Source organism: Sycon ciliatum, chromosome 3 (assembly GCF_964019385.1).
Source record: "Sycon ciliatum chromosome 3, ocSycCili1.1, whole genome shotgun sequence".
NCBI classification, from domain to species: domain Eukaryota; kingdom Metazoa; phylum Porifera; class Calcarea; order Leucosolenida; family Sycettidae; genus Sycon; species Sycon ciliatum.
Window position 1 is genome coordinate 27,726,074 of NC_088645.1, and position 72,089 is coordinate 27,798,162.

At 47.8% G+C, this 72,089-nt stretch overlaps 1 protein-coding gene and 1 long non-coding RNA gene across 2 annotated transcripts; both read left to right on the top strand.

Moving 5' to 3' along the window:
* Positions 1–10,542: 10,542 nt before the first annotated feature.
* Positions 10,543–13,364, top strand: LOC135811934 (uncharacterized). The gene is made up of 2 exons (XR_010552722.1): positions 10,543–10,863; positions 12,725–13,364. It is a non-coding gene; the product is annotated as an uncharacterized LOC135811934 (long non-coding RNA).
* Positions 13,365–21,603: 8,239 nt separating this feature from the next.
* On the top strand, positions 21,604–44,328 carry LOC135811935 (uncharacterized). The gene is made up of 10 exons (XM_065325206.1): positions 21,604–21,705; positions 25,847–25,897; positions 31,650–31,967; positions 33,376–33,762; positions 34,200–34,379; positions 35,999–36,166; positions 36,478–36,582; positions 39,861–40,028; positions 40,833–40,937; positions 43,678–44,328. The coding sequence occupies exons 1-10, from the start codon at positions 21,645–21,647 to the stop codon at positions 43,977–43,979; spliced, it is 1,845 nt and encodes a 614-aa protein (XP_065181278.1). The 5' UTR covers positions 21,604–21,644; the 3' UTR covers positions 43,980–44,328.
* Positions 44,329–72,089: the final 27,761 nt, after the last annotated feature.

Genomic DNA, 72,089 nt, shown 5'->3' on the forward strand with positions numbered 1-72,089 from the left:
ATCGGTCCTTGTCGTCAAGGAAAGGTGTTACCAGGAGGCGACTGAATTGTTTCGAGACACTGGTGTAATGATAACGGACGAGGGATCACGATATCTTGGCGCAGCAATCGGAAGGGACAGCTTTCTTCAAAGCTATATCAAAACAAAGGTGGACGAATGGATGGGGGAACTGAAGAAGCTAGCAGTATTTGCACAAACCCAGCCGCAGGCTGCGTATTCTGCGTATGTGACGGGCCTCAGGGGTAGATGGGCGTTCCTCTGTCGTACCATGAAGGTACCCGAACCCATGTTCCAACCGCTGGAGGACATTGTGAAGTCTGAACTGATTCCCGCCTTAACTTGCCGTGCACCCCCAGGCGACACCCTCCGACGGCTTATGGCTTTGCCGTGTCGTCTGGGTGGGCTCGGTTTGATTAACCCTGTGTCCCTATGCCAACAATACGACTCGTCGGTTCGGATGACCAACCCTTTGTCTCGGAGAATCTTGTCAGGGGATGGCTCCATCGGTGACTCGGTAGTGTTAATCAGATCGGCCAAGAGAGACGCCAAGGCATCTTCTCGACGTCATCAGAAACTGGAATTCGACGCGATATCGGGCAGTGCGTCGGAGTCGCTACGACATGTCATAGACGTCGCGAAGGAGAAAGGGTCGTCGAGCTGGCTGACGTGCCGTCCACTTAAGAAATATCATTTTAATTTAACAAAGGGAGAGTTTTGGGACGGACTCTGCCTCCGTTACGGATGGACACCGGCCAGGGTACCGTCACACTGCTCTTGCGGCCAAGAGGCAACTGTCGCGCATTCCCTGTCGTGCCCCTATGGAGGGTTTCCCTCCATTAGACACAATGGTATTCGGGACGTCACGGCCCGGCTGCTGGACGAGGTGTGCACCAGTGTGTCCGTCGAGCCCTTGCTGCAACCGCTGACGGGGGAGCGTCTTCGCTACCGGACCGCAAATGTGGAAGACCGTGCCCGGTTGGATGTCGCTGCCAATGGTTTGTGGGGCAGTCGTTTTGAGCGTACACTTATTGATATACGGGTTTTTAATCCTCACTCACGCTCAAATCGATCTGCACCACATACTATTGTGTATCAGCGACATGAAAAAGAAAAGAGAAGGCACTATGAGGAGCGGGTGAGGCAGGTTGAGCAAGCCTCCTTTGTTCCGGCGGTCATGTCAGCCAGTGGCGGAATGGGTCCAGCATCAACAGCACTGTACAAACGAATTGCTCATCTGTTGGCGGAGAAGAGGGGTGAGCATTACTCTCATGTTATGGCATTTGTTAGATGCAGGATTTCCTTCAGCCTTCTGAAATCCTGTATCATGTGCATTCGCGGTTGTAGGCGTTTAGATTTTGGTTTGAAATTTGCACCCTCCTGCGGAGCCCACGCTGCTTTGGCAGTGGCGGAGGCTCGCTTGCCGACGTAACCGTCGGAGATCATCATGAACAATGGACTGACTAATTATTCACTTGTCCTGTCTTTATAAATAACATGTTATTGCATATGTTCTTGGTTTAGTTTTTGGCCTTTTTCGTGCTTTGGAGTTGATAACATTTTCCTCACTACTGCAAAAAAATTTACGTCATGCATGTTGTTGCAATAATCATGATAATAATCGGAAAAAAAAAGTGGAATACGGACAGACTGTGAAGCTCCGAGGTGAACGGGGAGCCTGAGTCAAAACCATCAACATGAGAACGTGCCGCGTCAGACGTTTCCGAGGCAATTGGGATTGGGTCCCCAAGCCTGCAGAACCTCCAGAACATTGATGACACTCCATGTGCTGGCAGGCCAGCAGTAATAGACATCGGGCATCAAATGGGTGGTCGCTACATCAGCCTGACCAATACTCCAAGAGGCCCTGAACACGTAGCTGGAGTGTCGACGAGAGAGGAGAAAGATGCATTGGTAATTGGTCTATACTGCCTCCCTACATCGCACTGGGTGGCTAAGGAGTTGGTCCGACTGCGATGAACTCCAGACCGGACCCACCAAGAGCACTTGCTATATGTGGTGAATAGCACTAACCATCAGAATGAGGGAGAATGGAGGGTGCAGAAGTGCATTCTCCCACTGGTCTGGTCTGCCGGAAGGACCAAGGAAGCCTGGCCCTCGGCCTCAGGATCTGAGCGCTAACTCACATACTGATCCAGTTAGCGGGTATGGCTGTCCACAAATAGGGCAAGTGGGCTGTACCAATGATGTAACTTTGTAAGGACCTACCTGTCCAACAGGTAGTTGCCGCTGTCTGCAGACCGTGACGGTCGTTTGGGTCGTGGACGATGTCCCGAACATTGACGGCGACTAGGTGGAGCCAACGGGGTCGCGCCAAAAGTAATAGTTATGTACTCTTGGTAGCGCTAACAGACAGATAGTTATCCAATGTTTCTTTCCTTGGATACGTAAGCAACAGCCATCACATGATCAATCTCGACATGCAAAGGTACTCCCGTTATGCCATGCACTGGGGCTTGCAGACCAAGGCACTCCGCCCACAAGCAGTAGATGAATGGAGTTTAACTCCTGCAGAGTCATGTGGTTATGGGTGGCTGCTGTGCATGGGTCCTGAACTGACGGGCTCTCGTAGCGCAGCGATGGCACCTGTGAGGTGACTGGCTGGCCATCCCCGACTGAAAAGTGACAGACCCAGTAATGGAGACTTGTCAATTGAATCACCAGACCATATATCGAGGTTGCACAGCCCAGGCTGTGGAGCTCTATCCTGCAAGCACTATATTCTGTAATGAATTGATCGACTGTGAAGCTGGGCTAGCGGGAACGCCTTCCTCAATTCCGGACGCTTCACGTTCAGGCGCCTCAAGTGGCTTGGTGATGGCAGAGATGGTGAGCCTCATACATTCCAGGGACTGCACCAGCTACAAGCCGGACTTGTGCAGGTTCACTTGGAGCTCGAGATGCTCCAGGAGGCGGATCGTTGCTTGCACTATGGTGTGCCGCAACCAGACCGCACACAATAATGAGGCAGGTGGCAATGTACATCACTACCTTCACCGCCCATGTCCGGAAAATGCAGACGATCGATGCAGACACTTGGTGTATGTGCGGAGTGAATAACACATGCCGAACGGTAGACATGTGTACCGCCCGCCACTTCCGGATGGATGCCGGTCGAGTGACACATGTCCTGCATGGCCAAATAGCACATTGTCTCCATGAGGCTGGCAACATCGCCAGTGGCCGTACCGGGTATCCAGCTTGCAGGGACCTGTGGTGATATAATCGTCATATTCAAGTGCGCAGCGATGGTAGAGATGACGCAGGATGCGGAGCCAATGGCTGCTTGGATGGTCATTTGAACTGGACATAGTTTATATCCGTAGATCTCAGGTATATGTATGGCTTACTCAGCTATTGCACAACATGGTCATGGACCTTGGGAGTGCGACTGCGAGACTGCGAGACAGTTACGGGACAGGTACGGGACAGGTACGCGACAGGTACGGTAGAGGGTAGTGCGACACCATCTACCGCCTTGATGACGGCAAAAAAAGAATAGAGATGTTATACATTTTTCAATTCTCCTATTCTTTCAGGCATTACCTGGGATTCGAACCCGCACTATCGCCCTACATGCATTCCCCAATACACTTCGCATTCTTACTCATTCTTCCAAGTTGCTTCACGTGATGATCTTGCGTTTGAATAGTGCGGCCAGCTGTATGTGGCCAGCAGTGTTTGATGGTACGGTACGGTACGTGACAGATACGGGTAGCGCCAGGCGTGACACAAACACACAAACACACAAACACACAAACACACAAACACCAAATTAAAGCTGTGGGGACCCTGGCTAGCGCCAGACGTTACTGAAGTAACGTCTTCTGCATAGCTACGGGAATAAAGCCAATTCTGATGTCGACAATGGCGGGAAATCCGCCATTGTTGTCGACCTTCGGCGCCAGGTTGACGGCCTCTCTGCCAAACTCAGTGACGTGGTAGATAATTTGCCAAATAAGGTTGACCTCGCTACATTGGTTCAGGAAACGACCTCTTCGCGCACTCAGCAAGTTCATATCATGCGTGACGTCATGGCAGAGGACGTGGCGAAGCGGGACCGCAGCAACAACGCGGTTCTCCGATGCCTAGTGGAGGCTGACGGAGAACAACTTCAGTCCATTGTACGGGGTCTCGTTCCAGGTCTCGATGCTGGTGATGTCCTCAGCGCAGAGCGCATTACACCAAAGAAGCGGGGCGAGGCAACTGGGAACGCCCGTGCTGGCCCAAGACTGGTAAAAGTCAAGCTCACAGAGAAGGGAAAGCGAGTGTTAATGAATGGAAACGTGCTGCTAAATATGGCGCACGTGTTGTTTGTTGTCAACCACGATCTGACACCACAAGAGCAGGCCAGACGTCGTGAGTTGATTCCAAAGTGTAAGGCCCTCCGAGAGAAGAATTTCCCCTGCACCCTACCTCGGGACATGATCCTGAGTAAAGGCCGTCCTATGACCACGGATGAAATTGCTCGCATTCTGCAATGGGATGCACGTGGGAACCCTTCTGTTGATGTCACATGTCCTAGTCCTATACAAGATTCCGAATTGAATATTGCTCATATCAACATTTCTACATGTAGTATACGAAACAAAGTGCATGATGTTCACAAAATATTACATGACCATAACATACACGTTCTATCCGTCAATGAGACATGGCTAGATGACTCCATCACTGACGCAGCCATCCACATTCCACAGTACTCCGTCTTTCGCAATGACCGTAATCGGCATGGCGGTGGTGTTGCACTCTACATCCAAAGTCACTTGGACGCAAGATTAATTCAACTCCCATCGTCAATTACCACGGCATTAGTACGTCCTGAGGTGCTCTTCGCTGAAATCAATGTGCGCATGCAAAACGAGACCAACTGATCACTGTTGGTACCGCTTACAGACCACCAGGACAGCCTGTCGCATTTTGGGAGACCTTCTCCTCCGCTGTAGACCACGTCATAGCGCGGAATGACAAGACCATCATTCTAGGAGATTTTAAGGTTGATGTCCTAAAGAAGACATCACCACAATACGGACACCTACGTCAACACTGCCAAGAATTTTGTCTGCGGAATGTCGTGACCCAACCGACCAGGCTGCCCTCGGGTACCTGTCTCGATATAGCACTATGCTCTGACGACCTCAAAACTTCCGCATGTCATGCCATAGCCCTGCACGGCATTACTGACCATCAGCTGGTCTTAGTAAAGACTGTCTTGCCTATGACTAAACCTACGAGAGTTGTGCGGCAGTTACGGAAGCCGCCATTGTGGAAACTGCCTGCAGACGAATGCACCGATTCCATGCTTGATGCACTCACTGATTCCGCCTTCCGCAGAGTACCCCCAGATGGCTCACCAGACGCTAACACAATGGCAACTAGCTTCTCTATTCCATGCAAAAGAGTTCTGAACGAAAAGTCGCCTGTGAAACAAATTACCATCAGTGCTAGGGCTAAGCCTAAACCACAGCCTTGGGTAAGCGATCAACTCCGAAGGTTGTTAGAAAGGCGCAAGCACCTCCACGCGAAGGTTTTGAAACATCCCGGAAATGAATCTGTGAAACAACAGTACAGGGCAACAAGGAGGGAAGGCACACTGTTAAATAGAAAGCTGAGACGAGAGTATTACAACAGGGAGTTTCGAGATGCGAAGAATAAGCCAAGGCAACAGTGGGCGCTTCTAAACTCGCTCACAGGGCGCAACTTTGTACGTTAGGCGATCTGAGTGCCATATTTGCGTCCATTGTCACTGATCCTAATCCTTGCCCACCCTTGAGCAACCTAATACCTGACATCTCGACAACAGCTGACGCAGACGCCCCTTCTTTTAAAGAATTTCGTGCCGTTTCAGCTCTGGAGATAAGCGACCTGTTGAAGCATTTGAACTGTGCCAAGGCAGCTGGATCGGATGACATTCCTCCTCTGCTCCTACGCCTCTGTGAGCCTGCCGCTGCAGGTCCCATAGCGCAGATCATTAACGAGTCCTTGAGTACTGGAATGGTGCCAGACGTGTACAAATTGGCTACAGTGTGTCCTGTCCACAAGTCAGGGGACAAATCTGAAGCGTCGAATTATCGCCCCGTTTCACTTTTGCCGATTGTTTCTAAGATCCTTGAGAAGGTAGTACATCGGCAAATGATTCGGTTCCTTCAAGATCACGCTGAGCTTCGTATTCTCCCAGACGAGCAGTTCGCCTACCGGAGAGGGCACTCCTGTGAGGATGCGTTAACTCTCGCAGTAAACCGCTGGATGATGAGTGTGGACAAGGGCGAGTATCGCGGGGTTATACTCGTGGACATGAGCAAGACCTTCGATCGGGTACGCCATGAACTACTTCTTAACGAGATTAAAGCTATTGGCATAAGCGGAGTAGCACTACAGTGGTTCTCCAGCTATCTCCAGGGTCGACGACAACAGGTGAAAATTGGAAATAACAGAGGAGACGAGACACATTGTACACGAGGCGTTCCGCAAGGGTCGGTGCTAGGGCCTCTGTTATTCTCTTTGTACGTGCGACATGTCCCTGGAGTACTTTGCCACGCAGAGTCCCAACAGTATGCTGACGATATCGCCTTTTATATACACTGTCAGTCTACTGGAGAACTTCAGCACAAGTTGACAAGTGAGTTGAACAGACTAAATACGTACCTTGGAAGCATTGGTCTCATCTTGAATGCCCGGAAAACGAAGTTCATGGTGCTTCGGAAGAAGGCTCTGCCTCTTCCGCCGGATCTTACCATTGGTTGGTTGGTTGGTTGGTATATTTTATTTTACTTCGCCAGAATGAACAGGCATTGCTGCCTTCTTGCCTGGACAAGTGGATTGTCCAAGCTCTCACAAAAAGACGAAGAAAGGAAAGAAATATTACATGAGAGTGTGAAGCATGCAATCTTATAAAATAAAAAATAAAATAAAAATTTCCATGAAAGTGTGACGCATGCATGATGAGAGAGGAGAGATAGATATAGATAGAGAGAGAAAGAGAGAGAGAGAGAGAGAGAGAGAGAGAGAGCGAGAGAGAGAGAGAGAGAGAGCCATTGCATGCGGTGGTGTCGATATTCGACCTTCTGCCACAGCGCGTTATCTTGGCCTCATTATTGACCAACACCTGACCTTTGAGGATCAAGTCAACCATGTATGTACATCTGTTTATAAGAAGATAGGAGCATTCCGCCGCTGCCGCCGTACAGTAGACCACACAACTAAGCGAATATTTTATTTATCCCTCATCCAATCCACTATTGAATACGCCAGCAACTCGTATGCTCACTGTCTTACACCATCTTTATACTCTCGCCTTGTTACTTTAAGTCATATGAGCATGAAACAGGTTTTTGGTCTCCCTCGCCGTACCCCGACTGTCGTTGTTTTGCGGCACGCTAAGTGTTACTCCCTCGAATCTCGTCTCAACTTGAGGCTTTATATTTTTGTTTTCAGCTGTATTCATCAGCTTACAATTCCTCTTCATTCCTTAATGTTCACCCTCCAGTCGGCTGCTACTTGCACCAAGAGGCGCAATCATTCTCTTCACTTTCTTTGCCCGCTGCTACCATTAGATATGGCATGTTCTCTATTTCTTTCCTTGGCGCTGATAGGTGGAATTCTCTGCCTGTCTCGTGTCGTCAGGTATCTACTCGTTTTTGCTTCGCTCTGTAAAGAGCACTTAGGGTTCCCTGTAACAAGACGGCAACGTCTGTAGGGCCTTCTCTATCAAAATAATAAATTCTACTACTATACTACTACTACATGCAGACGTTATGCAGGGAAAGATGACGACGCCGGTCAGTAAATTGCTGGCCGATTTATTGCCTACCTCGAGGCCGGTCGGTGAAATGAGGGCTTCCTTCTTCAAGAAATATGTTGCCAGTCGTTTGTCGGATGCCACTCGTCTTCTAAACATCGTACGTTATGCAACCAGCGCAGTTGGATGGACGGGAGGCGAGGAATTTATCGTTTTCGATTTTCACCCTATTCCGGGTTGCCATAACATTGCAGCTGGCAGCACCACGACGGAATTTTTTTGCACAAGGGACACTAGGTGTATTCAACTCGTCAGAGATATCGCCATGACAGAGTAAGGTTATTTTAGCCCTGAAATTGTGTACAAACCAACGGCACGAAATTATGGAAATATTTATTTTTTCGCAATAATTGCATGTTTGGTGACAAAATGTAGCCATCATTGTATTGTGGCATCCTGGCGGTGTGTTTCGTAACTATACTGCATGACAATAGTTTTTATGAGAAATGGCGGCGATTGCAGCGATTGTGAACAATGTACAATCAATAGCATTGGTCCTAGCTTGAAGTGATGTATGGTATTTGCTTACATTTGAAAGCCATCTGCTGGAAGGCAGTCAAATGGGTTTTTCGTCAAACACAACCCTACCAATGAAATGAAGACACCAGGGCCGGAGAGCAGACACGACGAATAGTAGAGTCACGAGGTGGCTGTGCCGGTGGGGAAGATCCAGCTCAACAAGGTGTTCTTGCAAGTTTGATCAGTACACCACCCTGGTTCGAATCCTCAATATCAGTGAATCTTACAGATTGATGGCTGCTGCCTTGACTCGTGATGCCTACGATAGGATACAAACTGCTCGAAGTATGTTTCAAATAAGAGTACAAGCATGTACATGTATCTTGTACTTAGCATGAGAGGCATCCACGTCGTTGATAACAGCAGAACCTTTTCATCAGGGAGTCGTACAATACGACTCCCTGCTTTGCATGACTGTCATAACACTCTCCTTATTGCAATATTTAGCCAATACTCCATTTGTTGTAGCAGCTACCACCCCACTACAAGTATGCATTCATTTCCTGGCTGGCTTTTGTAAACTTATGAATGCAATCATGGGACGCTTCGTGTACACATGCTCCCATAGTTTAGTGCATGTGCGTGCGTGTGGTCGGGTATGGGTGTGTACGTTCGTGCACCTGCATGTACATGTATGTGTGCGTTTTCATGTACAAGCAGTCATGCAGGCGTGTGTGGGTCTGTTTAAGTATATGTTATCGCATGGTTGCGAGGGCCTTATGGCAATAATATGCCATAAGGCCCGCAGCAACCAGGCGATAACAAAATTATCACATGGCCCACAGAGCAGACCATTGGGCTGCTGTTGAAACTAGCCCAAATGCCAACACATTATGACCACAATGTATATTGATGTGCTATCATTGCGGTTTTTCCAGCCGTGCTGCTACCCACAGTCAATTGGGAACTTGTGGCCAGGCACAAGGGGTACATGGATGCAGCTAATGGGGTCGCTTTCGGCACTTGTGCCAGTGGTTGTGAGACTTACCCACTCACCCCCACCGTTAGGCGCTGCATCTGCCGCTAGGGTTTATCGGGTGTTAGCGGCCGTCGTGAGTTCCCTTCGGGAACGGATACGATAATTTACTTACTTTTATCATTATCAAAACAGGAAAAATGAAGATATTTCTCCTACACCCTAACAAAAAGTCTGCTACAGGCCATCAAAGAGTATACACTACTGAAACAGCGAAAGACGGAGACAGAAAAAAATAAGTGCCGACACGGCATTGTCATAGCAATAGACATGGCAACCACAATAAAACACAGCAGAATCATGATTTCAATTGAAAATTTAGGAGTGCTACCACAAAGAGTTTCTTCATGTTTACATGTGTATCAGGAAGTTAGTTGCCAAAGTATTTGACGACTCCCTGGCCTGGTGTGTGTGAGGACCTTTTTTCTTCTTTTTTTCAGCTCCAGATGGCTGTATTTTTTCATTTCAAAACATTCCTGAATTGATGTGTTTGTTGTTCAAGCAAAGGTGAAGGCAGAGGACAGATGAGCCTGGTAAGAGTTTTGCGTGGCACAGGAAGACCACACACAGGCAGTGACTTTGCGAGGATCTGAAAACGCACGATGCTGATTGGAATTTGTGTTATTTCAAATACTTGTTTGTGATCACAGTATAGTAGCACATCGAGCAGAACTGAATCTTATCCACAAGCTTACCGACGGTCACGCTGCCAACATGACTGAACAAATGATCCCTGCAAGCCCCACACGGCAGACAACCGAGGCCATATCCATTGCCGGGACGTCCATCTCCAAAAAGAATTCCATCTTCGTCTCAATGCTACACTGCGACTCGTCGTCGAGTCGTACAGTCTACAGAGTCGTCGTAAACGCGTAGTCACGCGATCACTGAAATAAACTATTTTTTTGCGGGCAATTAAACTATTTTTTTGCGGGCAATGTCGCATATTATTGCCCGCGGCGCGAAAGGTGCTGATTCGCTGGAGTACGGGCAACAATCACGTGCCATGTGATAAAACCGCATGAACACATGTCAGATCCCGTGTGCATGTATGTACGGGTGTGCACCGCCTTGTCTCTGCTTCTGCCGCACTGGCGGTTACCGAGGCTAGGATTGTGGTTTGATCCGGCTCAGGAGCGGTATTGTGTGGGAACTGAACTATTGTTATCGATTTCACTGTACTACTTTTTTTCTCTTTTACGTTTACTTTATACCAGCAGTCCGTGCGCCAAGGGGTACTCAAGGGCTGATTTTATTTGCAACCGCGGGAAACGAAGTCACCAAGACGCCTTCATTTGAGGCTTTTGGAATTGGAGAATTTATTGAATTTAGGTATGGCTCTCGTCCCTTCTAGAGAACTAACCAAGACCCTGTGGGGGCAGAAGGAGACTTCTTTGGCTCCGTGAATACACTAGCTATGCGGTGGTCTAGTTAGTTTGAGTGTGTGGTTCGTATTCAAAGTGTTCCAAGCCGCAGTTCACTCGAAGGTCATCGTGGATACGTCTGCACTTGAAAATCAAGGCTGGAAAGGACTGCCTGGTGTGTCCGAACGGTATGTTTTGCACTGAAGGCATTTCTTGTATGAATTGTTGAAAGTGTCTACTTGTTCGAAATGAAAAAGACATGGTCGTAGATCCTTGGCCCACAACACCCCACTAAATAAACTATGACCTGTCGTGAAATTATGTGAAATTGATCAACACAATCATACACAAATTATCCTATGGCAAAGTACTGCAAATGCAAATAATAGCATCCCTTTACCTAGGTCATGTTTGTAGGGCCTTATGCCACATCTTTGCATGATTTCCTCATGCAAATCGTGTGCCTAGCTTCGAAAACACATTGCGCTAAGTACCGAATATATACCTGTGAATCAGAACAACAGCACTCACTATTGCTTTCATGAGTGGTAATGGTCAGCTGAAAGGAAACTTCTATCCATCAACTCATAAGTAAAGTAATGACTAATCTCCTTGCTGGGCATGTGGTTCCTTCGTATTTACATGTACCGTAAAGTACCGCCAGAGCGCCCCACCATCTCGTCCTTTCGGGGTCGTATTGTGGGGGTGGTCTCCGGTCTGTAGGTTATACGACACGAACTTTGTACACATATTGCACGTTCTGCAGACAATCTGTGCCTTCGAGCGGACACGAGCTCCACACAAAAACCTGCTTAGTGTGACCTTAGTACACTAAGTTGCTCACACCGTACGAACTTCGTTGCACTCTGCCACACGATTTTCCTTTCCCTGGCTGTATTATATAAATCTGTCGCAGCAAAATCAAGGTGGGGCGCTCTCGCGGTACTTTACGGTATGTGCGCCTCTCTGTGTTCGGTGAATGATTTTGAATATTTGCGCACGACTTCAGGATAGTGCACATTGTATGCATGTACCTGCATATGTAATCCTTTCATGATTTAAAAATTAGGAGAGCCGTGCTTCTCATCACCGTGGACAAGTAAATGTCGGCCAATTACGTAGCGTTTGGAGATTTGCACAAGTACAGTTGCATGTCGATTATGCGGCAACCGCGGAATAAAATGAATATTCTGGACGACTGAAGCTACAAAGCCATCTTGTGTTAACTTAACAGATAAAAAAGACAGTACTTCGAAGTACCTGTATTTATCACTAGTATTACCCTGAGACAGTCGTGCTCATCTCTAGAGACTGGCTTGTATTTAACTCTACGTAATGGCAACTCTCATGATGCTGACTGTCTACATTTACTTGAAGTAGGACTATAAATACTAAATATAAGGTCTATAAGCTGTCAGCGCGGTGCTGTTGGATACCCGACATGCCATGTGACTGACCGCCAGATACTAGTAAACGACATGCGATTGTACCGGTCACAGTGTAGCTGGGTTTTCACGACAATTTGAAACTTATACGATTGTGAGAAAAGTTCAGAAACCACACTTACACATACACACACACGCACGCACACACACACACACATGCGCGCACGCGCGCGTGTGCACACACACACACACCTGTCCTGTTCTGTTGAGCCACTACCACAACTTAGCACAAGGATCGCATCGGCCCCAAAGGGGCAGTAGAGCGAAAGTGAGAGGTGTTGGCTTCGAGTTCACCTATCTCTACGGTGAACGCAACCTCGATCGAAAGTCATGCCAAACGGATTTATCTACCACACGCGCGCGCGTGCGCGTATACAAAACGGAGGAAGGATTACTTACTCTCCCTGTATGATGTTTCTGTTGTATTCGTGAACAATGTCATTGATGTTTTTCCATGCATGTTTTTGAATATGCGAGCATAACTTCCAACATCAAGCACATTCTTGCTTCTCATCAGCATGTACAAGTTTATGTTGGGCAGTTATGTAGCGTTTGTTTTACCGGCTGCGTTTGTTTTACCGGCTGCGTTTGTTGGTGCTTGCAGGTCATTGGCATGCTGTCTGTTTCACAGAAGCTCGTGTAACAGGTTCACCGTACAGCTATGAATGCAATGTAGCGTGTTGAAGCCACTTCGGTATGACGTGATGCCTAATTTCCTGGTTGTACCAAAATTGCGAGTATGCAAGTGATCGTCAAGCCTGCCCCTGTACAGTAGCCGTCTTGCCTTGTTACGCCTGGTTCTGACTCTGCGTTCTCGTTTACTCCATGCAATGTTACAAGGAATACTGCTCCCTTCTCAAGCAATTCATTGGCAACAAAACGCTCGGCTATGCCCTGTAACTTTGCTGTGCGGTTTGTGCTTTGTCAATGTTGTGTACCAGTTCATGATCTGTGCTTGCTGGTCTGTTTGTTTTCTCTCGCACAATTGAGGCGCTGTAGCACAGTGTACAGTGTCGATCATCCTGCCCAGGCTCTGATTTCACGTACCACAGTACGGTTTCTCTTGTTGCTCACTGTAATGTGCATGATACAAGCTCCTTGGTACTCCATCATCACCTGGTGCTGTTGCTGCCATTGTTGGACCCTGCTGATATCCTTCTCGCAATGCCCGAACGTTGTTCCAACAAATGCACAACTCGCTCTTAGTTGTCACATTCGGTTTGGTCTCGTTCCAGTCTTTCGAATTGAGTGAGTGCGTAAGCTTGTATGAAGTGGTGGAGCAAAAGCCGTGTGCCGGCAAACATTCAATGTCCGGGTGTAATGACGCACCAAGGTCCCGGGACTTGCGTCCAATTCCTGAGTGATTTTTGTGTGCCTAGCCTCTAGGTATCATACCATATTTGTTTGGTTCAACCGTTTTGGATGCCCACTGCAATACCATTCACTGTATTATGTGTGTATGTTATCCAAGAAATCTCCCATATTTTTGGGTGGACAAACCTCGCCATAAGTCAGTAAACAGTTTCCTCTGAGACAAAAATGCGATAATACTCATAAAAAGGACACACTTCAGGCTCATTACAAACATCTTGAAAGTTTTTGTCTTCACAAGTATACTTTCAAGCCTTCTCATCAGGTGAAATACAGGCAAGAGAAAAGGAAGGACGTCCAGCAAAGAATCATCCTGGTACAAGATGGTCCAACGCAGCGGCATCAACACCAAGGAACGTCACCTCACAATTAACTAGACCACCAGAAAAACAACCGGACAAGACACCTACGTGCGTGGCAGTGACAGGAACCACATCAACCAGAAGAATAACAAGATCGGCAACGGCGGCGATGGCAGCGACTAAAGCACAGACAGAGGCAACGGCTAGGGTCCACTCGACTAGCCATGTGAAATCGGATGTGTCCACCGCACATGCTGATTGTTCTGATGTTAGTTCTGATAAGTATGAGTCGTCCATTGCTAGTCATTTGTTTGAGCATCCTGATTGTCGTGCTGTGTATTCGGATGATTGTTTTTCGATTGTGTCACGTGTACGCAGTGCTAGATTGCTGAATGTTTTGGAAGCTGTATACATCCACACAAGGAAACCCAACCTTTGCAAACAGAAACAAATCAAATTCACACTTAGGCTGTTAGGTAGGTCGTCAAAACCTCGTTAGTTACATGTATGTCCAGTGGTTGTCTCTTGTTGTCGCACTACATGTCGCGCTTATTGAGTTTTCTCGCATTTGCACCTTTGTGTCATTATTGCAATTTTCGCTGTTTACTTTAGCTATCTTCTTTCTTTCTTTCTTTCTTTTTGCGCTGTTTTACCACCTTCTTACTGTATTTAATCCACTGTTCCTGTTCCTTTTCTCTTGCCTGTATTTCACCTGATGAGAAGGCTTGAAAGTATACTTGTGAAGACAAAAACTTTCAAGATGTTTGTAATGAGCCTGAAGTGTGTCCTTTTTATGAGTATAAGTCAGTAACCTGGCATTTTGCACTAACAGAACTCCTAGGATATCAGCGCCGTCTCAGTACCTGGGGACAGTTGTAAAGAAAAAGAAAAAATATCCTTGGCCCACAATGCCCCACTAAATAATCCGAAGGGTGTCGCGAAGACGACAATTTCCTTACCTTTCTTTCGTGGACGAAAAAAGACACTTCGCTTCGTCCGTTGCGCATGAAACGAAACATGAGGGTAGTGTTTATCAATTAGAATAGGTATCATGCACGAAGGAATGGCGAAAAGGTACTATGCTCGAGCGCTGGTCGTCGTCTTGTTTGTCAATTTTGAGTCCCATTGAGAATTTTCTTCTCCAGACGTCTCAAATTTCCCGCGGTTGCAAATAAAAGTGCAACTTCTAGACGACTTTTTTGAATTTGGCGCACGGACTGCCAGGCGTGGGCCATCTCCTGTACGTAGCTGCCATCATTTTTTTCTTTTTTTCATGTACGGGTGTGCGGGTAAGCATATTCTTTGCTCTATGCGTCCACCGTGCATGAACGTACGGGCATGTGTACTGTATTGTTTGTAGCTTGTGGCATGGCGGTTGTGCTGTAAAAACAGTAGCACCTTATTCGGCCATCCGCAGATGCCATTTTTTCACTTCAATTCTGCATTGTCTCAGGTGCTGTGTTTAGAGTGTCATCCTCTCTGCATATTTATGTTTCTTTCCCACCTCAGTACTGTATTTGGCTTGATATTGTTGCTGTTGTACATACAAGTATAGGCACATGCATTGATCTGTCAGGGTTTGTGTTTGGAGCTCCAGCAACCTGTTGAGGTGCGTGTTGTTTATAAATTCGTGGTCGACGGATACAATGATCTGGCTGGTACATCGCAGAATACTAGGACCCCTTGAACGATTCTGTCGGTCGTTCCTAAGTTCACCAATTGAAGACATGTGTGTTTAAAAATGTGTCAAAAATACAGTGTTTACAAAACGGTTGGTATCACCGCTGTCGGATATTTTGCACAAGCCAAAATTGGAGGATGCACTGTTGGCTAATATCTCTTTCTGAATAAATAAGCAGGAAATAGCGAAACCCTTGTACAAACCAACAGCGCGAAATTATAGCATGTTCAACCAAAATATCAGCGACATAACGAACACGCAAGCGACGAGCGAGAACTCAACTTCTCATTAAATGTTATCGCCACGGACAAGACTTAGGGCAGAGAACAACTATTACGTTGGATTTCGACAACAATCTGAGACGAAGAACTCACGGGAGACGTAAACCAAAGGACGACGAAGGTGACGCCATTGAGTATTCGTCTCGTGATATCTTGAGAAAACTGCGAAATCTGGCAAATCTGGAAAATAAAAGTGCAACTTTTAGACGACTTTTTCTGAACTGGCGCACGGACTGGATGTCTTCGCTGCGATTGTCAGAAGCGATGGACCATGAATTTCTTTGAGAGTCTCTGGGTGCTACTATTCCTGAGCCTAGTTTTCAGCCATTCCCTGCATCTTCTTGGCACGATTTATTCTGCAAAAAAGGAAAGTGTTCATGTGTTTTCTTGTCGGCCGTGCGTAGTTGGGCCAGGCTGACCTGCGCAGATGGGCTGCGCAGTGCGTTCGCTGATATCCCTACTTTGGAGACAGATTTTGTCTGCGATGATGGGAAGTCGCTTAGAATAGCGTATGTAGTTGGCGACAATTGAAATGTAAGTTCCACAAACCTGTCGCCAAGTTAAGACTCAATCTCTACTCTCTGGAATTTCGTAGTCAACAACGATGTCAAGCCCGCGTTCTCAACGCCTGCATAAATACATATGAATCAAGCCCGTGTCCTGGTCTCTGACGTTCAAGTGTCCAGTGGACCTGAGCGTGGTGAACTTGGATCGGACAGCAGAGCTGCGTAGATTGGTAGATCTACATGTACGTAATACGAAAGGGGAACGCCAAACAGGTAGAGGTAAACCCACTTGTAGCCCAATGTCCAGCCTTCAAATTGCCTACTTCTGCTAGTTTATTATCATTTTTTATTCATATCTTTATATGTTTCGAAGATGTTGGTGGGACTTCGGCGACACTCTTCCCCTTTATTTAAGTTTATATGTTTCGTGAATAGTTCTACGAGACAGGCACCAGCGGAGGCTACTATGGTCAAACGGGGTCTTGATTAATACGACACGGAAATGTACGAAAATGAAGCCTTGTTCCATGCCACTTTCGGATGATGCTGAAGCCATCATCCCGACTCCCGAAAGAACGTCGCTGGGAGAAGTCTAGACACTCCGTGAAGTCTTGGTGAACTCGATTCATCTGGCTGCTGACGATGAATCGATGGAAGACTCAGAGTCAGGGGGCGAGCTGTAACCTCATTCGTTCCAGAGCCGTGCCGGCAAACACGCAACCTGCTCACTGTGGCACACGTGTGGCACTCGTGCACCGTACATGAGAACAGATGGCTCGGAGCACGTTGGGAGCGCGTCCAATTAATCGTCAAACTTTCAGGAACACAGCACCTCCTTGTTGCTCGACTCGCAGTTTTTTCGGGAGCTCACTCCTGCTCTGGGAATGGGTGTGTCCACCCTAGTAAACTCACTATTTGTCTGTAGATTACGGGTACTGAATGAATTTCAAGATAATAGTGGGTTTTCCCCCAGCACGAGACGTCAAGGGAATCAAGGCATACCGCTGTGTGTGATGCAACGTTTTCTTGACGACTTCAAATCCTTACAATACACACACACACACACACACACACACACGCTAGTAGTAATACTGGGAAGCAGGGCAAGCAGGGCCAGACAAACAGTGGTCATAGGCGACTTCTCCGCTAGGGCGTCTAAAGTGCATCACACCGGTAGTTAACAGTCTCGTTTTGGTGTACAGATACAATGTACGTGCGTGCATAAGTTGACAGTAAGGCTAACAAGTAACAGGTGCATGTCATGTGGTCACACCAGCTGATTTGTGCGCGAGCAGGTCTTTATATCTGGTGCTTATCTGGTGCTTATGTGAAAATAAGCAGGTATGTATGAAGTGTAGACGAGGCATTGAGATAGTTCTATTGTTTCGTTTTCAGTGAACTTTTCACGCCGGTAGTTAACAGTCTCGTTTTGGTGTACAGATACAATGTACGTGCGTGCATAAGTTGACAGAAAGGCTAACAAGTAACAGGTGCATGTCATGTGGTCACACCAGCTGATTTGTGCGCGAGCAGGTCTTTATATCTGGTGCTTATCTGGTGCTTATGTGAAAATAAGCAGGTATGTATGAAGTGTAGACGAGGCATTGAGATAGTTCTATTGTTTCGTTTGTGAGAGTTAACAGACATACTAGTAGGTGAGAATAGAGGCGATACCAGGGTAGATTGCCACCAGCAACAAAATGTTCAAATAGGTATTCGGATTTCAAATCTCAAGCCTTGCGGTATACATATATATCAGCGACATAGGCTTTCCTAAGCTCACTGGATTTATATCAATCTGTTCGTTACAACCAACCTTCCGTTTTTTCTTTCTCTTTTTCTCCTATCTCTACTTATCCACAATATCCTTTAAATACATATTATTATTCACAGTGGGTCCAATATTATAAAGTAGGCAGTTTGCCTGTTTTGATTTCCACTATAAAGACAAAGAAGGGCAGTGTTACAGAGTCATCAAGGGCGATAGCTACATTACCCTGGAACATAACAGGCGGGAGGAGGGAGAGGGAAAGCCCCACGTTGCCAAACTTCTGATGGTGGTAACAGCGCACCGTTATCGCCTCTATTCACATCACCATGCCTACACTTCACACATACGCGCAATAACTTGCACACTAGCACCAAATATCTAGACCTGCTCGTAGAGGATTCAATAGTAAAATGCTGCTGTCTGGTGATCGCAGAAAATGCAAGAAACACAAAGTTATAGCTCTACAGCTTTTCGCCTCTGTTGTGTGTGTGTGTATAGGGTGAATACAGGGAAAATATGGACAAAGTGTCTGGAGTCCTTGTTGCATGGATTCATGAGTGGCACACGTGCACCGTACATCAGAACAGCTGGATCACGTCGGGAGCGCGTTCAATTCGTCAAACTTTCAGGAACACAGCACGTCCTTGTTGCTCGACTCGAAATTATTACGGGAGCTCACAAGGCATGTGCGGGTAATGCTAGTTCCCGTAGCTATGTAGAAGACGTTGTAGTGACTTCGTACATGCATTTTTGTATACATAAATCATTTTTCGTAAAAATGGCCCCTGTATATATTTTGACGTGAAAGAAATAAACTTTCTCTTTGGCCCCAACTTCGTTGTGGTCTGGTTGGCCATTGTAGCCGTCATGGTTGACGTAAAACACCATAACGTTACTTCAGTAACGTCAGGCGCCAGCCAGGGTCCACACAGCTTTAATTTGGTGTTTGTTTGTTTGTTTGTTTGTTTGTGTCACGCCTGGCGCTATCCCGTATCTGTCCCGTACTGTACCGTACCAGCAAAGACAGCTGGCCACAATATTTTTGTTTGTTTGTGCCATCGACATGCCTGGCGCTATCCCGTACCTGTCCCGTACCATCAAGAGTACGGTACCATTAAGAGAATGAGTGAAGTGTATCGGGGGAATGCATTCAGTGCCGTAACATTTTGTGTGGATTTGTGTGCAAGGCCGAGATCCCACTAGCAGGCTACCTGAGCCGCCTGTCGACCAGCCCGGGAATCGCATGTAGGCCGATAGCACAATAATTATAACGTATATACAGTCATGTAGATGTATAGCAGGGAGTCATATTATTTAAACGACACCCTGCTGTATGGCGAGATTTTCTGGAAAGAAATACGAAGTAGGAAGACGAGTAAATGCAATCAGAATGGATGTTAGTTGCCGTCAGTATAATAATAATAATAATAATAAGACGAAGAAGAACGCCCGTGATCGGCAGAGTCAGCGCCGGCCCCAGGAAACGTCAGGACAGACATCCCGTCGACTCCAGAACGCCCGTGATCGGCAGAGTTAGCGCCGGTCCCATAGCTATGCAGAAGACGTTACTTCAGTATCTCATCGAAACGTTTTTGCAATACAATGATGTAGCTAATCAAAGGAAAAAGCATTTCCATCAGTTCTAACAACATACACGATAAGCTAGGCAACAAAGCATAGCGCAGGGCCCTGAGCTTCCAAGCTCTCTCGTAATTTGCTGCGATAATGCTAAAGGCAATGCTCATCAGGATATAATGCCACTTATAATGCTCACACTACTCCATAATGCCATGGAGTTCGAAAGTTGGAAAAGTCGATTTCAGTCTGTCCAACCTTGCCACCATTTCAAAGCAGGACACCCATATTCAATGTTTACAAAGGCAATTCTCTCCCATGTAAATGTATACACGTGTTTGGGTCCAAAGCAGGACTGTCCTGCTGAAAGCAGGACGGTTGGACAGCCTGCGATTTAAGAAGGCCGTTTGGGATCAAGGCCAAAGCGTAGAAGAAGAATAAACCTCAACAGCAGTGAGCATGTCGTCTGAAACTATCCACTGAGAAGGTTGTTTTGCAACGTCAAGTCTCCGGACGACGCCGGACGGGTTCAGATGCACGATGTTCGGAACTGGACCTAGCCAGCTTCATGCATGACACCGTTGTCGACCGGCAATTATGCTTGTAATGCCAATTTTGCATGCGAAATGGTGTTATAATGCCAGCATTATGCCACTTGGAAAAAAGGGACTATAATGCCAGCCATAATGCTAGCATTACCCACCCTTGCCTAGAGCTCACTCGTGCCCTGGGAATGGGTGTGGCCATCCTAGTAAACTCACTCTTTGTCAGTAGATTACGGGTACTGAATGAATTTCAAGATAATAGTGGGTTTTCCCCCAGCACGAGACGTCAAGGGAATCAATGCATACCGCTGTGTGTGATGCAACGTTTTCTGGACGACTTCAAATCCTTACAATGCACACACACACACACACACACACACACACACACACACACACACACACACACACACACACACACACTGATAGTAGTACTGGGAAGCAGGGCAAGCAGGGCCAGACAAACAGTGGTCATAGGTAACTTCTCAGCCAGGGCGTCTAAAGTGCATCACACCGGTAGTTAACAGTCACGTTTTGGTGTACGGATACAATGTACGTGCGTGCATAAGTTGACAGAAAGGCTAACAAGTAACAGGTGCATGTCATGTGGTCACACCAGCTGGGCTCTGCTGGGCCCTGACACCGTGCGAGTTGCTTCTACTCTCCGTGTTCACATTTTTGTTCCATCAGCCAAACCAACCCAACTGGACTCTCCTGCCGACTTCGACAAATTGCCACAGAATACCATCAGTAACGAGACACGTCAGCGGTAGTGAGCTCCTCCGTACACTTGTTTCGAGGTTAAAACTTTCCTTGGCGAAGGAAGGTATTGTTCAAGGGCGAATGGTGCTGTTTACCCTTGTTTAATCACTTTTACAACTTTTCAGCAGTACGATTGTCATTATTTTGATCCATACCTTTAAAGCAAATACCTGCGCATATTTGTAGCGCCTTCAAATTAATTATCACACCCACGGAGATACCAAGTGTTTAGTGACTTGTGCCATGTACACAAATTAATATAAGTGATTCGTTTTGATTCATACAGTACACTACAACGCGTTAACTTATCTGCACGTGCATGTCTTGCAATAAGGCCGATTTCATGCTTTCTGTGTCTGTAAAACAAGATTGAATTCCCTGAATCAAGATTAGAGTCACTCCGCGCAATTAGAGAACATAAAAGGTTTTCGGACCTGCACACACGGGTAGAAGGAAATATAATTATCATTCTTCTCTCGTGCCTTCAGTCACTGGTGAAGGCTTCAAGTTCACCAGCTTTGTTTGACAAGCCTAGGGGCACATTCAGCATGCATGACTCTCTGCTTGACACTAATTACACTTGAGGTGTCACTCACTGTGCTGTGAAATAGCTGATGAATGCAGGGAGTACTGGAGCACAGCGCAAACCAAGGAAGCGATTTTATAATTATAACACAAATTGGCGGGCATTGGGGGTAAGAGTACATTTCAAGAGGAGTATCAGATCGGGCGAATGCCAATTACAACGATGGCATTCAGCAGGAGTGCCAGTGTGCTGCGAGTGGATTTTAGAGGTAAGTTTCATTGAATTACCAAACTTGAAGAGTAGGTTGGTCTACGACCGCGATTCAGAAGGGAATGGTACCTTGTTCCAGTCCTTCAATGGGTCAGGTTTCCAGCCGCTCTGCTCAGCACAGAAAACTGGGAACGTGTGGCCTAGCACACTGGCTGCATGTACATGATGTAGGCAAATGCGCCTTAGTGAGCGTCCCGCACCCGTGCCCATAGTTGACCCTAACCCCCCCCCCCCCTCCTCACCATTAAGTGCTGTATCTGTAAGTTTCTTTGAGAAAAGAGCATAACAGCAGTGAAGCCAGACGTGGGAACAGGAGGGACGAGTGCTGCCATCTCCTTCAGGGAATGGTGGGGTTACAAACATAAGCAAACGGCCGCTACACATGCTGCAGCTTCATTTTTCAAGTGAGCACAACATGTAAGATAAAATTCTTCATTTTGGCTAGTGTAGAGCAAACCGAACAAGTCGTGGACTCTGTAAAAATAAATATGGTGGTAAAGACACACCTGGCAATATGGCAGCAAACACACGGCCGCCCACAGCTTAGAGAGCGTGTGTGGGCGGGCGTGTGTTTACCACCGTATTGCCAGGTGTGTCTTTACCTCCATATTAATCAGCCATAAGTACAGCTGCAGTGGTGTCTTCAACTTCATTCACCCAAGTCGTGGACTCGGTAAAAATATTATTATTATTATTATTTTTAATTCTGATAATGGTCTGCGACAATTCGCACACGGCACCCGGCATACACACATTCCTTGAGATCGTGGATCCACCACTGCATAATATGTATACATGTATAATTGAAGTAATATTACCTGAAGCCGAATTGAGTACCCCGAGGTTTGTATACGTGGTGAATATCAAACCATACACACGAAGCTGAAGGTAATACAGTGTATTCGATTTATACCTACGGTGACATTCAACTTCGTTTTTTTTGTGGCCATCGCCGCCCTCGTTGCCAAACTCATTTTTGGCAAATTCCAGTTTGAGATCGATAGTACAGCACAGTGTAGGACTGTACGAGTGCAAGATTGAAAACTCGCCATGAGCTGTGAGGATCACCTAGACCCCGTAGCAGCTTCTGACTTCTCTAGTCTCTAGTCGGATCAGGCAAAACACTTGACCAATCACATTGAAGCGCGGGATCAAAATTTGACCAATCATGATTAGTGTACGAGCAGGTCTATATATCTGGTGCTTAATCTGCGGACAGTCTGGTGCTTATGTGAAAATAGGCACGTATGTATGAAGTGTAGACGAGGTCAATGGTCATTGCCAGAGACTTGGGTGGCTCACACGTTACTCTCCAGTCTGCGTCCCACTCAGGCACGCTGTCCAAGGTGGCTTGGAGCTGCATGTGAAGTCGGCGATTTCGGAGGGGGCAGACAGGCACTGGTAGAGGGTCGTGTCATCCGCATAGAGAGATGATCGTCCCAATCGTTCAAGGTCTGTAACATGGCGGCAAATACACAAGCCCTCCCCAAGCCAGCTCTCTTATCTGACAAGTTACAATCGAACCCCGCATTACTATAAAAATAATTATGACACGGACGAAAAATAATGATGAACTTGGATCGCAAACTTGATTTGATCCTTGACTGCTTCCTGACTGCCATTAGGATCACACGGGAAGTCGATAAGCCCTCCACGTCCCAGGCGTGCAAGAACACACAACTGCACGCTCAGTGCCCAATGTTTACGGGAATTCATGGCTCACCAGTTGCGCTGGAGTAGGCCGGGGAAGATTTCGCGCGAAGGGCACCACGTTTCTACATGACGTGCTCTTCAGTCCGTATAACCACCGGAAAGATACACTACTACATTGTATCTTGATGTCACTGGGTATTTGTAGGGCAGGAAGCGGACTGTCTGGGTCAATATAAGTTACTAGTTAGTACACACTACTACATTGTATCTTGATGTCACTGGGTATTTGTAGGGCAGGAAGCGGACTGTCTGGGTCAATATAAGTTACTAGTTAGTGAGTCACCTACATAGGCTACAGTGCTGGCAACTGAAATCCGACCTCCTGAGCGATGCGCTCACATGGCAAAGTGCCAGGAGTGTAGGTAGGAACACGTGTTTTTGGAGTTGACAAGATTGGAAACGAACAACGGTCTAGAACACATGTGCTGCATATCCGCGAGCCACGCGTACTGACGCTGCTATTTAGTGGTTCTTGAAAAATATGAAAAATGACCTTGTGCATTGCATTCCCACCCAGAATCAAAGAAGGCATGGCTGAACTTCATGAAGTGCATTGAATGGCTTGTGCGTATGGAGAGCGCATCTCCCCCCCCCCCCCCGCCCTTCAGTTAAGGTAGGTCAGGCATCGCTGCGTGGACCTTTTGCATTCATCATTATTTTAGACTGCGTTTACACGGAGACGAAACGAAGCTAAACGAGAACGCGCTGGCCTCGAATCCTTTCAAACCGTTTACGGCAAATCGGTTTGAACCGTTCACACGAAAACAGAAAACGGTCGATAAGGCTGGAGTTAGCACCTGCTGGCTTGTCGCAAGCGCGGGAAATAACACGTTAGTTAGTTGGAGTTGGCAAGTGCTGGCCGGAGCAAGGGTTGGGTATAGTCCCCCCGCAGAATGGTTTCCATGACCGCGCTCCGTTTCCAATCGTTTTCACTGTTTTCACCGTTTACACGAAAACCAAAACGTTTTGAAAACGTTTCAAAACACTTTGAAGTGTGTTCATTTTCGGGCATTGTCGTGTAAACGACAGTAGTAAACTCAACGATTTGGTTGTCAATCGTTGTCGTGTGAACGCAGCCTTAGAAGTCAGACGAATTTTCGGGATTGCTACAATTAATATCTGGCTTAGCTGCAGATACGACTTCACATGTATGCAGTACATCATACTGCGGGTGGCACACCACTCCACTGTTTACAGGATTTCGACCCTAGATTGATCGCCTTGTATCGTGAGTAGGCCGATTGCCCATTGTGAAAAACATAATAATTATCATACCCTGAACCGTACTTCTTCAATGAAGTACATGCGTCCGCAATTCACACCAGTCCGAAGGAACAATGAGATAATTTCCGAACCGAGTGTTCGTGTTCCCTTCTTTTCATGGGCTCTTGTTGCTGTTAATTTTTGATATACGGGCAGAGAGCAGCGAGAAAGTTAGACAGGGAGAGGGCGAGAAAGAAAGAAAGAGAGAAAGAGAGAGAGAGAGAGAGAGAGAGAGAGAGAGAGAGAGAGAGAGAGAGAGAGAGAGAGAGAGAGAGAGAGAGAGAGAGAGAGAGAGAGAGAGAGAGAGAGAGAGAGAGAGAGAGAGAGGAGGGAGAGAGACAGAGAGACAGAGAGACAGAGAGAGAGACAGAGAGAGAGAGACAGAGAGACAGAGAGAGAGACAGAGAGAGAGACAGAGAGAGAGACAGAGAGAGACAGAGAGACAGAGACAGAGAGAAAGATAGACAGGCAGACACAGAGAGAGAAAAAACAAGGCGAAGGATAGAGAAGGATAGGTAGAAATACGGAGAGTGAAACAGTGATGTTAGGTGCATCGGGGAGATGAATCAGTGGTGCGTGGTGGGTGCTTCAACGCGTGGTTGGGGGTAGCAGCGAAGAACAAACTGCTGAATAATTTAGCATGGGAGATATGAGAAGCGATTTAGCAGGTCAACAGCGGCAACACGAAGAGTTCATTGGTGCACAAGCACGCAGAGAGGAACACATGACGGAGTGGGTAGACAGGCAAAGTCATACGGAGCATTCATTGCAAGGTGCAGAGGGTGGAGGCAAGGATAAATATCTGAGCAGCCTTGTTCTCCCTTACATTCCATGGCAGTGCGTTTCAGGCCAAGGCTACCGGAAAGGTCAGGCGAGATCTACTGACTTCTGATTACGTCGAGGGGACAGTGAGGCCCTTGGCGTTATTAATGAAAAATCAAAATGACTAAGGCAGGTGCTATGTGGGTAAAGATTTGAGGGAGATAACCATCGCACTACATTAGAAAAGTTAGTGTGTTAAATACGGCATGAAGACCTGTAATGCTTCACATATTCTATTATTCTGACATAAGTTACATGTTTTCTGTGTGTATATAATGACTGTGTTTGTGTGTTCACTGTGGCCATTGGATCTATTATATTTTCGGTTCTGTTCTGTACAGCATGTTGGCACATAGCGGTATTCGTGTTCTTGCAGGTCCATGTAGGAACAGGTAATTGAAATTGAGAGCAATTCTTTATGATGAAGAATGTTATGCTATAGTGACTTTGTGTTCGGTCGAGTTACCCAGTGAATCTATAATATTGATTAGCCCCATCCCTCACACAAACAAGTCAACAAAGAGGCATCTTTGGATTGAGGAGTGCTGGTTTCGAAACAACTGGTTTGAAGCTCAAAGTAGAGCTGCTGTTAGCTCAGAGCAGAGCTGCTGTTAGCTCAGAGCAGAGCTGCTGTTAGCTCAAAGTAGAGCTGCGGTTAGCTCAAAGTAGAGCTGCGGTTAGCTCAAAGTAGAGCTGCGGTTAGCTCAAAGTAGAGCTGCTGTTAGCTCAAAGTAGAGCTGCGATTAGCTCAAAGTAGAGCTGCTGTTAGCTCAAAGTAGAGCTGCTGTTAGCTCAAAGTAGAGCTGCTGTTAGCTCAAGGTAGAGCTGCTGTTAGCTCAAAGTAGAGCTGCTGTTAGCTCAAAGTAGAGCTGCTGTTAGCTCAAAGTAGAGCTGCGGTTAGCTCAAAGTAGAGCTGCTGTTAGCTCAAAGTAGAGCTGCTGTTAGCTCAAAGTAGAGCTGCGGTTAGCTCAAAGTAGAGCTGCTGTTAGCTCAAAGTAGAGCTGCTGTTAGCTCAAAGTAGAGCTGCTGTTAGCTCAAAGTAGAGCTGCTGTTAGCTCAACGTAGAGCTGCAATGCTAAATGGATGTAATATAGCGCAAGGCAGAGCCGCAGCAAATAGCTAGATAACACCAGTTGTGAGAGTGGACCCGGTTAGTGGGTACGATAATATTATGATGGTGTGAATAAGTTGGATAGGGAGGGATGGTGGGAAAAGAAACACTGCTGAAGCACGATCCGTTGTCTGGAACAGCACAACAGGGCAAGCAAGATTTGTTTTTCTTTTCCGCAAAAATGGGCTGGTGCCATTTGTGATTACGCAGCAAAACAAAGCGCATGACGTCAGTCTTGAATGCAGTACAAAGCAATGCAGTGCAGTGTGTGCGCTAGTTCGGATTGTTGCTAACAAGTACTAGCACAGCTAGTACACCATTAGCCCCATCCCTCACACAAACAAGTCAACAAAGAGGCATCTTTGGATTGAGGAGTGCTGGTTTCGAAACAACTGGTTTGAAGCTCAAAGTAGAGCTGCTGTTAGCTCAGAGCAGAGCTGCTGTTAGCTCAGAGCAGAGCTGCTGTTAGCTCAAAGTAGAGCTGCGGTTAGCTCAAAGTAGAGCTGCGGTTAGCTCAAAGTAGAGCTGCGGTTAGCTCAAAGTAGAGCTGCTGTTAGCTCAAAGTAGAGCTGCGATTAGCTCAAAGTAGAGCTGCTGTTAGCTCAAAGTAGAGCTGCTGTTAGCTCAAAGTAGAGCTGCTGTTAGCTCAAGGTAGAGCTGCTGTTAGCTCAAAGTAGAGCTGCTGTTAGCTCAAAGTAGAGCTGCTGTTAGCTCAAAGTAGAGCTGCGGTTAGCTCAAAGTAGAGCTGCTGTTAGCTCAAAGTAGAGCTGCTGTTAGCTCAAAGTAGAGCTGCGGTTAGCTCAAAGTAGAGCTGCTGTTAGCTCAAAGTAGAGCTGCTGTTAGCTCAAAGTAGAGCTGCTGTTAGCTCAAAGTAGAGCTGCTGTTAGCTCAACGTAGAGCTGCAATGCTAAATGGATGTAATATAGCGCAAGGCAGAGCCGCAGCAAATAGCTAGATAACACCAGTTGTGAGAGTGGACCCATGAAACCAGCACTCCGTTAGCTAAGCACTATTGACGCACAGCAAGGGTCAATTAATGTCAGCACAAGCAAGCATTGCGCAGCTAGAGTTCAGTAGCTCATTACTCACCCGAGTTCGGGATCATGGCATCCATGGCACGGCAGCAAGCCGGGACGATAGCTGGCGCTATGCGCTTGTTGTAGTCTGGATGTAGCATAGACACGCATCGCTCTTTCCACTGACCTGCCACTCGGAAGAAGGAGTCGGGGGCACTAGCCATAGCAGCGGTGGTGGCTGCACCAATGTGGACCGAATGCCCGGAGTAGTTCGACTGGGATGGTACACCGGCCGCAGCGACAAGAGACCATACTGTTACTGTGAATGACTGCCTGGTCAGCTGCTGTCTGTTCGAGAGTACGAACAAGAGTTGCTCCGGCCCCTCGCGACGAGTGACAAATGGGTAGCTAACAATGGCACGGACCGGGCAGTACGGCGGTACAGACGGGCCAATGTCACTAGTAACGAATTTCCCGAATGGGTCCGTCTTGGATGAAAGCAGGAAGAGTTGCAGGCGTCCGTCACCAGGGGAGCTAGTACAGCCCCGTGTGATGCCATTAGTGAATTCAGCGCACCGAAGAAATCCAAAGAAGCAGCATGGCGGCTTGGTAGAGCAGCTTGTCATGGCCATTCAGGATATTACTTTTCCGGCGTGCATCCGTCAGGTGTCGTAGGATTGGCATAGTTATAGGAAGGCGAGGGGTGAGTGAAGCCGTACCATGGCATCGCTGGATGCCCTTCAACACCCTCTTCAGAAGCCACGCATCTACTAAGGGGCCGGCAAACCCATTCTTAAGGTGGGCTTTATGCACCGCACTCGCATACACAGATACAGTTCAGGGCACGCTGATCATAGTTCATGCATGAATGTGTGTCCAGGAACGATGACTCGGGCAGCAAAAGTGAGCTTCCCCAGGAGGGACTCGAGTTGACGCTGGCCGATGCTGCGCTCGCTGATAGTAGCCATGAGGGGCGCACGGATCTCGGACAGCTTGTCCTCTGGTAGCCGAGCTTCGTGGCGCTCGCAGTCTAGGACAATACCAAGGAAGGTCAATGATGGTGATGGCCCTTCGAGCTGGGATGGAGCAAAGAGGAGTGCCGAGATACGTGAACGCCCGGAGGGGGATGGTGAGTTGCTGGTTGGCTGCAGCCAAACCAGTGGAGATATCGAGAAAGTCATCGAGGTAGTGAAGCCGGTGATCTATAGCAAACTCGTGCTGCATGATCCAGTTGACTGCTGTGGCTACTGAGTCAGAGACGGCTGGGCTGGAGCGGAGGCCGAAAGGCAGAAAGCGCTCGTAGTAGTAGGAGCCTTCCCAGCGAAGTCCTGACGGCGGACTGGGATCTGCCGAAATGCACTGCGTACATCAAGCTTGGACAAATACACAGGCTGTGGGCATAGCATGATGATGTTGATCGCGTTGTCAATGCTCGCGTAGTGCAGAGAGAGCGGCTCGGCAGGAATGCTGTCGTTCGCGCCGGTGCCCTCCGGACTAGACAGATGGTGGATCATTCGCGGCTTGCCGTTCTTTTTGGGGATGGCACCGATACCAGAGCGGCGCATGAACTGAAATGGAGGTGACGAAAATGGGCCTGTGGTCTCGCTGCGGGCGCAGGAAGCAGCTAATTGCTCGGATATAAATGCCGAGTGAGTGAAAGCCAATGGTAGATTATTAGAGAAAACCGAAATGTCGTGTTGGCCGGCAGATCCAAGAGTAAAGCCACGGCGCAGGCCATGGAGAACATACGCAACACATGATTGATCTGAGTGGTTACGTAACAGGCGGGCAAAGTGGTCAGCTAGCAGTGTGGTGTCTGCAGAGTGTATAGGAAAGAAGCTACGTACCGAGTCAAGCGATTCAGTAGCCATTCTGCTAGGAGCGGCGGGGTGGCCGATTGGCTCCGCGCTGCTGCTGGTTGCACATGATGCATGGGTGGTCCTTGCCACACTGGCTGCAGGTGTGGGAGAAGCGGCACGACGACGAAGAACAGCGACCTCTATTGAAGTTGCGGCAGATTTCTTGGCCGTCGCTGGTATGGTTGCGACCACTGGAGGTAAATGTGCTGGCTTCGGGACGAAAAGGACACAAACCGCCCCTGGATGGACAGTCTTACATTGAGCGCATTTTGGGTGTGCATGGCCTGTGACAGCTATCTGCCATAGGTTCACGTCGATGGTGTCCAACCTCTTCGTGCCTGGTTACTGGGCCACGAGCATCCGCAGCTGGCGGTCGTACTCTAGCCACGCGCTTGGGGAGAACTGGCAGTTAGCAGTCAGGATCAACTGCTGGTACGCAATCAGTTCAGCAGTGCGGTGTAGGGCAGCAGCCGTGATAACAGACATGTATGTGGTCCATGCCTCGAGCCAGGTAGCTACATGTGTAATTATCGTGAACCTTGCGACGCACCTGCTTCGCGTCATCCGACTCAACGATATTTAGCTGGCTATCGTTATTCGGGCTGTGCACCGGCCGGAATGTTGGGCCGGAAGTGTGCAAGAATTTCAGGCAACAAACTTGAAAATCTACGAACTCCCCTCGCAAGATACGTTCTTGCACAGCCTTGGGCACAGCTGGTGCAGGTGGCTGATCGGGTGGGTTACAGGAGCTTGGCCTGGCGTAGTGGCGGCAGCTGCCGCATTGCCTTGGCCTTGGGTGAGGAGCGGCACAATGCTCTCCGATAATAATAAAATGGCGGCCGACAAAGCCGACTACACCTCGTCCCGTACGGGAGCGCAGAGATCCGTTGAGCCCGCGTCACCTGAGCTGGCGGAGGAGGCATTGGTGCACGTCGGGCTTCTGGGCTCGCGAGCCGTGTCCGCACTGTCATGTTGCTGGTTCTCCTGGCCGGAGCAGACCTCACTACCAAGGGCTAGTTGTGCCAGCAAACGGTCCTGTAAAATACTTTTACTAAGTTTCCTTTCGGATTCAAGCCGCGCTGAGAAGGCTCGCCGCGGAGGGCTTGGCAAGGCATTGCCTTGACAGTGTCGACAGTAAGGTCAGACATGCTGAAGAAATACAGTGTCGAGGTGACACTCGGGCTGGCAGCAAAGCTACGAAAGGAAAAGAAACACTGCTGAAGCACGATCCGTTGTCTGGAACAGCACAACCAAAAAGAAACACTGCTGAAGCACGATCCGTTGTCTGGAACAGCACAACAGGGCAAGCAAGATTTGTTTTTCTTTTCCGCAAAAATGGGCTGGTGCCATTTGTGATTACGCAGCAAAACAAAGCGCATGACGTCAGTCTTGAATGCAGTACAAAGCAATGCAGTGCAGTGTGTGCGCTAGTTCGGATTGTTGCTAACAAGTACTAGCACAGCTAGTACACCATATGCTCCTCGACATTCGTCTTGTTGAGCTCTCTCGGTACACTGCTCTAGTGCTGCTGCATTACGCATTGTCCGCTACTTTCATAGTAAGGGCACTCTAGCGTTAGAGTCTGAGAAATGAACTGTTTGTGGTGCCTCCTTTGCTCCATGGCTGGCTTGTGTTGCTTGATAGGAAAGGGCACACGAGAAGTCCATCGAACCTTCACCTTGGCAAATCGGCAAGATAGCACCCCCCCCCCCCCCCCTGTTCAATACACAGTGGTTCGGGGAATTCACTACTGATCACTTGAGCTTTAATAAGGATGAGGCAGAATGTGCCCGAAGAGCATGACTTCAGTGATGCTCTTCGCAACCACTATTTCGTACTATTGTTTAATCCTTGTGGGAAAGATGCTGGCGACAAATGCATTCCTGACTGCGCGCGCATTCTAAGCTACATTGTCCGTGACCAGGCCAGCGGAGTCACGAGACTGTTTGATGTCTTCAAGCAATTGCAGGTAGAAATATGCCCACCCCCTACCCTTCTCTCCCACCGCGCCACTCAGGGAATGTCGAATCGGAAACCAACACAACTGTATTTGAGGATACAATGGATACTTTCTCGAAGAATGTGGATCAACTTATGCCGTTTAAAACTAGAATTGAGCTGGCATCGCTCCACTGCAATCTTGTATACGTCCTTGCAGGTCAATATCCCGTTCTCGTTGCTGCTGGTACAGGACAAGGAACGCCATTCATAATGACATTTGGCGATGGGCAGTCTACCGCTGACGTTCTCAGCTACATGCCGGTGTGTATTGTGACCAGTGGATCAGCACCGTTCATTCGACTAGAGAAGACTGATGGTAGCCTGGTGCTGGGTGTGACCGGTTCGTTCACTGGTTTTGGCAGGGCCCCTTTGAACACCACAGCACACCCTTCACTCAACGCATCATACACTGGAGTGTACCATTGCCGAACCGACGCCCGCTACTCACCACAGTTGTACCAGCTCAATGTTGTGGGTAAGGTTAAGTTTGAGATGTTACTCATGTTGTCCATCGAGTCTAGCTTTTTAATGATACCGTGCATAGCGCATCAACTGTGCATTCACCCTCTACAACTCACTCCCCATCGACATCACAACCCAGCATCGTAGAAATGCTTTCCAAAACAATGCATCTAGTCTTCCTTTGAGCAGTACCTGTTCCTGCTCGGTGCACCCCCCCCCCCCCCCACTGGTTTCTGATATCTCTTATGTGTATTAACCCTTTGTGGGTCTTACTCAATGTATGTGAGGGGTGGTCACGCAAACACGCGTACAAACAACGAGCCATAACTCAAGTTCCGTGAGTTGTAGGTATGGGTAAACTATATATTTTCAAAATCTGTATGCCTGGACGCTTCCAGAAAACACAAATATGACTATGTCCAGGCAAGGATATGACCCGTGGTAGCCCTGCAAGTTGAGAGAAAATACTATTGCGAACAAAAAAGCACAAAAATCACAGCACGAAGTGCATACCAAGTTCGTGAAGGAGCTGAAGTCCTTTGATAAACAATCAGGTAAGCGCTACGTCTTGGTGAAGAATATATGCTCCTAATTCCGTCCTTGAACTCCAATACCTCGTCATCGGCGATGCACCAGCAGCAACAGTTCCACAATATCACAATTTTGGTTCGTTCACCTCAGCGCCGCTCGCGTCAGATTCACTCTCGCTCAGATGACTACTCAGGCGCGATGTCACGCGTGCCGTGATTCTCACGGCCAGGCGAATCAGCTGATCGCACCTGACAAGTCCTTGTAAGAGTTGCTGTTGCTGTGCTTCCTCGCTGGTTGGTAAATTTGATTTCTTCATTCGGGGACGATGTATTTGAGCTAGGAGGACTCAACGGAGCTCTCTTTCTCACGACATTACACTGGAAATCCTCCAGGGACATCCAGCCTAGACTGGTGCCGTCAGTGTCCTCAGGAAGCTTTTCTGACACGGCTTCAAGAGATGCACTCCCATTCTCGAAATGCGCGCATGGCGGATGGTCGTCTTTTCCAATTTCACCAGACTTCAGTCGATCGATACTGCAAAAATTTGTATGGTAAGTATGGTTGTTTTTTACACCGTTGGAAAGCCTGGGACCTCAGCTACGAGTGGAGCACCATTTTAGTTGTCTCCTAGCAACAAAACTCACAGAAAATGCGATTTTACTGTAAGGGTCACATACGACCCTTACGCTTATGTGAGACCCATAAAGGGTTAACTCGATCATCCCGCTTGTTTTGCATGATACATTGCTTCTTGCCTTCCCGGGTAATTTCCAGCTAGCTGTTTCTCGCTAGTATCAGTTCTATCACACTTATCAATCGTCCTTATTGGCGTCACTAAATCATGGAATGAAAGAATAACACCATTGCTGTTCTCTTGCCCCCTTTTGTAGCTCGACAGATTCGGTCTTCATTCCCTACGTCACTGCCACTAGTTTACATGGATGGCAATCACACCATATCATGCATGTCAAGTGGCAATTTCCCTTTCAAATTATCTTGGAACACAACACTATCTCCGGATTCTGAGCTGATTTGGACAATGACATCGGCGAATATCGTACATTCGACATTCAGCTTCAAGCTGAACGACCCACAGTTCGTAATAACAGAGCGTGATACGTCCGGTGTTGCCTTCAACGTAACCTGTAAGACCTGGTATACTACACACTTCGACTGCGTTGCAGCGGGCTCAATTCCTGCACGACCTCACGATGTGATTCAAAGGTGCTTAAATTCCTCCCAGCCAGTATCTACGATTGTTTCTGTCACTATTCAAGGTACGCATACTCCAGAATTTCTCACTAGAATAACGAGGACGAAAGTTCTTTGACGGGCTATAGGGGAGGGTAGCAGCACCCAACTTCATTACGTCAACCGCACTGCAAATAAGAGAACTATTTTTGAAAATGAAGTATTGAACAACAAAGGCAATCACACTTTTTAAGTAGCGTCAAAAATGCCTTAATTGCACTGGATGCTCGGTATTACGCTCTGCTTCCGCGGTGTTGAGCACTGTCAGCACACTGAGTGCATCCTCAGCTGAAAATGAAGCCCCCGTTTGGATTTTGTGAAGTAAAACAAAGAAAAGAAAATAATAATAAAAAGCACGTGTCATGTACTAGTGTAGGCTGCCAAGCGGAATGGGATATGGTTGTTATAACGATAATGTGAAAACTCTGCTTCCACTTTTTTCACTATCCTTCTAATTCTGCAGCACCACGCTGTAGCGCACTACACACTCTCAACCTGAATGTGAATGTGACGTCATCAACACCTAGCAAGAGAGGTAGCATTGTGAATGTGCAGTGCATTCCTCCATACAATCTAACCAATGGAGTGCAGCAGGTCACGTGTTTGGCAAACGGATTTTGGACAGTTCTCCCGACGTGTGTTGGTATGTATGATACACATGTTAGTCTGAACGCCTTCGTGTACTCTTCCTCTTCCGGCTCCCTGTTTTTCTTATTCCATCTCTTCCCTGTAGTAGTAGTATTCTTTTATTCATAGTGGAGAAACCAAAACAGGCAGATGCCTAATAACAGTGGATCCCCTGTGTAGGGTGGAGGAGGGGGAGACATGACTAATGGTAAAATAGTGGCGGCGAAATAGAGCAGTTCCAGCACAGCTACAGAAACATGGGCGTAAAGCTAAAAGCAGGCAAGAATGTGTTGCAAAGGGCTTGACTTGAAGGCGGCCAGTTTGGTGACGCGTCGGATATCCACATGGAGGGAACTCCGGAAAACTGCGCCAGCATGTGCTACCAATTTGGTAGAATGTGCAGAAGCAGCTGCAGGGACGATAAGCAGGTTACTGTTGCCTCCTCGAGTTCTTCGTGACGGAAGAGCCTGTACTGTATACACTTCATTAATGTTGTATGCGGCGGATGCGGACCCCCCCCCCACCAGTCCTTCCAACCTCTACAGATTTCTGAAATAATGAAAGTGACCCGATAACCCGATTTACATTCAGAAAATTGGAGAAATTCAAAGAAAAAGCACAGAACTGAGTTGATATTCCCTCACATATATATTAAACCAAGGTGTCAGGGTGAAAACGTAGAGAGTTAAAAAGTTAGCAAGACATTGTAGTGTCAACTTTTCAGACTCCCTACCTTTACACCTTCTGACAATATGTGATTGAATCTTCCATCACTGCTGTGTTGTTAAATTTAATGACATTTTTTTCACAACTCAGTCCCCTTGTTTGCTTTCATTGTGGTAAGCCTTTTCTGATGGTAGATATTATTGAAATATTGAAAGGGCTAAAATATGTTGTCGCGTTGCTCTGTGTCTGTGAATGATCGCGTTTACATTTATCTTATTCCTTTTAAAAACATTTAAACCTTTTCTTATCAGCGGTGTTGTATCGGCGTTATCACGATACAGAAAACTTTGAGCAATGTCACAAATTGCTAGACCTCAAGACTCTATAGAAAAACCGGTCAATGTCAGCAGAGTGTGTGGTAGCGAACTAAGACAATACAAATAAGTAGGTGGTAGGCGGGAAAACGTAAGATTGGCAACAGCATCAGCACCAACAACTCTGTGGCGGAAAAGGACGACACTGATGTGCCAGTGAAGAGCACGAGAGACGTAAAGGATAGGTCGATAACGAGCTAGGTCGTATCATGTAGAAGGGGTTACATGGATCTTGAAAAAACCGAGAGAATGACAATGTGCTGGGTGGTATATTAAGTGAACTGAGGTTCTCTAGTCATTTTCCCAAATAATAGTAACTACGAAAATTGCGGGTCACCCGGGGCTGGCGTCATGATAGCAAAACACCTCGAAACCCAGCTGAGCAACATAATTAATTGCGTAGAATCTCCGGCAGAGCCTGTGGCTTTTCTAGTGCTCAGAGAATTAGGCACCCCGTGCCAAACATATAAGAGTAGAAAGTATTCTTTGCTTGCACTTGAGCTGTACTCGACCGAACCGGTCAGTAGTTATCTGTTTTTTTCTTTTTTGTACAAGAGGGATTCTTGTGTTTTCCGCTTTCAAACTTTGCATACAGTGACGCACTGCGCCTCTGTGAACCACTCCACGATCACCTACCTGCCTAGAACACCAATTGGAGCCTCTGCTGTTACAAAATGTCGTGAGCCCTACAGCGGTATAACTGGCCCAAACAACGTGCAGTGTATGGCTGCAGGTATCTGGAGTACGCTCCCCGCTTGCCCTGGTACGTGCTTTTTCTTTAATTTAATTAATTAAAGCCGAACTAGCATACGAACGGTTTAAAAGTTACCAGATTTTGTCAAACACTGGCAATTGTAAGCTTGATAGTGATGGGTCATGATGTGTATATTCAATGACCTGACGATCAGTTCCAGTGCGGCTCGGATAACTTGGTATCTTGAAACCGATGGTTCGCAGCGTTTGTTCTCTACCTCCATACGTGACGCAGACTTGCGCTGACGTCTGGATTTGGCGAGGTGTTTATCGCGCTGGAAACGGTGTGTCACATGTCTTTCTATTATATCATTTGCACAGACATTGATGAATGCATAACTGGAGATCATAACTGCTCTGAGAAATGTACTAACGCTCAACCTGGATATGTATGCAATTGCTTCAATGGAACGGCGGGATGCTTTGGTGAGATTTCATTTTCCTAGTTACTATTAAGGGGGAAGACTACCCATCAATTTCATAATTATGGCATTCAATTGACCGTAACTTATTGTGGAGAAAAAATCACCGTAGCTTTGATCAACTGATGAACTGGTGATCAAACTACAATGAAAGCTGACATGTTGGAACGAAACAGACAGCATTAGTCATATTGTTCCTCAACTATGCGAGCTAGAACGTGTCCCCACACTGGCAAATATGATGGCATTTTATGGCGCGCACAAACAAGTGAAGCACTGAAGTGAAGCAAGTCAAGCACTCTGCCACAGGGCGTTGCTTACAGTTGGGTTGAAGCTGGTTCTTGGCTAGGTGTTCAGCCACCGCTAATGTAATCTTCCTTGAGGCTGTCAGCCGCTTCTTATCTTCGACTTGCTCCTTCATCAGTCTGGAAATGGCTGGCTCGCCACTTTGTTTGAGGGCCCAGACGAAGTGCATCATCACCATCCCACTATCAGCTGCCCGCACTGCAACTGATTTGCAGAAGCATGTTGCTTAGGCCAACGGTTGAAGAGTGGCCAGTCGCTTTTGCTGATGTTCTGCAAACTCCACCCCGAACATGCTGATGCAAAATGTGACAGAGTGTTTCTGAGACTGTTACAGGATACTAGAATCAGGGTTAGCGTCCACAATTTCAGCTAGGGCCGCAACATCCGCAACAGCATCGTGAGCAGCGAACTCATTCCCAACGATGAACTATAAATCGATGTGAGGCTGTAGCTTGGGAGCTCCGGTAATGCGGTTTAGGGATCAGAGTGTTAACCCGGCACAAAAATGCACACCATTGACACACCCACACGTGCACACACAAACACGCACACACACACATACACACACACACAAACACACACACACATACACACACACACGCCCCCACACATTTACACACGCACACACACATACACACACGCGCGCCCACGCGCACGCACACACACGCACACGCACACATGCTCTCACATGAAATAGCACACACACACACACACGCACCTTGCACACATACATTCACGCACGTGTACGCACCCGCCCAAATGCATGTGTACACGCATGTGCATGAGTGGAGATGCCCCCATACACATGTCACACTAACATGCCCTGGGAGTAGTCATGCACGTGTGTATAGTATGTATGCGAGGACACGTCCACATGAACTCATATGCATGTGCATGCTCATACATGCGTATGTTGCACACATGCACAAACATGCAGGCCTATGCAAACACACCCACGCACGCCCGTGCGCGGCGCGTACAGTGTGCTCATACATTTCCATAGCCCTAGGGTGGCAATGACTCGCAAATATCATGAATAAATCTTATGAGATTGAAAAACACACTTACCCAAAGCAGCTTTGGTGTTGTTTGTGAAAGCACAGGGCCAGGGTGTTGAGCAGTTACACGACAATGGTTATCTATAAAATTCTCCATGTCACTCTGCTGACACGGAATGACGTTGAAGAGGGGCACTGAACGGCCTCTTCGCGGGAGTCGAATCCAGTGGCGTTGGTGTTGGAGATCGCCTTTTCTGTTTTTCAGGAACTCGATCGATCAATTGACCTTGTGAAACGTCCCCTCCTCGGCGTCTTGAATCGTTCATTACGCAGACTGCGAGGCCGCGTCGTGGGTGACGGATCACTCTCCCACGTCTTCATCTCCACGACACGTCGGCAAGAAAACCAAGCTATCCAAAAACCGCCGATGTCAAAACAAATCCGCCAGTGCACTAGTGGCTGAGCTTCTTCCTCAGATCTTGTCTCGACTCGAGCTAGCACCCGCTGTGAGTTCAGTGGCCAAACTACTCACTCGCTTGAGCGCGTCCCATTTTTCCACTCCGAAAAGCATTATTTTTCAAAAATAAATCGGAAATCTAAAACGGCGCTTACCGTCGGGAACCACCTAATAGCCTTGTCACACGACGGTTCGTGCTCACGATTTCACGATACCATGGTTCTACGATTCACAGCAAGACACTTCACACGACGACTAGCTCTGCCGACACGGCGCACGCGAGTCGGTCACGATTTGACTGTTGCCTAGGTAATTGTAATGGAGGCACGTGTTTTGATGGAAATAAATCAAAATATTTTTTTATTTTCATGCCTCCCGGGAAAAATTCAAACTCTCTTTGCCTGATGTTGGAGTAGAACAAGACTGAAAAGACGACTTTGTTGCTTTGGCGTTCTTGACTGGATTTCTGGGACCAAGGATTTGACAAAGCTGCGTAGCTTTGCTCTATTTTTGCTGTTCGTTTTCCGTGGCCTTGGGCAACTGGGTCCGGACAGGGCAATCGGCTCACAATCTACAGGGTTTGGAGTGCCTCGTTCGATTTCCCAAATCCTTTTGGCCGTTCAGCCGTTTTGTTGCTTTGTCTTCTTTCGCTGCTCGCGTCATCATCATTTTATCAGTCGATTCAAGTAGGGAGCAGTAGATTTCGATAAGCATCCTTTCGGATTCTGGGCTGAATGTCCGGGTGGCCATTGTTCAGAAAGTCGGACCTGTGCTGCTGTTCAGGAAACGCTCAGTGAGAAGACGCGATCGCGAACACAAGCCAAACCAGTACAGGAAACACGAAATCGAAAACGAAAACGCACAGCCAGGGGGTCAGGATGTCGCGGGCAGACCGTCGGGTCTACGGATTCAGATTTCCCGTCATTTGATGATCGCCTTGGTGATCCGCCCGCGAGCCCGAACAGACGTGACTTTGTCCCGTCGTGTGAAAGGCCTATTAGGAAGTTGTTTTATGGCAGCAACAGTGACAATGGTTGGCGACTTTTGGGTGATGTGTAAATATGTCTGTCATTACCATAACTTGTGGAAGAATTTGTGCACTGTGTGTGTGTGTGTATGTATGTGTGTGAGTGTTGCTAGAAGTGCGTATTTTTCTGCTTTGTACTCACGCTAGTAATCCTGCACTATCACTGCACTATATTTTCACTTCATACGTATCACACAGAATTATCATCTCGCTTCCTGTGGTATTGCAACATTTTACGCTATACCATCACACTTTGGCCACTAGTACTTGTCACATATATATAAACCCCTATTCTGTCTACAGTAGACTTATTCCTGATGATGGGCCTTGCCCGAAAATTTGATCTAATGTATATCAATTGCAGTGTAGCCTAGAGACCGTTAGAGAGAGTGTGTACAAGGTGTGTGTACAGGTTGTATGGATATTCTGTGCTTGTTCAACACCACTCTTTGCTTGCCCTCCATATCAACCTTCCTGTTTTCTTACCCAACCAGTGACACATTGTGCAGCTGTGAACCAGTCAACAGTGGGCTATATAGAGAGGCGTGCCATTGGTCAAACTGCCACTGTGGAGTGTCGCCGTGGATACGACAGCTTACTGGGGCCAACAGCAGTTACATGCATGGCCAGTGGAAAGTGGACTGAGCTGCCTACATGCCACGGTGAGCATTCTCAAAAACATTGGTCGTACTGTACTTCATCGGAAGAGTTATTTAACACTGACTCGCCAGTATCCCGGGCAACCTTTGTCTTGTTGTCCAGTGTCACTTCAGTTGCCCTCTTCCCCTGATTATTAGTAGGGCTGTGTTTGCTAGTAAAAAAAATAATAATAAAAAACTGTATAGTGGAAATCACCCCGGCTTTCACGGAAAATAGCAAATCATCTCTTCCTAAACACCCAATTATGATCAGGTTTTTCTGTTGAACTCTCGAGGAGGCGGACTATCATTACATTTTCCAAAGATATGTGCAGAAAATGGATGTTGAAGTGCCGTGGGTTATATAGTCGCGGGTCTGACTTTTCTGCGTGAACTCAGTTCCCAAGTTTGTACGAAGATCAGCCATGCAACGATCTGTCTGCTTTTGAAGATGACTCTTTGTTGGTGGTTTTTATTATTTATTACGTGTTGGACCCATCCTGATAAAAAAAAGGCGAGGTAGGGGAAGTAGCCACCGGTAGGCACAATTTGGTATGAGCGCAAGGTGTTGTTCTTTGCTTTAAGTTTTAGGAGGTCCTTGGTGTTTTTCCTGCGCCCGTGCTGAGGATTGCGTTCAACAACAGACAGCAATAATAGCATTCGAAAGGAACGATTTGATTTTCCTGATTTGCTTGCATGCCCAACTTTCTGTTACCTCATTGCTTGTTGAATGCGATAATGATAACGCGCCTATCTGTTCGTCCACTTCAGTTGGTACCTATACACCAACCGACGTTACTAGTGCGAGTCTGATTATATTTCTTGCAGATATTGATGAATGCTCCATGGAAGAGAAGCCGTGTGCCCTTTATTGCACAAACCTCACACCCGGCTTTATGTGCACGTGTGTAAACGGGACTGTCGGGTGCTTCGGTAAGCGAACAGAATCTCCAAAAGATTCTTCAATCTGGTAACCAAATCTGGGAACATCTTATTAAAGGAATGGAAAGGAAAGATGGAAAGTGCCCCAAATAGGTTTTAAAAGAATTGCAACGCGCAAATCGGGTTTATTTTAAAAATATTATACCCCACCCTGACACCCTGACACCCTGACACCCTGACACCCTGACACCCTGGCACCCTGACACCCTGACACCCTGACACCCTGACACCCTGACACCCTGGCACCCTGACACCCTGACACCCTGACACCCTGACACCCTGACACCCTGACACCCTGCCACCCTGACACCCTGACACCCTGGCACCCTGACACCCTGACACCCTGACACCCTGGCACCCTGACACCCTGACACCCTGGCACCCTGACACCCTGACACCCTGACACCCTGGCACCCTGGCACCCTGACACCCTGACACCCTGACACCCTGACACCCTGACACCCTGACACCCTGACACCCTGGCACCCTGACACCCTGACACCCTGGCACCCTGGCACCCTGGCACCCTGGCACCCTGGCACCCTGACACCCTGGTTTTTTAGTTCCAACCAAGCAAGCACAGGGGAGGGGGTTGACTGAAGGGGTACATGACGGAGGTACGAGAGGTATCTAGTTCGAGTCCCGCTAGAGAACGTGTTTTCCAGCCCTATACTGCTACCCACAATCAATTATGAACTTATTCAAAGGATACAAGGATATGGCTAACGAGTAACGACGCATTCAGATGGACTTGTGAGCGTGAACGAGTTTGGCAAGAAACACGCTGGCAAATTGTGGCAATACACTAGTGACATTCGCACGTGCATTCCAGCGACTCCGTGAGAAAGTCAAACGCCATCGGGACAGTGGATCTCTATAAACTTCTCTATTATCGGAATGGTTCGGGACGGGATTCTTCTCCTGCAGCGCGTCACGTGGTCTGTGGCTGTGGTAACAAGTGACAAGAACGCGGATCACTGCTGGGCTATCTAGAATGTCGTTGGCCAATCTGTGTCCACTATTGCCCACCCTGGTACCCTACGTTATATCTGATGGTTACCTCCTGGCTGAAACTGACGTGGAAACAATCGTAGTGCGTGGTTTAGGCAGTAGGTGCATTGTTAGTAGGCATACGCTTGTTTTGATTTCCACTATAAATAAAGTATACAACTACAGACCTGGTCTGTCTGTGTGTTATAGGTTAAACATTTGGTGGAAAGATGACAGGGCTATAGTGGTGCTTCGACCTTCGAAGTTCTCAAGATTTCTCCTTCTTGTAAATCTCTCTAAAGTTACCGAGATCCAGACAGCACATGTTTTCCTTCAAGTCTTAGAAATTATGCTCCGACTTAACTGACGCAAGTGAACACGTTAAAACGTTCGTGCGTCGCTGGAAAAGAAGCTACAGGTGCTCCCTGGTTATAATGAATTCGGTTAGTACGTAAACACCGTTAGTAAATAAAGTTCTGAGTTCACCTGGCAAAACATACAACTGTTTACAGGTCCGGTTACAACCTAAATCGTTAGTACGTGAAGTCGGTTATAACGACGCTTTGCCCAGGCCCCTGAAGTACCACACCCTCTGTATAAGTTAGTATTGACCATGCAGGATCAATGCGAAAACACATAGAATAATCAGAAAGACACGATGTATTCTATCTATGGGTTCGTAGATCCGTGCGATCTTTTGCGTCAACAGAAGAGCTATTTTCGAGATTTTCAGTTATCTTATAACGAGTTGAAGTGTCCATAAGGGTACTCATAAAGACTCGAATTAGTGCCTATCTCGCATTTAGCTGCAAGTTCTTTTACAAGATTAGTAGAATGTTATCGCATGGTTGCGATGATTTTACTTCAAATATAGACTTCGAGCTAACCTCTCGGGGCAATAGTATTCCATACGGCCCGCAGTAACCATGTGATAACAAATTTATCGCATGGCCCACAGAGCAGACCATTGGGCGGCTGTTGAAACTAGCCCAAATGCCAACACAGTTGACCAAAATGCATATTGCTGTGGTATTATTATTAAAACAGGAAAATTGAAGATATTTCCCCTACACCCTAACAAAAAGTCTGCTACAGTGCGTCAGAGAGTATTACAGTACTGAACAACGGAGACGGAAAAAAGAGACGGCACGGCATCGTCATAACAATAGACATGGCAACCACAACTCGATAGGCGAAAGCCTTTGGGGAATCCTTTTAAAACAATAATAATTACAATAAAACACAGTAGAATCATCATTTTCAGTTGATAAACTAAGAATTGCACAGCAAAGAGTTTCTTCATGGTTTACATGTGTACCAGGAAGTCGTCCAATACAGTGCTGCAAGTACATGTATTTGACAACACCGTAGTATGTAATACTGTGCACAATTGTTATTCTTATTCCAGCTCCAGATAGCTGTATACTGCGAATCGTACAGCGTCGACTAATCACACAGTCACGAGCTAACTGAAATAAACAATTTGCCGGCAAATACACAAATTGTTTGCGGGCAATATCGCATAATATTGCCCGCGGCGGGAAAGGTTCTGGTTCGCTGGAGTACGGACAATAACCATGTGCCATGTGATAAGTCTTGTTATACATCCCTGGCTAGATGCCACCAGGGTCTCTTACGTCCAAATTCGAAATACTTTGAAAACAGCTTTCCATTCAGGTACCGTATGTGAGTTATCACAACCTTTAAATGTACTATTCTCTTTTCCTTTCATTGTGCTCAGCCCAACAGCATGATAAGATGTGCAACACGGAACAACCGATCACCATTGAGATTTTCGTCGGAGCGTTGGCTGCAAGCCTGTTATTTGGTTCCCTCATTACATTTCTGCTAACACGACGCGTGTGTGGCGCATCCCATCTGGACACCAAAGGATCGGAGATACCGCCAGAGAGTACACGCCATGACACGCCAAACATTGCCTACGAAAATGCGGAGATAGGGGAGACTGTAATGACGAGCAGCGAGGCATACGTAGCCGTTGGGGCGGGAGATACGGCTACCTACCTGGCTGTTCTGCCATAAAATTTAGACAGCAGAGTGTTGTTTTCTCATGGGAAAATTCATCATTGATATGTGCATGCTAGAGATTGAAACGTGAGATTCACTGCTAAACAGTGTAGAAGTAATTTCCGTGAAACTCATCTGCAGTTATTTCCTAGAAAATATAACTTCATGCTGGAGCTTGTACTAAATATTTGTTACTTTGAGGCGTCCATACGAATCTGATTGCGCGTCTCGCACTGTGTATCTGTCTGCAATAACATTATTCGCTGTGATTTCTTACTTCTATAGTCTAAAATTTAAAACTGTTCAACGCCTTTGTGAATAAGGATAATTATGGATTAGCAGTACTAACGTTAGTACTAGTAGTAGTGTTCGGAGAATGACTTGGAGGAGACTGATCTGCCAGGGAACTCTGCAACAAGGCTGTGCATTTGTTTCTCCCTCTGCTCCGAAGCTAGCATCTGCTGCTTCATGAGCTCGAGCAACTGCTCCATGGGGCTACTACCTGAGTTGGCGGATCGTGCATCCAAATTACCTTCTCCGTCAAACATGACGACCAAACAAAAATATTACTGTAAACAACGCTGAAAAAATGCAAACGAACGGGCTAGACAAATGTCGGAAATAGTTAATAATAATTAACATCCCACTGCACACACAGACATTGAACACCAGGTTTGGGCTAGATCGGGACTCACAGTGGGTGAAATGATTAGGCTTACACCGCACTTCCACATGGTAGGACAAATGTAGAAGGGGCAGCTAAAGAGGTAAGGCTTACACCGCACTTCCACATGGTAGGACAAATGTGGAAGGGGCAGCTAAGAGGTTAGGCTTACACCGCGCTTCAACATGGTAGGACAAATGTAGAAGGGGCAGCTAAAGAGGTTAGGCTTACATCGCACTTCCACATGGTAGGACAAAGGTGGAAGGGGCAGCTAAGAGGTTAGGCTTACACCGCCCTTCAACATGGAAGGACAAATGTGGAAGGGGCAGCTAAAGAGGTTAGGCTTACACCGCACTTCCACATGGTAGGACAAATGTGGAAGGGGAAGCTAAGAGGTTAGGCTTACACCGCGCTTTAACATGGAAGGACAAATGTGGAAGGGCAGCTAAAGAGGTTAGGCTTACACCGCACTTCCACATGGTAGGACAAATGTGGAAGGGGCAGCTAAGAGGTTAGGCTTACACCGCGCTTCAACATGGAAGGACAAATGTGGAAGGGGCAGCTAAGAGGTTAGGCTTACACTGCACTTCCACATGGTAGGACAAATGTGGGAGGAGCAGCTAAAGAGGTTAGGCTTACACCATGCTTCCACAGGGTAGGACAAATGTGGATAAGCTGCTAACACGGGTACGCTTACACCCTGACAACCGCATGGTAGGACGAATGCGGTGGGGCTGGTAACCTGGAGTAAGAGTGCTTTGCAGGCCACTTAACAAATACCTCCATGTTGTGAGTCCCTATTTATTTGTAACATTGATACGAGTTGCTTTTGCGGTGAGTCTGGCACCATAGAAAGCGTTAAAGTTGGGTGGGTTTGGGATGGGGAAAATTCTGGCAGAGAGCTAGTTTGTGAGGAAACAGCGAGCCAGAGAAGCAAGCAAGCGTGGAACAACAAATGCTTCAAAGTAGAATCTTCAGGCACAGGCAGTTTAGTTTAGGCCAGCTGACTTATACATACTGTATAAGCTGACGTCCGTGAAGGTGCGCAGCTCCCGGTTGTGTTTGCAAGTACTTGGTCGCATGCACAAACAGTGACAAGGCCAGCGTATCAGCTGTGGTATGGGTAACGTAAGGAACAAGTGCAACGTGGACCCTATGCGAGAGAGCCAGCTGAGAGGGTGTTACGTGACTGTTAAAGAGAAAGACCAAGGAGCTACAAGTTACGCTATAATAATAATAATAATAATATTCGACGAAGAGACAATAATTTTAATATGGCAACAAGTAGGACAAGCTGAAGTGACATTTGGATTACTTTATCAACAATGTAAGCGATGGAAATGATGCAAAAAAAATGTAAAGGGTAAAGAAACTACCTGTAATAACTATGAAGAAAACACAGCAGCTCTGCCTCCCCCTGACCCTCCTCCTTCGAGGTCTGTTTTGGTGGGGAGTACTCGTGGCGGTCGAGTTGTCCCACTTGAACCAGAGCTGGATTCAACAGAAAGATTAACAACCATGGCTGCAACAACAACACCAGCTTCACATCCAACAGCAACACCAGCTTCACATCCAACAGCAACACCAGCTTCACATCTAACAACAACAGCAACTAATCCACAAAACAAAACAGCAAATGACAGACCACGCAGATCTACAGCAGATTACAACCGGACCTACGAATTCACGGTAAACATACAAAGGAAACAATCGGAGAGGACGACGACTAACTTGAAGGCAACGGTATTCGCGGCTGGCGTTGATGGTGAATGTGAGACGCAACACAATGCAAGTGTAACAGGTAGCCGAGTGGTAAGCGTGGTGCAATTAACACCAGTTATCTTTTATCATTATTCTCTTACGTACACACCTGGTGTATAATTAGAAGTTAAAGAAGAAGCGACAAATAACTGACTTTCTCTCCGGTGCACACCTACAGGTTTACTACTTCTTCTTGGAGTTAGCTTTGTCGTTGCTAAAATATCTAATCTAATTAAAACAGAAATGCGCAGCAGCTTTTATGCAGCAGACACCGTACGCTTATATGCGGAGATACACTAAAATTAATATACATAAGGTCAAGTTCCGTATTGCTTCCGTATTAGCCAGGAAGGGATACTACACCGTCCCTTCCCACAGATAATCACGCCCTCGTGATTTTCAAAAGTAGGCAGGTGGGTGAATGTTCTGTCTTGGCCGGAGGTTGTACGGAGGTGGAGGAGGAGGCGGAGCGGGGGGTTGGAGTTGACGTAGCGGTGTATGTGCACGGGTGGTGTGTATCTCGGGATCGTATGTCGGTGGTGTTGCAGGACGTAGATCTACGTCGGTTACTTGATGATAAGTCAGGCGATTTAAGTGAACAATTGAAAGCCTCTGGCGATCCGACAACGAACGAATGCGGACTGTGACATCATCGATCACCTTCTGGATGACATATGGTCCTGTCCAGAATCGGTGAAACGTGGGGACTCATTCTGGGGGACCACTGGTGAATGTAGGAGAACAAGCTGATCCTTCGTGAACTTCGGTGGCGGGCGAAATGTACCATCGTAACCCTTCTTCTGGTGCTGGTGTGATTTAAGGCCGTGCTGGCGGGCACGCTCAAAGGCAGTCTCAGTTGAAGTACGAATAGAAGAGACGAATTCAGGGTAAGATGGTGGTGGTGTGTTACGGGGTAAACCATACATCCCATCGAGAGGCAGAACTGGATTACAACCAAACTGGAGGCGGAATGGAGAATAGTAAGTCGATGCATGTACACTAGTGCGGTATGCTAGTGCCGTGGGTTGGAGATGCAAGTCCCAGTCTCGGTGATCAGAGATGGATGTTGCAATCATAGCTTCTAGTGTCCGGTTGAATCTTTCAACCATGCCATCACTTTGTGGGTGGTAGGGTGTGGTTCTGGTCTTGGTGATATCAAGCATAGTGCACACGCTTTGAAACAAGCGACTCTCAAACTGGGAACCTTGATCAGTGTGCAAGGCAGCGGGTGCACCATAGCGACAGATCCAACCATCGAAGAACAAACCGGCGACAGTAGAGGCGATCATGTTGGGCATGGGGAAAATCTCGACCCATTTGGAGAAGAAATTCATTATGACTAATACGTACCGATTTCCTCGATCAGTGATAGGAAGGGGGCCCATGACGTCGATGGCTACACGCTGGCTTGGATAGGATGATGTTTGCGATTGCAGAGGTGCTTTCGGTTTGGGCTGATGTGCTTTCCGTTTTTTGTGACTCCGGGCAGGTTCTAACACACTGTTCGATGTCATCAGCCATGTGGGGCCAGTAGAACCGTGTACGGGCCTTGTCGATGGTGCGGGTGACGCCAAGATGGCCCGATCCAATACCGGCATGCAGTGATCTGACAACAGTAGGACGTTGTGACGCAGGCAGGACCAATTGAAGATACGAGGAGAGATCATCAGTAGACTCATACCGTTGGTAGAGAACACCATCTTGGACAATGAGACGATTGAACTGCGTCCAGAGTCGGTGCACATCAGGATGAACAGAAGCTAACTCAACTGATCCCTTAGGTGGTCGTTGCTGTGATATCACCCACTTCATCACTAGAGAAATCGAGGGATCCACAGCTTGGCTAGTGCGGAGGGAGGTAGACGGCAGCCAGGACGCTGACGGAGCAGGCTCACGAGTGCATTGGTCGAGATCGCCTGTGGACAGAGAGACACCGCATGAACTCACAGCAGCAGATGCAGCAGGCGGCAGACACATACTCTTGACAGCAGGGGAAGAACACACATGTCCACACAATCTTGACAAACTATCGGCGTTGCCATGCTGAGAGCCAGGACGATGCCGAGTTTCCTAGTCAAACGCTGGTAACCGTTCTATCCAGCGTGCAACAATGCCATCCGGATTCTTGAACGAAGATAGCCAAAGGAGGGCTTTGTGATCAGTGCGGAGTAGGAATGTGGCGCCGAGCAGGTAGTGACGGAAATAGTGAGCGAATTCAATAACAGCAAGTAACTCACGCTTTGTCGTTGCGTAATTACGTTGACCAGAGGACAGTGTCTTACTTGCATAGGCGATGGGATGCATGTGAGAATCCCGGCACCACCTGTAGCAAATTTGCAGATGACACCGCTCTGATTTCAATAGCGAGAACTCTTCAAGACTGCACCCGAAACCTACAACAGAGTGTCACAGCAACTGGAGACTGGCTTCAAAGATGGCACCTGCTGGTTAACACAAAGAAAACAGTCATCCTCCCGTTCTACCACGATAACCTCCCCCCTGAACACCTACCCCAGACCACCCTCAGGAATGGTCCGCTTACCGTAGCACAAAAACACAAACAACTCGGAATAATCTTTCAGCATGACCTCCGTTGGACGGAGCATGTTGAATACATAGTTAAAAAATCACTCAAGTCTTTCAATATTCTTTTTAGACTAAGGTCTACACTCACCAGTGATTCTTTATCTCACATCTATCAGACAAACATACTGCCTATATTCCCGTATGCGAGCAATGCTCTCACACCGTTGTCATACACTTCCCTTGACAGGCTAGAACGACTCCAGTGGAAAGCCGCCAGAATATGTCTCCACTTTCCCCTTTACACACACTTAGAACACTCCCACCTTTTGCATCGCATCAAATGGCCAACATTATTTTCACGCTTTAAAGTTAAACATAATTATACTCTTCGCGCATTCTCTGCGCCATAATTATGCCCCACCACATATACTCTCGCTGCATACTGCTAGCAACGTGCAACCTTCGTATAATTTACGTCGCTCTCGTACTTGCCACTTGCCAACTCCACGGGCTGACCGCTGTCTCCATTCTCCCATGTACAAAGCCCTTCATTACTTTAATTGCTTGCCCGCCCAGCTTCGCGAAATCCCTTCTCGTACTCCCTTCAAATCCGAGATATCCCTGCTGTTGCACAACTCTGTATGCTCGTGTAGCGATCACCCCTGCCCGTACACTTAAGTACACAACTCTGTATGCTCGTGTGGCGACCACCCCTGCCCGCACACGTAAGTAGTCATTAACCCCTACGCCCTGCCCACCCAATTCTTCCTCACTCTTTCTCCTTTCTTACACTATTATCTCTTATTGACCACTGGCTATCGTGAGAATAAAGATTTGAAACAACAACAGCAACAACAACAACAACAACAACAACAACAACAACAACAACAACAACAACAACAACAACAACAACAACAACAACAACAACAACAACAACAACAACAACAACAACAACAACAACAACAACAACAACAACAACAACAACAACAACAACAACAACAACAACAACAACAACAACAACAACAACAACAACAACAACAACAACAACAACAACAACAACAACAACAACAACAACAACAACAACAACAACAACAACCACAGCAGCAGCAGCAGCAGCAGCAGCAGCAGCAGCAGCAGTAGCAATAACAACAGCAACAATACTACAGAACATTGAACTTGGTATCAGTGATGAGTCTACACATCATCCAACAACCTCCATCCATTGTCACTGTTCACCGCTGTCTTGCGCTTCCTGATATAAATAGCCCCCGGTCAACATACGATCGCTGTCTTCCGGCAAGAATCTGTGCACTACAGAAAGGTGAGCGGGCCGAGAAGTTGTGGCGTTTCCTCCGATAATGATCGCCAAATGGCTTCTCAACAGTGGCGTTCCTGGCGCGTCGATGATGTTCCACCGTTCTCTTCAGTGCTGTCCTCTCGGTTTCTCCGACATGTTCCTCCTGGAATACGGCACACTTCAACGAATAGACGACATCCTTGGACATGCACGCTTCATGCTTCATGCCACCATCACATGAACGACATTCAGCTGGCCTGCCCCTTCCTCTCTTCTTCATCTACTGCTGGATCCTCCTCGAGCATTGTGGCTTGCTGAACGATGACGATACCAACATGTCCCTTAAGGAGCGGCCTGACGTAAAGACTACACGCACCTCCTTCCTGAACGACCTGACAACTTGACGCAACTTCTTTGCGAGTCGGTCGTTTATGAACGGTACCTTGATAATTGATCTGTATTCTCTTCTCTTCTTCTTCTGGTGCGGTGTCTGTGTTTCGTCGTCGTTGGCTCGTTGGATGGCTCGTTGGGTGGCTGTGTGGAGGATGTCTTGTGGATAAGTGTTCTGTCGCAGGAGCTTGGCGATTTTCTGGATGCTTCGTTTATGTCGCAGACATCACCACGCAACATGACAATTTGTTCAAGGTTTGAGATTGTGTGTTTCCAGAATCGATTTTCAAGCTCCGATCATCAGTGGAAATACGAAACTAAAGTGATCAAGGGAAGGGTCTGCGGCATTCATACTTTTCATAGCGGAGGAGGAGAGTCAAACCGCGGTGGATGACGGAGCAGGTTCTGATTCGGACAGTGAGGGAGAAGGTGAGCTGAGTGAGGGTGAGAGTGAGTGTGAGGGTGTGCACGTGAGTCGAGATTGTGTGCGTCCGTCTCGTAATAACAAGTCTTCAGTATACAATCATTTGGTTTCTAGTACTAACTGTTGTCGTACTTATAGGTTCCTGTTATTCTGTTTTGTGCCGTGCTCGTCATGGTTATCTTTTGCAGTAACAAGTTTTGGAAGCTGTTTGTCAGCGCATTCATGAGCCGAATTTGTGTGTCCAGAAAGATAGTGTTATTACCCTAAAATTGTTCAAATAATGTTCTGTTGTGTAGTGTGGCAACGTTGTTGCCACTTGTGCCTAAATGTGTTTTGTCACCTTCTTGTTTATTATTGTTATTATTATCATTCGTTCTCACTTTTTTGTTTTTGTTGCTGATACACACTTGTCACGCTTAGTTCTTACTTGTATACCCTTGTTTTCTGCACACTTTTGTGAGAAATCGCACCTCGATATTCCAGTGCTGTCATTGTATCGTGTCACCCTACCTTGATTGCTATATTATTTCCTTTGTTCTCATTTTGTTCTTAGTACAACGGTGATTCCTGAAGAGTGTTGTATGAAAACTTGTTCGAATCATCTTTTTTTCTTTTTCCATTGCCCTTTTTCTTCTTCCATGTATTTTTCCTTACCCTTTAGGTTGTTTCTTGCATCGTCTCCATCGCTTACATTGTTAATAAAGTAGTCCACATGTCGCTTCAGCTCGTCCTACTTATTGCCATATTAAAATTATTATTATTATTATTATTATTTTTTCTTATTTTGTTACGGATTTCCCAGCAGGCAATGTTGCCTTTTTACTGGGAACCCTTAATGAGACTTTATGTGAGCGCGAAACAAAGCAGGCGCCTCGGCCAGGCGACAAGATGGAGGCAGCGCATTCCACCTGTCGGCACCAAGATACGCAATGGAATGGAAACCATACCGGGAGTGGCAGGCAGGCAAGACAAGAGCAGCTGTACCTTGGTCCCGGGTTGTGGCAGCAGAATGTGGGCCAGTGCAGCGAGGAGTGAATAGGAGGCTGAGAAGTGGGCTAGATAAACCATGCAGACAGCGAAAGACAAAGACGTATTGCTTGAAATTTAAGCGTTGCTCTAGTGTGTAGATCTTGGTGTAAGCGTACAGTGTCTCAGTGGGAGTTCTGCGGTCAAGGGCAAATATTCTTTTAAGACTAGTACGGCTGGCTGTGATCAGCTGGTTGTATGAACGGTGAGATAGACAGTTAATGTAGGCAGAGCTAGCATTCTCAAGGGTGGATTGAATAATAGATAGATAGAAAAGACGACGCGCTCTGTGGTTCAGGTTCTGCCTGGCATGCTTGTAGGCTCCGACCTTCTGCGTGACGGCAATGCAAACTCGCTCTACTTGAGCATCGAATGCCAAGTGCTTATCCACAATGAGGCCCAGGTATTTGGCTGTGTGCGCAGGATAGAGAGTGGAGTTGCGGCATGATATGGACACAGTGTCAGTGGTGGGTAAGGGACTAGTTGGGCGACGTAGTAGCAGAAATTGTGTCTTATCAGGGTTAAGAACCAGTCCCTTCCCTATAAGGTAGCTGTCCAGAGCAGCAAGGTCCGCAGTGAGACGCTCCAACACAGTATCACAGTCACTATGCCGGACATATAATGCAATATCATCGGCATATTCCTGGTCTTGGCTAAACCTAAAACAGGGTGTTATGTCGCGAATGCAGATACAAAACAAGACTGGGCCCAGAACGGAGCCTTGGGGCACTCCTCGGGAGCATGGGCATGACTGTCCAAGTTCCTGACCAACTCTAACAGTTTGTATTCTGTCAGACAGGTAGCTACAAAACCAATTCAAGGCAACATCTCTAATGCCTGTGTCATGTAGACTCCGGATGAGGGCGGAGTGTGCCACTCTGTCAAAAGCTTTGCTCATGTCAGCGAAGATGACACCACAGTATTCGTTGCTATCCAATGCAGAAAGCCATCTGTTCAAAGCTAGAGCCAAGCAGTCTTCGCAAGAGTGGTTGCGACGGTATGCAAATTGAGAGTCTGGTACGTGTTCAATGCCATTATCTGCAAAGAATTTCATTATCTGGTCCAGTACTATTCTTTCTAATACCTTGGCACATATAGGCAGCAGCGAAACTGGGTGGTAGTTTGCCGCCAGATCAGGGTCTCCAGATTTCCTAAGTGGACTTATGATAGCTTGCTTAAAGACGGTGGGGACATTACCAGTTTGGAGGGACTCGTTCACTATGTCCGTGAGGTACTCAGCAATAGCATCTCCACCATTCGTCAGTATGGATGGTAGCACGTTGTCTGGACCTGGTGATTTGCACAAATTAAGAGACTTCAGAATATCGGACACGTGTTGTACTGTCACTGGTTGGAAATCCGTGAGATGAGGTAGCTGCTCATTGTCTTCAGGTGGAATTTGTAGAACCCCAGACCTGTTGGTGTCTTGAACAATGGCCGCAAATGTATCAGTCAGCGACGAAATTGATGCAGTGGGCTGGTTCCGGGTGGGTCTACGACCAGTCATGCCGTTAAGCAGACGCCACTGCCCTCTTGGGTCATTCCTTAGATCCTGGAATTTTTTGATTAAAAACCGTGACTTCAGTTGTCTGTTCAAGCGCTTTCCTTGACGCCTGGCTGGACGATACCTTTGTTTAAGAGCTGAGTCGTCTGGCCTACGCTGAAGCTGTCGATGTAAGTTCCTCCTTGTATGGTGCAGCTGCTGCAGTTCAGCAGTTGTCCAAGAATGAGGTATAGGTTTAGGACAGATTGGGTATCTGACTAGCTGCACTGGAGCATGAAGGTTAGTAAGGTCAGCTAGTGATGTCAGGAAAGTTTCGGCTTAAAGATCAATAGTTGCATCGTTGTAATTGACTGCCAGAAGTGCTCGGGCGTCCTCCTTGAACTTTCGGAATTCGATTGCGGCAATACCAGGTTTTATAATACTGCGATAGGCGTGCTTTTGAATGCGGTGCCAGCTGTGGAGATGGAGGTCAAACACTACGAGGTGATGGTCACTAAGGTCGTCCACGGCAGTGACTGAGGGCTGCTCATGGCGAAGCCCAGCTTCCAGTAGAACCAGGTCCAGGCACGTGTTCGATGGTAGCCGTGTTGGTACTGTGATGATATTGTGCAGACAGTGCTCTGCACAGAGTTGGCCCGGTTGAGGTACTTGAGTTGAGGAGAGTGAGGCGGGATAGCATTCGTGTTAAAATCTCCCAGGATAATTCGCTTACTCTTTGGCACTGGCTGACTGTCCAATTGGGCACTCAGATAATCCCAGAAATCCACTCCAGTGCTGGGAGGCTTATACACGGTGCTGACAATAAACTTCTCAGCTCTTGTGTCCTTTCCCTGACGGACTAAAATGTGCAGAGCTTCAAGCTCAGGGTGGCTACTAGCATGTACTACTGTTGCCTTCAGACTGGATGAAACATACAGACAGACACCACCACCATGAAGGGAACGGTCCTTCCTGTAAATACTGTATCCAGGGATATGGAGCGAGTGATCGCTGACACTGCCGTCCAGATGAGTTTCATTGATGGATAATATATGGACCTCATGGTCATGCAGTATTTCGTGGATTTGCTGAATTTTATGGCGCAGGCTACGAACGTTCAAATGGGCAATTGTTAAGCTAGGGTTCCCAGGTATGTCCTATGGCTGAGAGCTCGATGCAGGAACAGGTAGATTGTTGAGTGCTAGTGGGACACCCTTCTCATCAAGAATGACATCATACGGGAGTTGGCATTTGACATCCTTACTTCTCAGATATTTGTACTGTGGTAGTACTGTCTTCCTTTTTTGCAGCTGTTTTCGGGTAAGATCGTTGGAGAAGTACACAGGTGAGCCATCATCGAGTTTCAGGTCAAATCTCCTGCGATAAATTGCGCCTTTGATGGCATTATTCTGGAACTTGATCCGTATTGGACGCGATTGTGTGCCCGTAGTACGCGCCGTGCCAAGCCTTTCCCACGGCTGTTACGACGCGGCCAGAATCCAAGATGGCCGCTGGAGTCACGCGAGCAAAATGAAGCCCCTTTGATCGTGGACTCGAATCTAGGTCTACGATTTTTTTCTTTTTTTTTGAAAGGAGCATTGAACATTGTCATTGGATTTGTTTTCGTCTTCGAAGCATCTCGTTCATGGAATTGTACTTTGTGATTTCTTGGATATTTTGAACAGAAATAAAAGTAGATGGTGCTTGATCTGTCTAAACTCTGAACGGACTGCCGGTTTAGTTGAGGGACGCTGGCAGCACTGGTTCTATGGAATCAACACATGGGGTCAGCCCAGGATCTCGGAACGAACAATCGTACGAAGCATGACCATTGTGATTATTGCCTGCCCTCCTCGAGCTTCAATACCCGGTACCTGTAGTCACTGCTTGGAGCTATAACACTAACAGTAGAAGCACATTGAAGTGATGCAGCGAATTGCCAGCCTGAGGAAACCCGCCACTCACCCGCTTCCACAGTGATACAAACTGAAGCTCTGGCACAGCACAGAGGATGGAATTTTGCTGGGCACCAACAACCTCATACTAGAAATAAGCTACTATAGTACTAGTAGTAGTACGTTATTGTGTGTACGTCGTGTTTACGTTGTGTTGGTGCATGCGTGTGTTGCCAGGTTGCTGTGGTGTGAAAAGAAGTCTTCGTCTTGAGTTCGTCATGTCCAGTTGTTTTTCCGTAGTCGTCTTGTAATAACGAAGACTGCTTTTCACACCACCGCAACACGCGCATGCACCAACACCACGTACACACGACGCACACAAAATAACGCACTACAACACACGTGGTCGTCGGAATGTACTAGTGCTATGTTCAGGGCTCTCTGCTACGCTTGCGTCTCTGCGTCCGTGGCAGAAGCAGAGTGTGCTGTGGCAGCGCATTCAAGACGTGTGCTTGTGCACATGCACACAGCCGGTTAGCCGTGTTTCGTATGGAGGAATGATTTCGCTCCAGCTGATTGAAGGCAGCATGGATGGACTCTGCCCCTTGCTCATTCAGTAGCCCCATGCCCATTTGGAAATTTTCCAAGCAGCTGACTGCATGGGCCTCAAGAAGGTGAAGCTTTGGTGTGACGTTGCCACGACCACGCGAGACAACTTCCTGCCTGCAAGCTGCAAGAAAAGCAGAAATATTGGCACGCAGTTGTGAGAGTGAGTTAACATTCGGACTTACACTGGTGGACAATCCTACATGACAAGCTGCAAATTTAGAAAATAATGAAACATAGCGGCTTGCACCAAACACGTCACTTGATCTCTCTGTCCTGCACTCGCACCTTCTGCACTAGCCTCTGCTCTCTTGGAGATGACATGTGCGTGTGCAGAACAGAGATCACTAAACACTTTCTCCTGCAATGTATTTTTTTTTTTTACTGCGTTCACATAACCAGCTCGAAAAGAATAAGGAAAGACAATGGTACGGAGACTAGGACAAACGTGACAACTAATGAGCAGGCGCTGCACCGAGACGCAGCAGTGATGGTGGGGCATTGATGACTCTGCCGACCTGAGGTCTCGGCGTCACGGCCAAGAACACGCACCAAAAACAATTAAAAAAGAAGAAGATAGAGCTGTACAGGCGAGAAAGATGCAAAAACCCAAGGCTTAACACGAGCGATTGTGGGGGAGAAACTGTCTTAGCGTCATACTATTCATAGGGAATCGACTGCCCAGAGCCAGTTTGTGCTGCGAAGATGGCGGTAAACATTCGTTTTGAATGATTGCATTCTCTTGCTGTGGGGAGGCTGGGATAGGAGAGCGGCAGGGAGGGAGTTCCAATCGCTGATGCTGCAGTGTGGGAACGAGCGCTTCAGTGCCAGCGGGGCAGATGCAGGCAGCTGGTGTTGGAGTTGGTGGTCATGGCCACTGACAGCACCGTGCTCGCTGCGAGTTCTGGGGTTGGTAGAGATGATGTGGCGCGGTGGCAACACAGAGAGCAGCTGCGGAGGACCAGGCAAGTAGTGCAGCTTGTACAGGCAGGCAAGCGAGGCAACAGTGCGGCGGATGGCCAGGCTGGTGTGCCCCAGGGCCGATAGCATGAAGCGCGCGGCGCTGAACATTGTTCAGACGCTGGAGGTGACTCTGCGCAGCTCCCATCCATACAAGAGGCGCATACTCCATGACTGGTCGTACGAACGCCTTGTATACGGTCGTCCGGCCGGCGGGGGTGAGTATGTGGGCGGCTCTGTTTAGGACCCCAAGCCGTTGGCGTGCACGGGTGGCTACGGAGCGTAGGTGATCGGAAGGTCAACTTGGCGTCCACCTTCACACCAAGGAGGGTGATGGTGGTTGTCTCGGGCACCAGTGTGCCACCAAACAGGAGTGGGGGGAGATCTAAGCCGGTGCGTCTGAGGGTGGCTGTCATGGCCTGGGATTTGGTCGGTTCAAACATCACTTTCCATGTACGACCCCACTCGTGCAGTCGGTCAACGGACACCTGCAGTGACTGCGCGGCGACTGTTGGGGTCTGCTGGGAGGTGACTAAGCTGTACAAAGTTGTATCATCAGCATAGGCTTCCAAGCTGGTGTAAAGGAGGACGTCATGGATGACCGTCTCCGTGCAGTACGACCACTGCAATCGGTGGAAAACACCCTTGTAACCGGGGTGCGGGTCCAAACATCAGGAGTGCCACCACCTCCACTGACCTCAAGTCTGTCACCCTCTGCACTGCTCTCGACAACACGTTTAGTCAGGGCATCAAACACTTTCCCAGAGAGCATTGAGTGGGAAGCGGCTAGAACATCACCAATGGTGGAGGATTCAGACACTACTCTCTGAATAGGAGTGGATGGGGTGCTTGGGTTATCAACTTATGAGAACAATTCTCAACGTGGCTCTTTAGGTCGCAAAGCCTCACCTGCACTGGGCAGCCTATTAGCGGCGCCTCGTAGAAATCGCACTTCAAGACTGACTGCTTGATGATGTCAGCCACAATATTATGTGGTGACACCAAATTATCTAGACAAAGTGCATCTTTGCAGTGCGGACATTTCGTGTTTTGCTCCAGCCAACATGAAATGCACTTCGCACAAAACAAATGTTTGCAGCATGGTGTTTCCAGAGCAGCGTCTACAAACAACGAACAAATGCCACACATTAATAAATAATTATTGTTCATGCTGCTCACGAAAGCGACTCGGAACAAGGTCAGCACCAGTTTTCAAGCTACCAGTCGCTTTTTCGGTGACATTGTCAACAGGAGTCGGGGTGGTGCTGATGGGGATGGGTGATGGCTTTGCAAACGGCACCTCAAGTTTGGACGGTCGTCCAATCACACCCGACCCACAAACACAACAGTTACTATCATGTGCTTCCCAAAGTTTCATTGCCCCCCCCCCCACTAATCCTTGCATACCTCTCTTTATTCTCCTGAGCATTCTTATACCGTCGTACAACTGCCATGCATGACGCACAAAATAATTCAGGATATACATCAGCATTTTTTTGTCTTTTTTAATAGTTGGAAAACAAGATTCTAACTCAGTAATATGATCCGACACAGCATATTTCGTAGAGACGCCTTTCTTCGCTATATTACTAAACTCACAACCACTAACACGGCACATCTGGCTAAGTAGCTCCCTATGCCTATCCATAGGATTGTTTTTGGTATTTTATATTTTTAGACAGGCAATTACAAACTGGCCTGAAAAAAAACAATCGTAAAGGAGCGTAAAGCTACGAGGACGACTCCTCACACAACATAAAGACCTTACCTTCGTACTCCAACAAGAACTGAAGTTTACAAAAACGAGGCACCCACACTAATAGCTGCCAGAAGTCGCTGGAGACCATCGATGACATCCACACAGTGAAGCACAAGAAGAAGAAGAACGATCCGGCACGGACAACTATTTCGACTTCGACAATTTCTTTTGAGAGAACAAGCTGCACGTGAGTGTAAAACACGAAAACCTTCGTAGTAATCGGCCTGAAACAATACTCGGGGCCCCTAACACGACGGCAACTCGTGAGATACTTCCCTAAAACAATGAGGCTGTCAAGGACAAATTTCAAACATGTCAAGTGGTCCTCAATGCATTCTCAGCAGGTCACCTGCGGCCTCGTGCCCAGAGGATTCTGGCCGCATTCAATGCATGCGTAACAGCCGTGTTCCGTGGAAGATTTTTTTTTTTTTTTTTTTTTTTTTTTTTTTTTTTTTTTTTTTTTTTACTATGTTCACATTCCCAGCTCGAAAATAATAAAGAAAGACAATTATACTGAGACGAACGTGACAACTATTGAGCAGGGGCTGCACCGAGACGCAGCAGTGATGGTGGGGCATTGATGGCTCTGCCGACCTGAGGTCTCGGCATCACGGCCAAAAACACGCACCAAAAACAAAAGATAGAGCTGTACGAGTCAGCAAAATGAAAAGAAAGGAAGGGTTAACATCAGCGAGTGTGCGGGAGAAACTGTGAGACTATTAACAAATTACAAGGGCTGTTACTGAGAGGAGCATCATCATGGCTGATCATGGCGAGTCGGTTTTCTGAGCCAGTTGTGGTGCATAGATAGGGATAGAGGAGAACGACCAGAGCATCATCATAGCGAGTCGACCGCCCAGAGCCAGTTTGTGCTTCGCAGATGGCGATAAACATTAGTTTTGAATGCTTGCATTCCCTTGCTGTGGGGAGGCTGGGACAGAAGAGCGGCGGGGAGGAAGTTCCAGTCACTAATACTGCAGTGTGGGAACGAGCGCTTTAATGCCAGCGGGACAGATGCAAGCAGCTGGTGTTGGAGCTGGTGGTCATGGCCAATGACGCTACCATGCTCGCTGCGAGTTCTGGGGCTGGATGAGGGGAAATAGCGCGGTGGCAAAACAGAGAGCAGCTGCGGAGGGCCAGGCAGGTAATGCAGCTTGTATAGGCAGGCAAGCGAGGCAACAGTACGACGGATGGCCAGGCTAGGTAATAGTGCACCTGGACCGATGATTCGCAGAGCACAGCGTTGGATATGATCCAGGCGTTGCAGGTAGCTGGGCGGAGCACCTATCCAGATGAGGGGGGCATACTCCATAACTGGTCGAACAAATGCCTTGTATACTGTGGTGCGGCCGGCTGGAGAGAGAATGTGCGCTGCACGGCGCAGGAAGCCCAGGCGTTGTTTGGCTCGAGTGGCAACCTTCCGGAGATGAGTGCTGAATGACAGCTTCGAGTCAAAGGTCACTCCAAGTAAAGAGAGAGCCTTCTCCTCAAGGACAGGAGTGCCGCCGAAGACAATGCGAGGCAAATTGATGGGGGTTCTGCGGAGAGTGGCGGTCATGGCTTGGGACTTCGACGGTTCGAAGGAGATGCGCCATCTGCGGCCCCACTGATGCAAGCAATCAACAGAAGTCTGGAGGCTCAATGCTGCGTCGGCTGGGGAGGTGTCGAGGGATATCAGGCTGTACAAGGTAGTATCGTCGGCGTACGCCTCTAGGTGGGCTCCGGGTGACAGGGTCTCTGAGGCGTCGTTCACGTAAATCAGGAAGAGTGTAGGGCCGAGTATGCTCCCTTGGGGAACTCCTGCTGATATGGTATACAGCGATGAGGTTTGGCCGCCCACCAAGCATTGAATGGACCGTCCACCTAGGTAGGAAGAGAGCCAGGTATGCAGGGGGCCGCCAATGCCAAGATGGCGGACTTTGTGGAGGAGGCCAGCATGGGACACACGGTCGAATGCTCCGGCAATATCCACGGCTAGAATACGTGCTGCACCGCCTCGGCCGACGGCTGTGATCCAGGCGTGGTGTAGAGCCTGTAGCGCATCTGAGGTCCCGAGGCGGCGACGAAACCCGAACTGGTGGGGTGTCAGGAGTTTGTAACGCTCAAGGTGATTCATGAGCTGACGATTGATAACGCTCTCCATGATCTTAGAGATTATGCTCAGCAGTGAAACTGGACGATAATTCCTTAGGGCGGATCGTGAAGATCGCTTGTGGATTGGAACCACGCTGGCAGTCTTCCACATTTGTGGCTGGACTCCGTGCTGGAAGCAAAGAGCAAAGAGCTGACACAGTGGCTTGGCAAGTTCTCTGGCGCATTCCTTCAAGACACGAGCGGAAATACCGTCGGGTCCAGTCGCCTTTGAGGCATCCAGGCGAGCTAAAAGCCGGTGGACTGCATCCGGGCGAAAGTGGACTGTCGTTAGTGCAGGTGCATCAGCGAATGCCGTGTCCGGTAAGTCCATCGTGGTAAGGTCGCGGCCTTGCACACTGCACTTGCGGGAAAAGAAACGTGCGAAAGCCTCCGATTTCTCATAGCTTGTGGCCCTCTCGCAACCTTCACTATCAACCAGCAGGGGAATGTCAGTGTTCCGACCCTCGCCACAAGCGCACTTTAGCTTCGTCCACCATTCCTTCTCCTTCAGGGACCCATTCGACAAGCTATGTCTGAGGCTGTTCTCTTTGGAAACTCTAGATCTAGCAAGGACTGCGATAGCATTGTTTACAGAACGGGTAAACTCATGTTTCAGTGCAAAATCGTGAGGGTGCTTCCTCCAAGTGCGCCAGCGTTTGTCCTTCTCCTTCATGGCGGCTGCACACTCAGGTGTCCACCATTTCGGATCTGTTGACTTCACTGTCAGTGTCTTGGACGGAACGAACTGGGAAACGGCGTTCATGATTGTGGCAGTAACGTGCTCACACGAAGTTTCTGGGTTGGCAGTAATGACGGTTGACCAATCAACCTGGCGGAAAAAGGATCGGAGGCGGTTCCAGTCTGCCTTTTCATAGCGCCAGACAGTTCGTTGCACCGCCGCTTCATGGGTAGGAAGAACACCTGTGAAGTCCGAAAGAATTACAGCGTGGTCAGATCGACCAATAGGGGACATTATCTGCGTGGTCACTGGAGAGTTGAACGTGGACATCACCAGGTCGAGTGTGTTATCCCCGCGAGTAGGACTCTGAACGTGCTGCGTGAGAAAGTGGGCTGTGCATGTGTCTTCGAGGGCTTCCCCCGCAGGTGTGGTCTTCGAGCTATGGAGCCAATTGCGGTTATGCACGTTAAAATCACCGGCGAGTATGAGGTTGGCACCAAGTGCACGAGCAGAGGGAAGGATGTCATCGAGATGGTTAATGAGCGTAAGGTCACTGGGCCCCGTCGAACCTGGCCTGTAAGCAGCGCCCAAGACTATCTTTTGTCCAGGGGACAATTGAATGGATAGCCAAATGAGTTCGTGATGTGGAGAAAATAACTCATCAATTACCATGGCTGGGAGTGTAGATCTGATCCATACGGCCACTCCGCCACCGCGTGCTGTTCGATCCAGCCGGAAGGTGGTGTAGCCAGGGAATGTGGAGTCGGATGGTGGAACGGTTTCAGAGGAAAACTTTGTTTCCGTCACTACTGCTATGTCGGGATTATGTTGGTGCAGTGTGTGCTGGAACTCAGCTAGCTTGTTTCCTAAGCTAAATGCATTGGTGCAAAGGAGTCTGAGTGAACATTTAACGGTATTGTGATGAATGACAGAACTAGGCATGGGTGTAAAAATGAAAGGTAAATGTGTATTAAAGCGGTAAGTTTCTGAAGTGACTTACTACAGGACTTGTTGGCCACTCTCAGGAGATTTTCGTTTCCGTTTTTTCCGTTGCTTGGATCCAGTGGTGGTGGCACTCTGGTCCCGATCAGGTGTGACGCTATGGCGTGAACGCTTGGATCGGTTGACTTCCCACCCGCCAGAATCAGGATCATCGTCGCTGTGGCCTCCCAGCTGTGGGCCTAGAGCTGTACATGCATCGCTGTCTGCCTTCTTGGCCTCTCTGTCGGAGTCGCAGGGCAAGTTAGACAGCTGCTGGTTTTCTGGCTTGGATAAGCTTTCGTTGTCGACCAATGATTCAGTATCAGCAGAAAGAGGCAGCTCTTCAGACTCAGAGGAGCTGGAGTCGCTCTTGTCAGCTGCTGGGAGATCCTGCTTAGACTTGGATGTTGGGCATTGTGATTGGGCTTTACTTTGCTGCTCTGTCTGGGGTGGGTTTGCAACCACATCAGACAGGAGTCGACGTGTGCGTTCAGTGTCTGTACATGTAGGTGACGTTGAGTGCCGTGACTGCTGTGTACTACCGGTACTGGCAGTGGTACTGCGGGCCTCAGGGCAGTCCTTGGCAAGGTGCTCTGGCTTGCTGCAAATCCGACACGTGGGCTTTTGGCCACTATAATGTACGCGGAAAGTGCCTTTCCCGTCTCTAGATTTCACGTACGAAGGTACGGCTTTATTCGACCCCAATACAAAGGTTGCAAAACGGACTCCGGTTGCAATAACAACGTTGTCCCGTACCTTAAGTTTACCGTGGCGGATGGCGCCCTGCACGGTACCGTATGGAGCAAGTGCGGCTGTAATGGCGCCATCCGATACCCACACAGGAACATCGTGAATGTGCAACTGAACATGAGTGTTTTCTGTCAAGGATTTTGGAAGGATATGTTGTCCATTGATATGGAAACCATTCTTCACGACTAACTGGGCAAGCTGGATATCTGTGAACGTTAATCTGCATTGGCCTACCGAACTGACCTGGATAGATAGGATGAGCTCAGCTCCTATTCCGTGTTGCTCGAGGCAGCTCACGTACTCGGCGAGTTTCAAATCCTTTGGAGCTGGAAATATCACAGTTCGGGCCATCAGGTCCCTGGCGCTTACTTTCCGCCATGGGTCGACTTCAGCTGGTTCCCGAGATGTATCAGTGGTCTCCATGATCCCGGAACGGGCATATGAGGGGCTAAAACGCCCAACCACGAGATTTTTTTCAGAGCTAAAAAAAGCTTTACCACACGTCACTGAGACAAAAAAATTAAGATAAGGCGGTTTGGTCGACCTTCAGGGCTCTCGAGCAGATTTCCTCTAGTTTTTCCCCATTCATATCGGGGATTCCACGTACGATAGCGTACTGCTTCCGGTTTAGTCGCTCAGCTTCCTCTTGAATCAGAGCGGAAATATCAGGTGGAGCTAGTACTGTCGCTCTGGGTACGGGTGCGGGTACGGGACTGCCTTCAAGTGCACCAAGTCGTTGTTCGAAAGATGACAGAGTCTTCTTCATCACGTCATACTCCTCCATGACCTTCTCCATCCTTGTCAGCACATCATCCATGAAACGATTGAGGGTCTCCTTACTTGCCGTCCGCTCGTTACGAATTTCCTTCAGCATATGAGAAATTCTACGCAGCTCGTCATCATTGCCCTGTCCTAACTGGGTCGCTAATCGTGGTGCCTGCGAGCGGAGTGTATCAGGCGGACTAACAGCTTTGGACTTGGCTCCACTGAGCCGAGCATGCAAAGATAAAGTCCCAACACTTGGACTATGGGATGAGGAGGTTGGCATGGCCTTCCAAAGCACTACGCAATCTACTTCAGTACTGATCCGCTAAATAAAGTATAAGGGCTAGAGGCTACCCTTAAAGATATCTGAAAAACGGCGGAGCACCACAATTTGCATCCGCAGACAACGAGATCTCTTCACGTAGTCACCAACTCTCACCGCACCCAGCCCACGCCGCTACGGTAGGCCCAGACAGATCCTGCCGGCAATTCTTTGGGCAAAATATTGAATAATTGAAAGAGCGGAAATTGCCGGCAAAATCGGAGCAAAATATCGAGATGTTGGGTAAAATCGATGCCTGATACTTGGATTTCCTTGTTTCTTACCCGTTCAGCAGGATATACTGCCCAGGACGAGATCATGTCACCGAAATATCACTGGGGTTCACTGTGGATCGACATGATTTTAGAAGAACTCAGGGACACGTGCGTGGAAGCCCGTGTTGAGAAACCGACCCTGCGATTTTTATGAACCGTTAGGCGGGATTGTTCGGGAAGTGGATAAAATACACGTTTTTCCGGCGCAAAATGGAGCAAAATATCGAGTTGTGCCAGGCTCGGCAAAATATCGAAGATTTTGCAGCTACATTTTGCGGCAACATATCGAGGCGAGCGGAGCAGAATCTGTCTGGGCCTACTAGTCCGGGACCCTGATCTCGAAATCGAAAATTTGGGTACCACTTCGTAGGGAGCACAACAACTCTTCGCCAACCCTTCAAGTACCGAACAGTGAGTATGTCTGAAGTTGTCGGACATCTCAAAGCTGTGTCATAGCCTCAGGAGAAGGGAATATATCCGACGACGAATCGACAATTTCAGGCAGGAGATATCGTAATATTTTTGGCTCACTGGGCGAAAAATCATGAATGCAACCATTGAGAGAAAAGAGAGCGAGCGCAAAAATGTGAAACACCTCTGACTAGGAAAGGAAGAAGAAAACGACGCCACAATTCAAGAACTTTTCAAAAGGCGATGCTCGGCGTGGGTTTCTTTGAAGGAATTACTTGCTTCTATGCAACGTCCTGGTTTTTCGTTCGTCGCTGTCCTTTCCGAAAGTAGTTCAGGTCATTCAGCTCCAGATAAGTCTCTGCCGTGTGCCTTCCTCTTTCCATTTCCCCTGATGGTACAGCCATAAAACATCGCCTGATGATACTACCTGGTAGTAGTACTGGCTCTGTCCACTGATTGGACCTTTCAGCTTGGAAGGTTCAAGGTTCTGGAACCTTCCAAGCTGGAAGGCTGTTGGCTTACGCACTGGAGATGTGTTAGAGCTACATAATGTCCACACAGCACGCGCTAATTACCAGGCTACTGTGTGGCGACTGGCTTTGCAACCGAAGCCCGATGTGCCTACGCCCATCGGCAGAGGATGGATTCAAGACAGCGACGGTAAGTTGTTCCGATAAATAATTAGCACGGGTAATGTACCCAACTTTGGATCAAGTTATGCATGAAGAAATTTACACTTGTGTAATTGTTATGGTATGGTACGGTACGCGTCTACAAAGGCTACAGTGGAGTCTGCGGATATTGAGAAACATACTGCAAGGTTGAAAGAATTGTAATTAGCAGATAAAAGGATAAAGGATACAGTGCTGCCCTTCCCATTTAACCAGATATCTATGACTGTCTACTGCACAAATATACGCGAGGAATAAATTAACTGTCTGTGACAATGTTTGTTTCTTCCCTCAGGCAAAGTCGCTGTGAATTGGACAGAACAGCAGGCAGTGCCAAAAGAACTTCAGAGCCTCATCAGCTGCGGGTGCCGAGGAGTGTGTGACACTCAACGCTGCTCATGCAAGAAGTCATCTCTTGCGTGCACTGACATCTGCCGCTGCGAAGCTGCATGCGCTAATCCGCTCAACAGTAGGCCAGAGCAACCACCACAGCAAAGTACGTCCGTTGACGTATCGCAACTGGAAACTGAGTCCAATCATGCCCAGCCAAACTCAGATTGCGACGACTCATGTGTGTCCGATAGTGATGGATCAGTTGCGTGTACGAGTGATGATCTCAGCAATGATAACGTTGATAGCGACAGTGCGTCAGTTTGAATTCCCTGCGCAGCTGCCATATTGTAAAGGGAGAAATTAGACATACAAGAATGAATCAAGTTAGAAAACTAACAGTGACAGCAAGGCCCTACAACTAACATACATGCCATGTGGCAATATTCCTAGATTTTCCTAGATTTTGTACAGTCGTCCCTCTCTAATCCGGCACCTTTTGCTACGGCGTTTTCTGCTGGATTAACGAGGGTGCTGGATTAAGAAATCCTGCCCTCTGACCCGGCCCTACCCAATTGCATGCATGTGTCATACGTCAAAACGCAGGGTTTTTCCGTGTCGATCCAAGTATTTGGTGCACAACTTTATATTCTCAACTGTTCTACAAGAATATACACAGTGATAAAGTAAAACAGAGAACATGTTCACATGTACTCTTGCACACACACGCACACACACACACAGACCTGAAAATTGGCAGGACACTACTCCTTGCTAAAATAAGAAAGTATGGTTGACTGCTTAGCAGTTGTCTCCTGGACAACATTGACCCTCTTGAGAAGGCCACGCAAGCAGTCGACATCATGCAGGTCGAACGACGGATGTCCTTCGAAGCAAACAATTGCATCAGCAAGTGCACGGGATGCTTGTGCCAGAGTTGGAAGGCTGTTGGAGTGTGCATCCAAGATGTGCTAGAGCTGTTAGCCAGTTAGTTGTAGAACGTCAGTACCGTCGGTCAGTGTCGTGCATCGTCGATGATTGTTTAGTAACTGGTGGTGTTAGTGGACAGTATAGCGTAACTTGTAGTTCCTTGGTCTTTCTCTTTGTATAATTTGAGTTCGGGTTCGGAAAAGTCCTAACAACCAACCGAACTGAACTCTCCCGCGCGAGGTCGAGTACAGTTGTCAACTGAATTCGATCCATAACTGAACTCTGAAGTGGCCCCGCGCGCGCGGCACTGACCAGACTGGCCTGGCAAGGAGTGCACCCGTACGGTACGCGATTTACGACTGCCGGATTATGAAATCAAACTACGTGCAGTTTGAGCGATTCGTTTCAAAAAGTCACTGCCGGAGGCGGAATTCAAGTGCCGGATTACGATGTAGGAATTGAACGAAAAAAATCGGTTTCATCAGAAAGTGCGCCGGTTTGCAAGGGTTCCGGATTAGAGAGGGACGAGTGTATATGGATAAACATTGTGTGTACTATTGTACTACAGTAGAACCTGGTGTAAGCGACCTCTCGTTTTACCGACCACCTACGACCGTTTTTCCATGCACGGACAGTGCTACACAGACACTGTGGGCTGGATGTGCGCACGTGCACGGCAGCATTGCAGCAGATCATCATAATTGAGAAACAGTTTGTGTAATATACAGTGTAGAATTGTACTACTTTTTAACTATTTTACCAGGATGCGCGAATCATTGCAGCATATTCCTTTTGTATATTGATAAACATTGTGTGTGTGTGAGATACTATTGTATTACTTTTTTGAAATATTCTTTCAGTTCATCACTAGAATAATTGTCAGTAGATTAATTATCAGTACATGATGATCTATTTTAATACATTTTACCTGGATGTGCGCATCATTGCAACATATCATCATGTACTGATAATAATTATCTACTGACAATTAAGCGGGATTCACAGAAGCTTTTTTGCGATGCGACACGCGATGCGACGCGATCTGCGACGGACGCGTGCGATGCGAACTCGCGAAATACCATTCACAGAAGAAGTCAGTGATGCGACAAAATCTTGCTGATTTGGCTACGTCACCATGATATTCGCGCGGTTTGATACAACTTGTACAAATTTATAGGCAACTCTTGCACCTTTGTACAACTTTGCTGTAGATAAGGTCAAAATCGTACGCCAAATCGCTTGTCGCATCGCATCGCATCGCAAAAGTTGAGCCAAGCTCAACTTCTGCGATGGCCCAGTTGCGGCAGTTGCGTGGGGTGCGACATGGCTGCGATTTGGGGTTTTCCCGGTTTCGCGCCTGTCGCATCGCGTGTCGCATCGCAAAAAAGCTTCTGTGAATCCCGCTTTATTCTAGTGATGAACTGAACGAATGAACGAATATTTCTTGAGAGAGATGCAGCGAGGACACATACTGACAAGTTATTTTGTTCTTTTCATTAGTTACCAGAATCAGTGTACCAACACAGAAGTGCATTGTTATTGAACATTGAATATTGATATCAAACGAAATATATTTTTCAAGTTCGTGATTCAAGACAAAATACTGGCTCACCTTGTGCCGGGGAGTTGGTAGTATTCCATAGGATGGGGCTTCCGCAACTACAGCATTGGCTCGGGCTTCAGACTCGACACCACTAATAAGTAATCATTCACTCGAGTCGAGACGAGTCGAGTGCTATTACTAGTGTTGACAACTTTTTGAAATAATTCAAAATACTGTACTGTACTGATGCATTTCCCTCACTGCGCGTAAAATGCTTCATGTGAGCGTGCCCAATCAATGCTCAGGTGCACGAAGATCTTGAAATCGGCGAGGAGAAATTGCCATGAAAACCCCCTCGTAGCAAGCTTATGGCACAGCTTTCAGGAGTCCGACAAGTGAATCCATGCTACCAAACCCCTTCCCTATCTAACTGGACCATGCCCAAATCCTCCTTCCAAAGTGGCACACCTACTGCGAAAAATTGATTTCTCAGAATCCGGATCCCGCTACGGCGTGCGACCTGCGCTGGCCGCCCTGCCGTGCAGTATGGAACTGTCCTCAAGCCAGTCACGTATTTGGCAGCCCAGTGAGCTGTCTACCGGTATACCGGATCGCAGCGTTTACTTGTAGAAGCGCGTAGAAGCGCCAAATGCGGCAGGGCCAGTCTCGGGCTGGTTGCGTACTGCGTAGGCGCTAGGCGGCAGGCTGGCGGGCGACCGGCAAGGCTGCATTCGCATTTGGATCACCCAAGTGATACAGGTGCTTCGACTGCACCCCGTGGCGCATCAGGGAGGCATCTGGGGGCAGAGCAAGATGTGTGCCGGACACTCACCATCATCCGGTCGACTTCATGGTTGTGCGACATTACACAGCCGGCACTCATCACTTGCTATTGCTTGTAGAAGGCTAGAATTTTTTTCTCTCGTTTGCTCTAAAGCTAGTTGGTTTACATGGTTTATAGTAACTTTATACCCGTACCTGAGCATGGATCCTTCTCAGCAGCAGATCGCTGGTATTCCTCGTTTGAGACCGCGGCGACGGCAGCGTCGGCCCTGACCAACAAGCCTCGGGCGATGAGCATGCCGGCCGAAAATGCAGGCATGGACACTGTCGTGCATGATCAGTTGAGTTTCTTGGAGGCGCTATGATGCCGGCCGGGGCGACGCATTTGTTGGCGCAAGGGAGACGATTAGGACAATACGGCGTGCAGAATACTTCGAGCTGGCCACAATGCTTCCTTCATGTCCTGCCCACACGCAGCCAGCAGCCAAACGCGTTAGAATCAATCAATCCGATGGCAGTCACTGAGTGAAATTGTCATTGGCAAGAGAAAAAACTGAAAAACTGAATCTCTAATCTACTGGGTCGAGGCCTGGCAGACTTTCAGCACCATCGCACCTTGCAACACGAGCTTACGTCCTCTGGGGTCCTAATTAGTCCGACAAGAAATTCATACTGCACGGCGACAAAAAGGCAGTTTGAGCAGTCTGTAATCCGGGACTTGCCGAAATCCAACCGTGACGGAACTAGCCCACTTCAGCCCCCGCATGGTAGCAGAACACAAGGCTTTATCTCGCTGACTACCCATATTACGGACACGGACAACTCCACTGCGGACTCTCTTTCACGTGGACGATTAGTCCATTTCCTCTCATCCGCTCCTTAACAAGCTGCTGGACTCGGCTTAGTCCCGAACTCATGCTATGTGGGAGCAACTAACCATGGCAGCAAACTGGCTGAACATCTTCTCAACCAATGCGTGCCTCCTTTTTCGTGCGCTGTGTAGTCTATCTCTCTCAGCACACGTGGGTAAGCACGGAAACACACACACACACGCACACGCACACGCATACATACATACATACATACATTCACACATACATACACAGACACACATACTCTCTCTCTCTCTCTCTCTCTCTCTCTCTCTCTCTCTCTTTCTCTCTTTATCCTCCTCTTCTACATCCCTAACCCTGCTTCGCCTCTATTTGCTGTCACTCCCCTCCCCTTCCTACTCTCGTACTAGGCGGCATTACACCAAGTCTCAGCACGTGGCGTCTACTTTGCTGTGTTGGGGCTTTGTTTGGACATGGCGAGCTGTTATCATATTTCCTTGCGGTTGTTGTCGCTGTTGCCATTGTTGTTTAGATACCACGGCGAGCCGGCAGTAAGTGCCGGTTTTCGCGGGCTGGCGACCTTGTCTTACTTTCAGTAATTATTAACACTTTACCCGAGGTGCGACGGATTAATCCGTCACGACCGCGCAGAGCAGATTGCAGACACACGTATAGGAGATCCCCCAGATAGGCGTTGGCCTTTGGGTAATCCTGAAATAAAGATTATTATTATTATTATACGTACGTGCGTTACACACACACACACACTCACACATTATGCGCACCTGGCGGGCAGGGCGAGTGGCCCATGCTGCTTATTCAGTTGTACTAGCGGAGGCAGGGGCAATTCCCCTTCGTAATCGCCCGTGCGGCGGAATACCCGGCGTCCTGATACGGCGGTTGTGCGAGCAAATGCAGCGGTGGTTCCCTTTTGAGCTCTGTTTGCGGCAGAGGCAGGGGCAGCGCCCCTAGCCCATGCGAGGTATATTATGTATCAGATTGCAACGACCAGGAGGCTCTTAGTAGTGGCTGCAAATGACCGATATCCGTCACTTGCAGCTCTGCATCAGAGACCTGTAGCTGGCCTGAAGAGTTGTAAAATTACTCCTTCGTAGCCGGGGGAGTCAGAGCGAGGGCGATTCACGGCTTGGTCAAAAAACTGTTGGCCTGGAACGTAAACGTGGATCTGCCGACACAGTTCACCTGGTTCACACGCCTGACCTGGCATGCTGCCTTGCGTGAAAGGAACATTTTTCCGAAAGCAAGCTTCTTCTCCAAAATTCGAAATATCTTTCCAAAAATGCCGTCGTCCTTGACCTCGAAGCTGAATGTTGTTAGGAAAGAAAATTAGCGAAGATGTAGCCGACCCATTCTGGCAAACCGTGTGCCCTCTGGATATGCAGTTGTTCGCCATGGTCAACAATCTTCTTCTCCTTCGTTCGTACTTTCACTTTCCTGACCACGAATACAAGCGGTACCCATGCTCAGGTTAGTGTTTATTTGTCTGTCTATGCACATACATGTAATACAATGTACTGTTCGTGCTGCAGGCACTGGCCGATCATGGAAATAGAGGAAGCAGCCAGCTTTCTTTGAATTCTCATCCTTTCAACAAAAATATGTACACACTTTCCTTGGCTGCTTTTTCCCACCGCCACCATGCATGCACTGCTTTTCAAATTCGTGTTTGCTTTGGCAGTGGTTTCATGGGTATCCTTCAGCCTTCCCTGGCATTCAAAATTCAGAATAGTTTCCACCCAGGTGCTAGTACCTCTGTTCTGCTTAGCACATTGTAGTAAAATTATTTGCAACTGCCCACCACTGCACTCTTGGCTCACATTCACCACACCATAGCGAGGAAGTTTGTTCTTGGATAGATGTCTGGAGGATGTAGAGCATCTATCCAAGAACGAACTTCCTCGCTATGG

Excerpts from the sequence above, each read along its gene's own strand:
- LOC135811935 (XM_065325206.1), top strand. The coding sequence starts at position 21,645 with ATGCCAATTACAACGATGGCATTCAGCAGGAGTGCCAGTGTGCTGCGA. Across the intron at positions 34,380-35,998 it reads AGTTCTCCCGACGTGTGTTG|TGACGCACTGCGCCTCTGTG; the intron begins GTATGTATGATA and ends CTTTGCATACAG. Across the intron at positions 36,167-36,477 it reads TACGCTCCCCGCTTGCCCTG|ACATTGATGAATGCATAACT; the intron begins GTACGTGCTTTT and ends TCATTTGCACAG.